The 72,089-nt window shown below is 48.4% G+C and overlaps 1 protein-coding gene across 1 annotated transcript; it reads right to left on the bottom strand.

The window, feature by feature from the left end:
- Nucleotides 1-26,456: 26,456 nt before the first annotated feature.
- LOC119317632 (galactan beta-1,4-galactosyltransferase GALS1-like) lies at nt 26,457-30,115 on the bottom strand. Its single transcript, XM_037592115.1, has 2 exons — nt 27,944-30,115; nt 26,457-27,102 (listed from the first exon to the last, which is right to left on the bottom strand). The coding sequence occupies exons 1-2, from the start codon at nt 29,335-29,337 to the stop codon at nt 26,754-26,756; spliced, it is 1,743 nt and encodes a 580-aa protein (XP_037448012.1). The 5' UTR covers nt 29,338-30,115; the 3' UTR covers nt 26,457-26,753.
- Nucleotides 30,116-72,089: the final 41,974 nt, after the last annotated feature.

Here is a 72,089-nt window from a genome sequence, read left to right on the forward strand (position 1 = left end):
CCTTTTGATGATCATGAGATGGATGAATTTAGAAAACACAACTCTCTGTACCCTCCTTTTACTTTCTATTATTTATATTAAATAAAATAAAAATAAGTATTTTCCTTGTGTTATCTGATTTATCCGTGCAATATAAAAATACCCCGAAAATAAAAGTTCTCCAAATGTCCTGAAATTTAAATATGATTTTTTCTGAAATATTTGAGAATATTTGGCACTGAGAACACAGCAGGGGGGCATCCACCTGGACACGAGGGTGGAGGGCGCGCCCTACCCCCTGGGGGCGCCCCCTGCCTCGTGGGCCCACGGTGGCCCTCCTCCACTTATTCCTGCACCCACACACTCCTTATTCCTGCCACAAACATGATTATCTAGTTCAAACCTGAGTCCAAGCTCATTTTGCTGCCATTTTCGATCTCTTTGCTCAAAGCACCTCTCACAAAACTACTTGGGGGGATTGTTCCTTGGTATGTGAGTCCTCCATTGGTCCGATTAGTTTTTGTTCTAGTGCTTTATTCATTGCAAATTTGTGCTGCCTAGGTGACCCTGTTCTTGAGCTTGCATGTCAAATTTATGTGGTTCCAAGTAGTTTTGATGCATGATATAGGCTCTAGGCACTTGTAGGAGTAGTTGCTGTCAATTTTGTTGAGTTTGGTTTACTTTTATTTGAAGTTACGAAAAATTTCAGAAATTTTTCAGAGGAAGAAATATGTTTAGGAAAATGTACCAAGGTGGCTCTTCAAGGAAACAAGAGTCCAGGCTTGCAATGCGTGATGCTGATGATGAGCCACCAAGGGATGCTCCAGTGCGGCCCTGTGAACAGCCTTCAGAGGACTTTATGGATCGAGCGGAAATCAAGGAAGAATTTAATGCATATTTGCGTAACGCTGATCTTGTGAGCTTCGAGGAGGAAAAGTGCCGCCAGTACCACTATCTCACTAGTTCCTTTGTGAGGAGGTTTGAATTTTCATCTTCACGCAATTCTCCATCTGTCATGTTTGATCTTTATGAAAAATCTTATACGATGGACTTAGAGGATTTTACCACTACTTGCAAACTTCCACAATGGGGTAGTGTTAGGGAACCTCGCAAATATGAATTTAGAGATTTTCTTGCTAGTATAATTGTGGGGGAATCTAGAGATATAACACAAGCTACCATAGGGAGCATTCACTTTCCTGCTATACATTATTTTGCTCTCTTCATAGGTAGATGCATTAATGGTAAAGATGAGGCATGTCACATGTGTGTCCCTGACCTCAGTATTCTTAGGAGTGCTGTGTTAGGAGATAAATCTTATAATTTGGGAGCCATTGTTGCACGTAGGTTGCATCTTAATAGATTTAGCGGAGATTTCTTTGGTGGAATTTATGCAACCCGCATAACTAATTTTCTTGGTATAACCATACGTGAAGATGATATTGAGTTGCCTCCTGCTTATTTGGATTATGAGGCTATGGTTCGTCATTAGTTTGTTGATATGAACGATCAGTTCCTCCAGTACCGACTAATCTTTGACAGACGATGCACCTATCACGTCGCTCTCCCTGCTTCTACTTTCTTTGACTTTCAGGCAAAAATAAGATATTTTATAACCAGAGAGGAGGCGGAAGAGTATAAGAGGAGAGCTGAGATAGCTCGCCCCCAAGTTGCAGCCCACGATGCAATGACTGCCGCATCGTAGTATGACCCCAACTATTACTATGGATATCTGCCAGGCCAACCGTGGCCATAGACCAACTTAGGCCAAAAGCCTAAGCTTGGGGGAGTACGTATTTCTCACCGACATCATATTCATGTTCACACTCGCAATGCTAGATGTCAGTGCTCATAATTTTTCATTGTATCATCCATGCTAGTTTATTTCCTTTTTATGCTTTCTTCTTGTGTGTTTAATAAACCTTAAGAAAACCCAAAAAATAGTTGTAGCTTTTAGCTAGTTTTAATTTCCATGCTTGTAGTAGTAATTAAAAAGAAAACCCAAAAAGATTTCTAGTTCTTCTTTTGCTTGTTGGGAGCTTTCCCGTGTAAATAGCTTTATTTCTTTTCTTTTCTTTTTGTGTCGATAGGAGAAGACCATGATTAAATTGTTGAAGTGGCTCTTATATGAATTATTGTTGATCTGACAAAAGAGCCCATACTGCCTTGTCTTCTCCTGTTTATTGAATGCTTGCAGATTCCAGCTCAGTCCAATGCACGTGCACTATTATTATTATCCGCATCATTCGGTCGTGCAAGTGAAAGGCAATTATGACGATATATGATGGACCGACTGAGATGAGAAAAGATGGTATGAACTCGACCTCTCTTGTTTTTGTAAATATGATTAGTTCATGAATAAACATGTTTGCAATGATAACTAGAGATCATAGTTTCTTGTGTCATGCTTAATTAGCTAGGAGCTTATAATGGTTTACCTTGCGTGCCAACATGCTATTAAAATGGTTGTGATGTGGTATGATAGGGTGGTATCCTCCTCTGAATGATTAAAGTGACTTGACTTGGCACATGTTCGCGCATCTAGTTGAAACAAAATCAACATAGCCTTCACGATATTTATGTTCATGGTGAATTATATCCTACTCATGCTTGCATTCGGTGTTGATTAATTCTAATGCATGTTCATGACTGTTGTCGCTCTCTAGCTGGCCGCTTCCCAGTTTTTTTCTAGCCTTCACCTGTACTAAGCGGGAATACTGCTTGTGCATCCAATCCCATAAACCCCAAAGTTATTCCATATGAGTCCACCATACCTACCTATTTGCGGTATCTACCTGCCGTTCCAAGTAAATTTGTATGTGCCAAACTCTAAACCTTCAAATAAATATCATGTTTTGTATGCTCGAATAGCTCATGTATCAACTATGGTTGTCCGTATCTTCCATGTTAGGCAGGTTATTCTCAAGAGGAGTGGACTCCGCTCCTCACTCATGAGAAAATGGCTGGTCACCGGGATGCCCAGTCCCATGCTTTATGCAAATCAAATCAAAATAATTGCAAACAAAACTCCCCCTGGGACTCTTGTTAGTTGGAGGCACTCGTTGTTTCTAGCAAGCCATGGATTGATGCTTGTTGGTGGAGGGGGAGTATAAACTTTACCATTCTGTTTGGGAACCGCCTATAATGTGTGTAGCATGGAAGATATTGCCATCTCTTGGTTGTTATGTTGACAATGAAAGTATACCGCTCAAAATATTATTCACCTCTATTTCAAAACCGAGCTCTGGCACCTCTACAAATCCCTGCTTCCCTCTGTGAAGGGCCTATCTATTTACTTTCATGTTGAGTCATCATCCTCTTATTAAAAAGCACCAGTTGGAGAGCATCGCTGTCATTTGCATACATTAGTGTTAGTTTACATTGAGTATGACTTGATTGGATCTCTTTTACCATGAATTACAATGTCTAGTCAGTCCTTGATCTTTAAAGGTGCTCTGCATTTATGTTTTGTGGTCTCAGAAAGGGCTAGCGAGATACCATCTTGTTATATCATATTATGATTATTTTGAGAAAGTGTTGTCATCCGAGATTTATTATTATTGCTTGCTAGTTGATTATGCCATTGATATGAGTAAACATGAGACCTAAGCATTATTGTGAATATGGTTAGTTTATAATCTTTGTTGAAAACTTGAATGTTGGCTTTACATATTTACAACAACAAGAGCAAACAGAGTTTGTAAAAGTTTTTCTTTATCACTTTCAGTTTGTCAACTGAATTGCTTGAGGACAAGCAAAGGTTTAAGCTTGAGGTAGTTGATACGTCTCCGTCGTATCTACTTTTCCAAACACTTTTGCCCTTGTTTTGGACTCTAACTTGCACGATTTGAATGGAACTAACCCGGACTGGCGCTATTTTCAGCAGAATTGCCATGGTGTTATTTATGTGTAGAAACAAAAGTTCTCGGAATGACCTGAAACTTCACAGAACATCTTTTTGAAAATAATAAAAAATCCTTGCAAAAGATGAAGACCAGGGGGCCCAGACCCTAGCCACGAGGGTGGGGGCGCGCCTGCCCCCCTGGGCGCGCCCCCTACCTCGTGGGCCCCCTGGAGCTCCTCTGACCTCAACTCCAACTCTATATATTTGCTTTCGGGGAGAAAAAATAAAGAGAACGATTCATCACGTTTTATGATCCGGAGCCGATGCCAAGCCCTAAAACCTCTCGGGAGGGCTGATCTGGAGTCTGTTCGGGGCTCCGGAGAGGGGAATCCATCGCCATCGTCATCATCAACCATCCTCCATCTCCAATTTCATGATGTTCACCGCCATGCGTGAGTAATTCCATCGTAGTCTTGCTGGACGGTGATGGGTTGGATGAGATTTATCATGTAATTCGGTTAGTTTTGTTAGGGTTTGATCCCTAGTATCCACTATGTTCTGAGATTGATGTTGCTATGACTTTGCTATGCTTAATGCTTGTCACTAGGGCCCGAGTGCCATGATTTCAGATCTAAACCTATTATGTTTTCATCAATATATGAGAGTTCTTGATCCTATCTTGCAAATCTATAGTCACCTACTATGTGTTATGATCCGGCAACCCTGAAGTGACAATAATCGGGACCACTCCCGGTGATGACCGTAGTTTGAGGAGTTCATGTATTCACTATGTATTAGTGCTTTGGTCCGGTACTCTGTTAAAAGGAGGCCTTAATATCCCTTAGTTTCTGCTAGGACCCCGCTGCCACGGGAGGGTAGGACAAAAGATGTCATGAAAGTTCTTTTCCATAAGCACGTATGACTATATTCGGAATACATGCCTACATTACATTGATGAATTGGAGCTAGTTCTTTGTCACCCTAGGTTATGACTGTTACATGATGAACCGCATCCGGCATAATTCTCTATCACCGATCCATTGCCTACGAGTTTTCCATATATTGTTCTCCGCTTATTTACTTTTCTGTTGCTATTGCTATCATCACTACAAGATACCAAAAACACTACTTTTGCTACCATTACCTTTTGCTATCGTTACCACTACTATCATATTACTTTGCTACTAAATACTTTGCTGCAGATATTAAGTTTCCAGGTGTGGTTGAATTGACAACTCAGCTGCTAATAGTTGAGAATATTCTTTGGCTCCCCTTGTGTCGAATCAATAAATTTTGGTTGAATAGTCTACCCTCGAAAACTGTCGTGATCCCCTATACTTGTAGGTTATCAAGGGGGCGCCGCCCGTCCCCCTAGTCCAATTTGGACTAGGCCTTGGGGGGCGCGCAGCCTCCTCTCTCTCTTTCCCCTAAAGCCCAATAAGGCCCATATACTCCCCGGCGAATTCCCGTAACTCTCCGGTACTCCGATAAATACCCGAACCACTCAGAACCTTTCCGATGTCCAAATATAGCCTTCCAATATATCGATCTTTACGTCTCGAACATTTTGAGACGCCTCGTCATGTCCCTGAACTCATCCGGGACTCCGAACAACCTTCGGTACATCAAAACACATAAACTCATAATACCGATCGTCACCGAATGTTAAGTGTGCGGACCCCACGGGTTCGAGAACTATGTAGACATGACCAAGACTCATTTCCGGTCAATAACCAATAGCGGAACCTGGATGCTTATATTGGCTCCTACATATTCTACGAAGATCTTTATCGGTCAAACCGCATAACAGTATACGTTGTTCCCTTTGTCATCGGTATGTTACTTGCCCGAGATTCGATCGTCGGTATCTCAATACCTAGTTCAATCTCGTTAGCAGTAAGTGTATTTACTAGTTCTGTAATGGATCATCCCACAACTAACTCATTAGTCACATTGCTTTCAAGGCTTATAGTGATGTGCATTACCGAGAGGGCCCAGAGATATCTCTCCAACAATCAGAGTGACAAATCCTAATATCGATCTATGCCAACTCAACAAGTACCATCGAAGACACCTGTAGAGCACCTTTATAATCACCCAGTTACGTTGTGACCTTTGGTAGCACACAAAGTGTTCCTCCAGTATTCGGGAGTTGCATAATCTCATAGTCAAAGGAACATGTATAAGTCATGAAGAAAGCAGTAGCAACAAACTAAACGCTCATCATGCTAAGCTAATGAAATGGGTCAAGTCAATAACATCATTCTCTAATGATGTGATCCCGTTAATCAAATGACAACTCATGTCTATGGCTAGGAAACTTAACCATCTTTGATTCAAGAGCTAGTCAAGTAGAGGCAAACTAGTGACACTCTGTTTGTCTATGTATTCACACATGTACTATGTTTCCGGTTAATACAATTCTAGCATGAATAATAAACATTTATCATGATATAAGGAAATATAAATGACAACTTTATTATTGCCTCTAGGGCATATTTCCTTCAGTCTCCCACTTGCACTAGAGTCAATAATCTAGTTCACATCTTTATGTGATTAGTTCACATCTCCATGTGACTAATACCCAAAGGGTTTACTAGAGTGAATAATCTAGTTCACATCACTATGTGATTAACACCCAAAGAGTGATCATGTTTTGCTTGTGAGAGAAGTTTAGCCTACGAGTCTGGAACATTCAGATCCGTATGTATTTCGCAAATTTCTATGTCTATAATGATCTGCACGGAGCTACTCTAGCTAATTGCTCCCACTTTCAACATGTATCCAGATCGAGACTTAGAGTCATCTAGATCGATGTAAAAAGCTTGCATCAACGTGACTCTTTACGGCGAACTCTTTTATCACCTCCATAACCGAGAAATATTTCTTTTGTCCTCTAAGGATAATTTTGAAGGTTATCCAGTTATCTACTCCTATATCACTATTGTACTCCTTTGCCAGAATCATGCTAAGGTATACAATAGGACTGGTACACAGCATAACATACTTTATAGAACCTATGACTGAGGCATAGGGAATGAGTTTTCATTCTCTTTTTATTTTTTGTTGTGGTCGGGTTTTGAGTCTTTACTCAACTTCACACCTTGCAACACAGGCAAGAACTCCTTCTTTGACTGTTCCATTTTGAACTACTTCAAAATCTTGTCAAGGTATGTATTCATTGAAAAAACTTATCAAGTGTCTTGATCTATCTCTATAGATCTTGATGCTCAATGTGTAAGCAGCTTCATCGAGGTATTTTTTTGAAGAACTCTTTTCAAACACTCCTTTATGCTTTCCAAAAAATTCTACATTACTTCCGATCAATAATATGTCATTCACATATACTTATCAGAAAAGTTGTAGTGCTCCCACTCACTTTCTTGTAAATACAGGCTTCACCGCAAGTCTATATAAAACCATATGCTTTGATCACTTTATCAAAGCATATATTCCAACTCCGAGATGCTTGCACCAGTCCATAGATGGATCACTGGAGCTTGCTCACTTTGTTAGCACCTTTAGGATCGACAAAACCTTCTGGTTGCGTCATATACAACTCTTCTTTTAAGAAATCCATGAAGGAATACAGTTTTGACATCCATTTGCAAGATTTCATAAAATGCGGCAACTACTAACATGATTCGGACAGATTTTTAAGCATCGATACGAGTGAGAAAATCTCATCGTAGTCAACACCTTGAACTTGTCGAAAACATTTGGCGACAATTCAAGCTTTGTAGATAGTAACACTACTATCGGCATCCGTCTTCCTCTTGAAGATCCATTTATTCTTAATGACTCACCGATCATCGGGCAAGTCAATCAAAGTCCATACTTTATTCTCATACATGGATCCCATCTCAGATTTCATGGCCTCAAGCCATTTCGCGGAATCTGGGCTCATCATCGCTTCCTCATAGTTCATAGGTTCGTCATTGTCAAGTAACATGACATCCAGAATAGGATTACCGTACCACTCTGGTGCGGATCTCACTCTAGTTGACCTAAGAGGTTCGGTAGTAACTTGATCTGAAGTTACATGATCATCATCATTAGCTTCCTCACTAATTGGTGTAGGAGTCACAGGAACGGATTTCTGTGATGAACTACTTTCCAATAAGGGAGCAGGTACAATTACCTCATCAAGTTCTACTTTGCTCCCACTCACTTCTTTCGAGAGAAACTCCTTCTCTAGAAAGGATCCATTCTTAGCAATGAATGTATTGCCTTCGGATCTGTGATAGAAGGTGTACCCAAATGTCTCCGTTGGGTATCCTATGAAGGCACATTTCTCCTATTTGGGTTTGAGCTTATCAGGATGAAACTTTTTCACATAAGCATTGCAACCCCAAACTTTAAGAAACGTCAACTTTGGTTTCTTGCCAAACCACAGTTCATATGGCGTCGTCTCAACGGATTTAGATGGTGCCCTATTTAACGTGAATGCAGTTGTCTCTAATGCATAACCCCAAAATGATAGTGGTAAATCGATAAGACATCATAGATTGCACTATATCTAATAAAGTACGGTTATGATGTTCGGACACAGCATTACGCTGTGGTGTTCCAGGTGGCGTGAGTTGCGAAACTATTCCGCATTGTTTCAAATGAAGACCAAACTCGTAACTCAAATATTCTCCTCCATGATCAGATCGTAGAAACTTTATTTTCTTGTTACGATGATTTTCCACTTCACTCTGAAATTATTTGAATTTTTCAAATGTTTTAGATTTATGTTTCATTAAGAAGATATACCCATATCTTACTCAAATCATCTGTGAAGGTCAGAAAATAACGATACCTGCTGCGAGCCTCAACACTCATCGGACTGCATACATCAGTATGTATTATTTTCCAACAAGTCTGTTGCTCGCTGCATTGTTCTGGAGAACAGAGTCTCAGTCGTCTTGCCCATGAGGCATGGTTCGCAAGCATCAACTGATTCATAATCAAGTGATTCCAAAAGCCCATCGGCATGGATTTTCTTCATGCGCTTTACACCAATATGACCTAAACGGCAGTGCCACAAATAAGTTGCACTATCATTATTAACTTTGCATCTTTTGGCTTCAATATTATGAATATGTGTATCACTACGATCAAGATTAAATAAACCATTCACCTTGGGTGTATGACCATTGAAGGTTTTATTCATGTAAACAGAACAACAATTATTCTCCGACTTTAAATGAATAACCATATTGTAATAAACATGACCATCATATTCATGCTTAACGCAAACACCAAATAACATTTATTTAGGTTCAACACTAATCCTGAAAGTATAGGGAGTGTGTGATGATGATCATATCAATCTTGGAACCACTTCCAATACACATCACCACTTCACCCTTAACTAGTCTCTGTTCATTCTGCAGCTCCTGTTTCGAGTTATTAATCCTAGCAACTGAACTAGTATCAAATACTGAGGGGTTGCTATAAACACCAGTAAAGTACACATCAATAACATGTATATCAAATATACCTTTGTTCACTTTGCCATCCTTCTTATCCGCCAAATACTTGGGGCAGTTCTGCTTCCAGTGACCAGTCCCTTTTCAGTAGAAGCACTTAGTCTCAGGCTTAGGTCTAGACTTGGGCTTCTTCACTTGAGCAGAAACTTGCTTGCCGTTCTTCTTGAAGTTCCCCTTCCTCCTTGTGCCCTTTTCTTGAAACTAGTGGTCTTGTCAACCATCAACACTTGATGCTTTTCTTGATTTCTACCTTCGTCGATTTCAGCATCATGAAGAGCTTGGGAATCGTTTTCGTTATCCCTTGCATATTATAGTTCATCACAAAGTTCCAGTAACTTGGTGATAGTGACTAGAGAACTCTGTCAATCACTATCTTATCTGGAAGATTAACTCCCACTTGATTCAAGTGATTGTAGTACTCAGACATTCTGAGCACATGCTCACTAGCTGAGCTATTCTCCTCCATCTTGTAGGCAAAGTGCTTGTCAAAGGTCTCATACCTTTCGACATGGGCATGAGTCTAAAATACTAATTTCAACTCTTGGAACATCTCATATGCTTTGTGGCGTTCAAAACATTTTTGAAGCCCCGATTCTAAGCCGTAAAGCATGGTGCACTAAACTATCAAGTAGTCATCATATCGAGCTCGACAAATGTTCATAACATCAGCATTTGCTCCTGCAATCGGTCTATCACCTAGCGGTGCATCAAGGATATAATTCTTATGTGCAGCAATGAGGATAATCTTCAGATCATGGATCCAATCCGCATCATTGCTACTAACATCTTTCAACTTAGTTTTCTCCAGGAACATATCAAAATAAACGGGGAGCTACATCGCGAGCTATTGATCTACAACATAGTTATGCAAATACTATCAGGACTAAGTTCATGATAAATTAAAGTTCAATTAATCATATTACTTAAGAACTCCCACTTAGATAGACATCCCTCTAGACGTCTAAATGATCACGTGATCCAAATCAACTAAACCATGTCCGATCATCACGTGAGATGGAGTAGTTTTCAATGGTGAACATCACTATGTTGATCATACCTACTATATGATTCACGCTCGACCTTTCAGTCTCTAGTGTTCCGAGGCCATATCTGCATATGCTAGGCTCGTCAAGTTTAACCCGAGTATCCCGCGTGTGCAAAACTGGCTTGCACCCGTTGTATGTGAACATAGAGCTTATCATACCCGATCATCACGTGGTGTCTCGGCACGATGAACTGTCGCAATGGTGCATACTCAGGGAGAACACTTATACCTTGACATTTAGTGAGAGATAATCTTATAATGCTACCGCCGAACTAAGCAAAATAAGATGCATAAAGGATAAACATCACATGCAATCAAAATATGTGACATGATATGGCCATGATCATCTTGCGCCTTTGATCTCCATCTCTAAAGTACCGTCATGATCTCTATCGTCACCGGCATGACACCATGATCTCCATCATCTTGATATCTATCAATGTGTCGTCACATGGTCGTCTCGCCAACTATTGCTTTTGCAACTATTGCTATCACATAGAGATAAAGTAAAGCAATTACATGGCACTTGCATCTTATGCAATAAAGAGATAACCATAAGGCTTCTGCCAGTTGCCGATAACTTTAACAAAACATGATCATTTCATACAACAATTTATATCTCATCACGTCTTGACCATATCACATCACAACATGCCCTGCAAAAACAAGTTAGACGCCATCTACTTTGTTGTTGCAAGTTTTATGTGGCTGCTATGGGCTGAGCAAGAACCGTTCTTACCTACGCATCAAAAATCACAATGTGGTATAGTGATTGCTTTTTGATCTTCAAAAGGAACCATGTTCATTGAATCCGATTCAACTAAAGCTGGAGAAACATACACCCACTAGCCACCTGTGTGCGAAGCACGTCGGTAGAACCAGTCTTGCGTAAGCATACGTGTAATGTCGGTCTGGGCCGCTTCATCCAACAATGCCGCTGAATCAAGAATCAACTAGTGACTGCAAGCAATATGTATATACCCATGCCCACAACTCCTTTGTGTTCTACTCGTGCATACAACATCCACGCATAAACCTGGCTCAGATGCCACTATTGGGGAACGTAGTAATTTCAAAAAAAATCCTACGCACACGCAAGATCATGGTGATGCATAGCAACGAGAGGGGAGAGTGCCGTCCACATACCCTCGTAGACCGTAAGCGGAAGCGTTATGAGAACGCGTGTCAGTGTCAAAACCGACGGATCTCGGGTAGGGGGTCCCGAACTGTGCGTCTAAGGCGGATGGTAACAGGAGGCGGGGGACACAATGTTTTACCCAGGTTCGGGCCCTCTTGATTGAGGTAAAACCCTACGTCCTGCTTGATTAATATTGATGATATGGGTAGTACAAGAGTAGATCTACCACGAGATCGGAGAGGCTAAACCCTAGAAGCTAGCCTATGGTATGATTGTATGTTGTCCTACGGACTAAAACCCTCCGGTTTATATAGACACCGGAGAGGTTAGGGTTACACAAGGTCGGTTACAAAGTTGCAGATATACATATCCATATTGCCTAGCCTGCCTTCCACGCCAAGTAGAGTCCCATCCGGACACGAGATGAAGTTTTCAACCTTGTATCTTCATAGTCTAACAGTCCGGCCAAAGGATATAGTCCGGCTGTCCGGAGACCCCCTAATCGAGGACTCCCACAGTAGCCCCTGAACCAGGCTTTCAATGACGATGAGTCCGGCGCGCAGTATTGTCTTCGGCATTGCAAGGCGGGTTCCTCCTCCGAATATACCACGGAAGAATTTGAATATAAGGGTAGTGTCCGACCCTGCAAAATAAGTTCCACATACCACCGTAGAGAGAATAATATTTCTACAAATCCAATTTGCTAACTTGTTTTGGCAACACGACATTATGTCACGGCCCGGTGATTATTCGAACCGTTTCCTTTAACTAGCCCCGCACATAACGTGAGGCAGTTTTTTGACACGTCTTGTCAAAGCAGAGATCGTGTCCCCTTATCACGGGATTCTCATCAATACGGGTGTAGGTAACCCAACCGTGCCATCGATCACAGCGCTTGGGGGACAAGCGAGTTTTACCAGGCTAGTGGAGACGCATAGTTTCGTCCGCCCATATAAAGGGATAAGGATTTACTTTTTCATCCACGCCTTCTTCCTCCTTTGCTCATCCACCTTTGCACACTCGAGCTCCAGCGCCCATGTTCGCATTTCCCACCTCGACCTTCTCCAACCATGTCCGGAGCGGGAGGCAGGTGGATGGTCTCCTCTGTCATGGAGGGACACGTCAAGAAGCTGAGGAGAGCCGGATACTTGCCCGACAACATCGCGCACCGGCTCCCAGAGGAGGGGCAGCTCATCCCCACCCCCAGGCCCCATGAGAGGGTAGTGTTCCTCACCCATTTCCTCCGCGGACTAGGATTTCCTCTCCACCCATTTTTCCGGGGGCTCATGTTCTACTACGGCCTGGATTTCCACAATCTGGCCCCGAACTTCATCCTCAACATCTCGGCATTTATCGTCGTGTGCGAGGCTTTCCTTCGCATCAAGCCCCACTTCGGCTTATGGCTGAAGACTTTCAATGTCAAGCCGAAGGTAGTGAGCGGCCGCCAGGTGGAGTGCGGGGTGGGCTAGATGCCCAACATCACATGGCTCGAGGGCTCCTTCGTTGAGACCATAAAGGGGTGGCAATCGGGGTGGTTCTACATCACCGAGCCGCGTGACCCTACATGGGTAGCGGCCCCCGAGTTCCGATCGGGCTTCCCCACGTGGCTCACCTCCTGGCAAGAGAAGAGCCTGTCCTGGGGTAGTTCGGGAGAGCTGACCGGACTCCAAACATGTATTCAAAACATGGTGAACAAGAAGCTAAAACTCGTCAACGTAGTCCAGGTCATGCTCCACCGCCGGATCCTCCCGTGCCAACAACGGGCCTTCAACTTGTGGGAGTTCAACCCGGCGCAGCACCGAACTCTGAACATGCTCTTTGACACAACTCACGAAGATGCCTGGAGGGTGCTGTTCAAGAGCGCCGAGGTCCCCCCTCCCATTACTAAGGATCGCGGATTCAGCGCGAAGCGCCAAGCCAGTGCGGTAAGCTGCTTTACCTCTTACAGGATACCTATTTTTCATAGATTGACTCCATGCGGGATCTAAACTCCCGTACCTTTGACAGGACTGGCAGGAGACGGCCGGACAGATCGACTGTCCGGCTCCTTTGCCCGAAGGCCTAGCAGATGCTCTTCTGGCGAAGATGCTGACTCCGGCTCCTTATACGGTGCCGGAGAAGGCCAAGAAGGCCAAAGGAACCCGAAAGAGTTCCCGACGCCAAGCGTCATCGGACTCACTGTCCGAGGACTCTACGGCGCAATCCTCCCCCGAAGACGAGGAGGCAGAAGAAGATGCTTCCCCTCCAGACAGGGGAGACAAGAAAAGGAAGGCCGCCCCGCCCCAACTAGGGAGGCCGAAGGGTCCAAGAAGGGGAGGACTCTCCTTCCGGACAGCTCTACCACCGCCGCCGACGGCGAAGACGAGTGGCTGCCCAGGGCCAAGCCCCTGGGGAAGTCGTAAGTATTCGGATACCAGAGTAACTCATAGTATTCCTTTGTCGCACTACTTCACCTAACACCGAAATATGATTATGCAGGCCGCCCCGAGCGTGTATCAATGTATCATCGGACGGCTCCCTGTGCTCGTCGGATATGGATAGCGATCCAGTCCCGACCGCCACCTCCCCTCGTCCTGCGGACAACGCCGAGGTGCTGTCTCACGAGGCACCAGGTCGAGGGGAGACAGTCCCGGAGGCGCCTCAAGGCGGCCTCCCGAACTCCGGGAGCCGAGGGGACAAGGCCCCTGAGAGCTCCGAGTTCGGCCCTCAGCCGAACACCGCGCCGGAACCTCCAGTGGTTCCGGGCTCGGGCAGGCGGCCTCCTTCTAAGAGGGGCGATACGCCTATACCGGTGACCTCTGTCCATCCAGAGGCACCGGACAATCTACTGGAAGTGCTTTGCAGCGCTTCCATCAACGAGAAGCACCGCACTATCATGAGTACGGTGATCCAGAAGGTTCAGTCCGCCAAGAGCGGATTGACTGAAGCCTGTGCCAGCCTTCTAACAGGCTTTGAGGTAAGTGTTTGAAATATAGGAAAATATTACAGCATAGACAGTAGCCCCTGATGCTCTGTTCGGTGTTCACAAAGAAAAGCCGAACAGAGGATCAAACAATATCGCAGGAGTCTAATATGAGTATGTCAATATGCATATGCAGGCTTTACTGTTGGCGTCCGCCGCACTGACTGCGGAGGTCGCTGTACTGAAGCAGGACCTTAAAGGGTCTAGACGAGCTCGGTCTTGCCAAGAGGCAGCTCGAGGAGAACACAGGTAACTAGTACCTAGTCTGTGGATATGTATAAAAATAGTGCGATTGCAAAATGACAGGATCATCATGAATTTGCCAGGGGCCACGACCGAAGTGGCGACCCTAAAGCAAGCACTGTCCGAGGCTGAAGATAAAGCGGCCAAGGAGCGCACCGAGCGAGAAAAGCAAGAGGCACGGGTGGGCGAGGTGCAGCAAGAGCTCCAGGCTCTCGTGACGAAGCATGAGACGTTGGAGCTTGACTCAAAGACGTGAGAGTCTGAGCTTGCCGCGGCCCTCGAGAGCGCAAAAAGTGCCAAGGCCGAAGCCTAAAAGGCCCTCCAGGAGATCGACGCAATGAAGAAGATAGCGGCGGGTAAGGCATTCTATATGCAGAGCAAGCATGTAAAAGTAAATTACCGATTACTTACCCGAATTCGGAGCTCTCCAGGAGCGTTCGCAGATTTGCCCCGCAGTGTGTCGGATGCCGCACAGTTTTACCAGGCCGAGGAGGGAAGCTCAACGGAGAAGCTGTTCTGGTCTCAGTATACTGGGACTGAACACCCGATGCCTCTGAGCGACCAGCTAAAGCAGCTGGTCGAGCTGCACAAGGCGGCCGAGCAGGCCATGAAGGGCCTTATAGTCCGGCTGTGGCCTGGTGACGCCCTTCCGAACAGCTACTACGGCCTGGTGAGGCGGCTTGTGGATGCCTGCCCACGGCTGGAGGTCGTCAAGCGGTCTATCTGCATCGAAGGTGCACACCGGGCTTTCACCCGTGTGAACGTGTAGTGGGCTAAGCTAAACATCGTGAAGCTGATCAAGGAAGGGCCGCCGCAGGGCAAGGAGCATCGCACCCCCGGAATTTATTATGAGGGTGTCCTGAAGGGTGCCCGTCTTGTAGCGGACGAATGTTCAAAGGATGTAATATTTGAGTAAACTTGCTCGTGTGATCCTGTATGATGAAAACTTGTTTCATATGCACTATGCAACGCTTGTGTGAATTTAAAATATTACCTTCTGTTTGGCTGTTTATCCAATCTGAGAGATGGCTAGTCCTCGGCTTCTGCCCCCATGCCACGAGTGCTGGGGTGTTTGGGATAAACGTGAGCACTCTTGTTCCCATGTTTGGGTCCTTCAAGGGAGGTGCTCAGCACAACGAACAAGGCAACCAGACTAATAATGCTTTATCACTCTCACTTAGCCATAGAATTCTATAATTTTAAATTTCGGCGAAGCCCCTGGTATTCGGAAGGCCGAATTCGGGGCGTGATACACGCCTTTAAGCCGGACAGGGCCGGCCCCTCGCTCTAAGCGGCATAAGCCTTTAGGGACTCGAAAACCTCGCCGAATAGCGACCAGTATCTCGCCTTATCATGACAGTCAGTTTTAGCTTTCTCTACTAAGGTGCTTAGCCCAGCAGAACCGGGGCACAATCATAGTAGTTCTCCTAGCGCTACCTTAGCCGATAGAGCGGAACGTAAGGTACCAAAACATAGGAGCCGGGCAAACCCAACATTTGACCAAAGGCATGATTCAGAGCTGATGCATATAATGCTATAAGTTCGGGGTGCCGCACTTGTGAAAGTGTTCGGACTTTTCACACCATATTGTGGGGTACGTAAGCCCCTGGTGTATTGGTCGTACCAAAGTGTACGGTTGCAAGGCGTCATTAATGAACATATATATATATATATAACAAGAATGCAATAATAGTCATAATGTTATGCGTTGTTTATTCAAAAAGGTGCGTTAAAGCAGAATGATACAGATGGTGCGATAAGCAAAGAGTAGGACTATGTCCCTTCCAAGGGCAAGCTGAGGAACAATATTAAATCAAATATTTCGCTTGTTATTGTAATCCACCTGAGAATTCCATGGTGTGATGTAGCTTTCTGCCTCCTTGGTTGCTGCATCATGTGTTCGGCAATAGTGCTGCCGGACAGGGTTTCCAGAGATTAAGGTCCTGAAAAAGAGAAAAATAACCAAACGGGAAGCCCCTAGTGAGGTTTAAGCCGCGTCTTGGGGCGTGCCGCAGTTGTGCCCCCTCCCCACCTGTGCCCATGGTATTTTTAATGCGTAATTATGTACGCGTGGCACGAGTTTCGCCGTTCGGCCGGGACTGGGGTGGGGGCCGCATTGCTACGCGAGCTCAGATCGCGCCAGGTGGTCTAGTTGCCGATTTCTCCGAGCGCGCTTGAAGGTGTCCGGGTCTTGAAACGCCGAACTGGTGGATTTCCTTGAGAGGCTGCTTTGCGCTTCTGCTGCGAGGGCCGCGGTGTGCTCCTCGGTTCGGAGAGAGCGCTCTGTGTTTCCATTGACTGTAATAACCCCGCGAGGTCCTGGCATCTTGAGCTTGAGGTATGCATAATGCGGTACCGCATTGAATCTCGCAAATGCGGTTCGCTCGAGCAGTGCATGATAACCACTGCGGAAACGGGACTATATCGAAGATTAACTCTTCGCTTCAGAAGTTATCTGGGGATCCGAAGACCACTTCCAGTGTAATTGAGCCTGTGCAATGGGCCTCTACACCTGGAATGACGCCTTTAAAGGTCGTTTTTGTGGGTTTAATCCTTGAGGGGTCTATACCCATTTTGTGCACTGTGTCCTGATAAAGCAGGTTCAGACTGCTGCCGCCATCCATAAGGACTCGAGTGAGGTGAAATCCGTCAATGATTGGGTCCAGAACCAGTGCGGCGAATCCGCCATGACGAATACTAGTGGGATGGTCCCTGCGACCGAAAGTGATCGGATAGGAGGACCATGGGTTGAACTTTGGGGCGACTGGCTCCAACGCATATACGTCCCTGAGCGCACGCTTCCGCTCCCTCTTGGGGATGTGCGTTGCGTATATCACGTTCACCGTCCGCACTTGTGGGGGAAACCTCTTCTGTCCTCCGGTGTGTGGCTGCCGGGGCTCCTCCTCGTCATCGCTATGTGGCCCCTTGTCCTTGTTTTCGGCAATTAACTTGTCGGCCTGCTTGAACACCCAACAATCCCTGTTGGTTTGATTGGCTGGCTTTTCTGGGGTGCCGTGTATTTGACACGAGCGATCGAGTATACGATCCAAGCTGGACGGACCCAGCGTACTTTGTTTGAATGGCTTTTTCCGCTGACCGGGTTTAGAGCATTTGAATCCGGCATTGACTGTCGTATCCTCGGTATTATCGCTGTTAATGCGGCGCTTATGTTTGTTGCGACGTGACCTGCTATTGCCGTCCTTGGTATCCAAAGTACCATGGTTCTTTGATATGTTATTACTGCGAGCCAGCCAGCTGTCTTCTCCCGCACAAAAGCAGGTCATGAGTGTCGTGAGGGCTGTGATAGATTTTGGCTTTTCCTGACCAAGGTGCCGGGCTAGCCATTCGTCGCGGATGTTGTATTTGAAAGCCGTTAGGGCCTCTGCATCCGGACAGTCGACGATTTGATTTTTCTTTGTTAGAAACCGAGTCCAGAATTGCCTGGCCGATTCTTCTGGCTACTGAATTATGTGGCTCAAGTCATCGGCATCTGGTGGCCGCACATAAGTGCCCTGGAAGTTGTCGAGGAATGCGGCTTCCAGATCTTCCCAACAGCTAATGGACTCTGTTGGCAAGCTGTTAAGCCAATGCCGCGCTGGTCCCTTGAGCTTTAGTGGGAGGTATTTGATGGCGTGTAAGTCATCATCGCGGGCCATGTGGATGTGGAGGAGGAAATCCTCGATCCATACCGCGGGATCTGTTGTGCCGTCGTATGATTCAATATTTACGGGTTTGAAACCTTCTGGGATTTGATGATCCATTACTTCGTCTGTGAGGCATAAGGGGTGTGCGACGCCTCTGTATTGGGCTATGTCGCGACGCAGCTCGAATGGGTCTTTCCCGCTGTGTTTGGCCCAACCGGATTTACTTTTACTGTATCCGGCGTGACGTTTATCGTCTCGCATAGTGGCGCGCCCTCATGATCCATAGATCGATCTTGCATGCTTTGCTTTGTCCTCCAATATGTCTCGCAGGTCTGGCGAATCTCCCCATGCCTTTTTATTTGAATGGCGTCGGGGTGCAGGCTGAGTTTTTGGCTGGAATGCCTCTCTATCGCGGCCATGAGGTGGCCGATCAGCCGCGTCATACACTTCTTCCTCCAGTCGGGGTAGCAACCTGCATTTTTGGGTAACTCTTGGAGGGGCGCTCGAGTTTATATTCCTCGGCCGCGAAGACTTCAGTCCATCTGTCAGCTAGCAGGTCTTGATCAGCTTGAAGCTGCTGCTGCTTTTTCTTAAGGCTAATTGCCGTGGCTATAAGCCGGCGTTTGAAGCGCTCTTGTTCGACGGGATCCTCTGGCACGGCGAATTCGTCGTCGCCGAGGCTTGCCTCGTCTTTGGAGGGGGGCATGTAATTATCATCCTCCGCCTCTCCATCTGCCGCTCTCTCAGGAGGGCTGGCTCCTCCATCCTCCTGCTCTAAATCTTGCTGGAGGGGATTGTTGTTGTCTTCGGCACTATCCGGAGTGTTATTATCTCGTGTGCCGGTATCACCACTTTTGCTTTGGCGGGACTTAGAGCGGCGCCGCTGACGTTGGCGCTTGGGTTGCTTCTTGGAGGGGTCATCCTCCGCTATCTCTTCGCCATTGCCTTCTTTGGGTGTATCCACCATGTATATATCGTATGATGAGGTGGCTGTCCAGTGCCCTGTGGGCAGTGGTTCCTCCTCGTCTCCCGCATCGTTGTCCATACCGTTGATGTCTTTGGAGTCGAAGTCGAGCATGTCGGTTAAGTCAAGGACAGTGACTACTAAGTGGGTGGTGGGTGGGCCGCGAATTTCTTCGTCGTCCGCATCCCAGTCCTGCCGGACATAGTTCGGCCAGGATCCTCCTGACAAGGAGAGAGACCTTAATGAGTTCAGTATGTCGCCAAAGGGCGAGCGCTGAAAAATATCCGCGGAGGTAAACTCCATGATCGGCGCCCAATCGGATTCGATAGGAACGGACGCAGGCGGTTCGGAGTCCGCGGCCGGAGAAGATCCGACAGTTTAACAACCCGGCTCTCGTGCAAGGTAAGGTTGATGTTTGGCTTGATCGCTGTTGAGGGTAAGGCCTCCGTGGCGGGGTCCATCCACCCGTCCATGGACGGCGCAACTGGCTCCGAATTGAGGGTCGGAGCGGCTGCCTGTGCGATCTCCTGAACACTGTCCGATGGTAGAGCTAAATTGTACTCATCGTGACCGCGTGACGCACAAGGCAGAGGCTCGAATCCATCGAAGATCAAGTCTCCACGGATATCGGCCGTGTAGTTCAAGCTTCCAAACCTGACCTGGTGGCAGGGGCGTAATTTTCAATCTGCTCCAGATGGCCAAGCGAATTGGCCCATAGTGCAAAGCCGCCGAACACGAAGATCTGTCCGGTGAGAAAAGTCTCACCCTGGACTGCATCGCTATCGATGATAGTAGGAGCCATCAAGCCTAACGGCGACGACACAGAGGAACTCTCAATGAAAGCACCAATGTCGGTGTCAAAACCGGCGGATCTCGGGTAGGGGGTCCCGAACTGTGCGTCTAAGGCGGATGGTAACAGGAGGCAGGGGACACAATGTTTTACCCAGGTTCGGGCCCTCTTGATGGAGGTAAAACCCTACGTCCTGCTTGATTAATATTGATGATATGGGTAGTACAAGAGTAGATCTACCACGAGATCGGAGGCTAAACCCTAGAAGCTAGCCTATGGTATGATTGTATGTTGTCTTACGGACTAAAACCCTAGAAGTTACACAAGGTCGGTTACAAAGGAGGAGATATACATATCCGTATTGCCTAGCTTGCCTTCCACGTCAAGTAGAGTCCCATCTAGACACGAGACGAAGTTTTCAACCTTGTATCTTCGTAGTTTAACAGTCCGGCCAAAGGATATAGTCCGGCTGTCCGGAGACCCCCTAATCCAGGACTCCCACAACGTGGTTGATGTAGTCGTACGTCTTCACGATCCGACCGATCCAAGTACCGAACGCACGGCACCTCCGAGTTCAGCACACGTTCAACTCGGTGACGTCCCACGAACTCCTATCCAGCAGAGCTTCGAGGAAGAGTTCCGTCAGCATGATGGCGTGATGACGGTGATGATGATGCTACAGACGCAGGGCTTCGCCTAAGCACCGCTACAATATGACCGAGGTGGATTATGGTGGAGGGGGCACCGCACACGGCTAAAAAATAAACTGATCAACTTGTGTGTCCAAGGCGTGCCTCCCTCCCTCGTATATAAAGGAGTGGAGGAAGGGGAGGGCCGGTCCTCTATTATGGCATGCCCTGGGGAGTCCTACTCCCACTGGGAGTAGGATTCCCCCCTTCCATGTAGTAGGAGTAGGAGAGAAGGAAAGGGAAAAGAGAAGAGAAGGAAGGAGGGGGCGCCGCCCCTCCCCCCTAGTCCAATTCAGACTAGGCCTTGGGGGGCGTGCAGCCTCCCCTCTCTCTTTCCCCTAAAGCCCAATAAGGCCCATATACTCCCCGGCGAAGTCCCGTAACTCTCCGGTACTCCGATAAATACCCGAACCACTCAGAACCTTTTCGATGTCCGAATATAGCCTTCCAATATATCGATCTTTACGTCTCGAACATTTAGAGACTCCTCGTCATGCCCCTGATCTCATCCGGGACTCCGAACAACCTTCAGTACATCAAAACACATAAACTCATAATACCAATCGTCACCGAACGTTAAGCGTGCGGACCCTACGGGTTCGAGAACTATGTAGACATGACCGAGACTCATCTTCGGTCAATAACCAATAGCTAAACTTGGATGCTCATATTGGCTCCTACATATTCTACGAAGATCTTCATCGGTCAAACCGCATAACGGTATACGTTGTTCCCTTTGTCATCGGTATGTTACTTGCCCGAGATTCGATCGTCGGTATCTCAATGCCTAGTTCAATTTCATGACCGGTAAGTCTCTTTACTCGTTCTGTAATGCATCATCCCACAACTAACTCATTAGTCACATTGCTTGCAAGGCTTATAGTGATGTGCATTACTGAGAGGGCCCAGAGATATCTCTCCGACAATCGGAGTGACAAATTGTAATCTCGATCTATGCCAACTCAACAAGTACCATCGGAGACACCTATAGAGCACCTTTATAATCACCCAGTTACGTTATGACGTTTGGTAGCACACAAAGTGTTCCTCCGATATTCGGGAGTTGCATAATCTCATAGTCAGAGGAACATGTATAAGTCATGAAGAAAGCAGTAGCAACAAACTAAACGCTCATCATGCTAAGCTAACGGAATGGGTCAAGTCAATCACATCATTCTCTAATGATGTGATCCCGTTAATCAAATGACAACTCATGTCTATGGCTAGGAAACTTAACCATCTTTGATTCAACGAGCTAATCAAGTAGAGGCAAACTAGTAACACTCTGTTTGTCTATGTATTCACACATGTACTAAGTTTCCGGTTAATACAATTCTAGCATGAATAATAAACATTTATCATGATATAAGGAAATATAAATGAGAACTTTATTATTGCCTCTAGGGCATATTTCCTTCACTGGCCTCGGTGGAGACTCGACCATGGCGAACAACGTGATCACCGCAGGACCACGACCGACAGCCCTGCAAAGATGGACGGTGTGGAGGAAGAGACGATGGACGACCATGGCGGACAGTGCAACCATGACGGACATCATGGAGGAGGAGGCGGGACCATGGCGGGCGGCATAGAAGAGAAGGTATCGTGACCACCATGGACGACACCGGCACGACTGCCCGCGTGGACAGACGGCGTGGAGTAGGAGATGACGAGACTGGGTATATGCAAATCGAGTTTTTAGAAAAACGACTCATGGTCGTTTTTCTATAAACACGGAATTCCAGGTTTTAGAAAACCAAGTTTCCTATATCCAGGGATTAGTTGAAGTAGCCAAATGGGATTTTATCCAGTTAGGCTGTTTTCCAGGTTTATAGAGAATGGATTCTATATATTCCACTTATCCAAACAACCTCTAAGGGTTGGGGTGGACAAAGACCTCATAACACTTTCCTTTTCCTATTCTATTTGAGTTGAAAATCCTATAAACCGAACTAGCGTCCCATGGAAAGTCTTCTCTGGTCTCCCTCAAAACAAAGGAATTGGTGTCCGACAATTTTTCAACAAACACAATGTCTTAAGAAAACATGTTTCTAGTCTTTGCGTTTACCGTTCATACATGACATCTAACAGTAGTTTTGGTTCCCGTACGTGCATGACTTCTCGATTTCCACACTTAAACCTGATTACCAATGTACCGCTTGATGCGGGTCATGTTTGTCGAGACGAGCATGGAAAAATCTGAATTCAATCAAACTCAACTTGTTTGCTGCCCGGGGAGTAGCCATGAGATTCGGTCAGTGAATTAAACGCCGGAATATGGCGAAAGGCATCATAATTTAACTGAGCTCCCACACAAGTCATTTTCCTGGGGTTTTAGGATCATTTTCCACTCTTTACATGGGGTTTTCATGATTTGCCCCAAGGTTGTCTCAATGACTAGTGACCCCGGCCCCACCCGTCAATTTGGATCACTAGTGAACTAACTTGTTTCTTCACGGATATGAAGCACACTAGTCCTTCGCGTGGAGTACACACATGCTCTATGTGGAAGTACGTGAAGAAACTAAAACACCAAAAAAAACCAAGAAAACCTACAAAAACAAAAGGTGAAAAAAAACTTCAAAATCGACACAAGAATGAAAAAAGAGACGAAAAAACAGTCCCAACGAATGGAGCATGAAACGATGGAGGGCTCCCCATGCTAGGAAAAAGTGCCCTAGGTTGGGGGCATCCATTAACTAGTTGCTCCCTAGTATTGGTCATCTTCGACAGAAAATCCTCTTTGTCATTGATGTTGAAAAATTGCAGACGGAAATAGCAGATGGGTCAGCCCAACTAGACACAGTTGGTATGTAGTGACTAGCGTTTTTTTCTTTCTGATTAGAGAGTGATACTTTTTTGTTTTTTCTCTTTTGTTTTGCCAGTTTTCTTCTTATTTTTCTTTTCCCCCTCTTTATTTTATATTTTCTAAAAACTCAACAACATTTCTCTAAAATTCAGCAAGGTTTTAAAAATTTGAGAACCTTTTATGAAACACAAAAAAATGGATTTTTTCAAAGCATTATTGTTATTTCCAAAATTTTGAATATTTATGCAAAACACAATTTTTTTTACAAAACTAAAAAGTATTTTAATAGTTTGTGAACATTGTTGAAATTCCGACAAAATTGTGGAAAACATATCAGATCATGAATATTTTGAAAAACAAAAATATTTTTTAAAAAATCAATAAAATGTTGAATTTCTAAACTATTTTAGATTTTCAAAATAAAATCAAATGTGTAACCATTTTTTATTTTGTGCATTTTTTAATTCATGAAAATATTTTCAAATATGGTTTTGATTTTAAATAAAATGGAAAAACTATGAAAACAGTTGAGAGACTAGAGGAGCAATACTCGATAACGCGCTTGTAGGTTTGCCCACTAATTTGACACACGACGCATCAATATAGGGGGTCTCGTCTTTGGCTGTTTATTCCCGTGGCGTTTGGGATCTTTGTTTGCTAGGTGGAAGTAAGACCTTTGCAAATTCAAATAAATAAAGAAGTAGTGTGTCTACTTAGTTATGTATAAGTAGGATGAGTCTTAATCTTGTAGCTGCGTGTGGACAAAGACATCATAACACTTTACTTTTCCTATTCTCTTTAAGTTGAAAATCCTATAAACCGAACTAGCGTCCCATGGAAATTCTTCTTTGGTCCCCTTCAAAACAAAGGAATTGTTGTCCGACAATTTTTCAACAAACACGATATCTTAACAGAACATGTTTCTAGCCTTTGCGTTTACCGTTCATGCGTGGCATCTAACAACGGTTTTGATGTTTTTATATGGTATTGGTTCTCGTAGGTGCACGACTTCTCGATTTTCACACTTAAACCTGATTACCAATGTACGGCTTGATGCGGGTCATGTTTGTCGACACGAGCATGGAAAAATCTGAATTCAATCAAACTCAACTTGTTTGCTGCCCGTGGAGTAGCCAGAAGATTCAGTGAGTGGGTTAAACGCCCGAATGTGACAAAAGGCATCTTAATTTAACTCGGCTCTCACACAAGTCATTTTCCCAGGGATTAGGGTCATTTGCCACTCTTTGCATGGGGTTTTCATGATCTGTCCCAAGGTTGTCTCAATGGCTAGTGACCCCGGCTCCACCCGTCAATCTGGACCGGAGGGAGGGGGGCAAATCATTGAAGTTAGAAGTAAAGTGTAGGCTAAGATTAAATTTCTCCATTTTCTCATACCCAGGGGCCAGAAAAGATGGACGGTGTTAAACCAGGTCAACAATAGCAAAACTATAGCTAGTCAAATGGGCCGTTTTTTTGGGCCGGCCCGTGAGCACGTCGGCACGGCCCGATTACGCATGGCACAACCTGATTATATATGGCCCAACATGTAAAAATGGGCTAAAAACCCTCAATGCGTCAAATAACAGGCTGAAAATATGCGGCCCACCGTGCTAAACGGGCCAACATGCCGGACCGTTTACTAACTGGGCCGTTCCTGGACCTCAGGGCGCAGCACGCGGGCCGGCCCGGCCTGGCCCGTATAGTAATCATGCCCTGGCGGGCCGTGCCGGGCCAGGCACGATTACGATGGGCTGGGCCGTGCCGGGCCGGCCCGTATAGTAATCGTGCCCTGGCGGGCCGTGCCGGGCCAGGCACGATTATGATGGGCTGGGCCGTGCCGGGCCGGCCCGTTTGGCCAGGTATAAGCAAAACCTAGGTCCGAAGGCCAGCAGCTGTATTCGCATGCGGTGGCAAAATTTCGTGTTTGACCCTTTTTCGATACCTATTTGAGATCTGACCCTTTTGCTACCGCCAGGGACTTACCATCAAACAGAATGACGGTAGCATGTACAACCCTACCGCCAATGTGCTCGGCGGTAGGCACGAACACGCATTGTGTTCAATACTTAGTAAATTTTTACGATAGTGGTGGTAGGCAGTTATACCCTATCACCTTGGACCCTGGTGGTAGCAAAAGGGTCAGATCTAAAAAAAATTCAAACTAAGATCAAATCTCGAATAGGTATCGAAAAAGGTCAAAACACGAAATTTTGCCGCGTGCGGTGGAATGCACAGAGCACCGATCTTGGAAGAGCGCTGCTATGCAGACGACTCAGGGTGCACGATTCTTGCACGACAGTGCTAATCAAGCCGTCCATACCTATGAGCAAACTACGACATACCAATGGATTCACCATCGTCCAGTTTTCGTCTGAGCAAGTATCGTCTGCGTAGTACTAGCTTCGATCTTGGAAGGCGGCGGAAATCCAAAAACCCCCGTGAACCAATCATCACAGCACGCGCCGCGCCGCGCATGGAGATCCACTCCCGCAAGCCACAGCGACGCGCCACCGGCGGGGCGGCCGCCGCTGCGCAAAGCGGATCAATCTATCCAACGCGCGCGTGCACGCACATGCAGCGACCGCCCATCACGCGCTATCATTCCGGCGTGTCTGCCCACCGTTCGTCCCTCCCATGCCAGTCTCAGGCCCATCACCCCTGACCGCCGGCCGGCAGACCTGTTGCAATCGAAATCTGGAAACACCCACGGTGCCAGCCGTTTTTGCCTAACCCGGAAAAGACCACAGCTCGTCTTCCCTTCCCGGTTTCGACCCATCGTCCCTGGTTTGCTGACAGTCACACGGCCAGAAAGATCACAAATGATGTAACAACAAAAAGCAGAAACGCCTCACTTTTTGACACTTTGTGTATGTGACCCCAGAAGGAGATGAAAGAATCTAGCAGCAGTAAAAAGCCAACATCATCAGTCTACACACACAGATCTGTAAACGAATGTGGGGGACAGGCAGAAAAAGGTGAAGAAAACGCAGCAAAAAGCAGATCCCCATTACTGAAGGGCCGGCCCAACGAAGAACCAAAACTTTACACCGGCCGACCTGCCTCTTCTAATAAAACAGACTCTCCAGTCCACACATCCTAAATAAAACATCAGCGTATATGTACCAGCACCAGCAGGCAGCGGCCACCACCCAGCAGCTGCTTGTAATTATCATGTAAGAGACGACGATCCGATGGTCTCGTTCTCGAACCGCCGGACCTCGCCGGCGAGGCGCTTCATGGCGTCGTCGTACACGTAGGGGACGCCCTCGAAGGTGACCTTGCGGCCGCTGCCGGGCCGCGGCACGAACTCCTGGCAGGGCTCACCCAACACGTTGATGGAGTTGTGGTAGTGGTAGTACCTGATCAGGGCCTCCGTCTTGTGCGTCGACCTCCCGTAGATGTTCTGCGACATGTGCACCCCCGTCGCGTACGCGTTCCGCGCCTGGATCGCGTACTTGCGGTCGCGCCGCACCCTCGTGATCGAGTTCCGGAACACGAACTTCTCGAATCCCCATTCCCTGCATCGTCGGTGAAATGTGCATTGTTAGTTCAGATAACATCGTTGCTATGTATTAGTTTGAAATGTAAGATCAACAATGAAGACAAAGACTGTGCTAAAATTTAGTGTCATGATGAATAAGGCAAATTCTATTTACTGGGCTCAATTCATCTTTGTTTCCAGGCCGGTAGAAGGCGATGCCTTTACTGTGGAACCAAATCATGATATACTACTAAGGTTTTTGCCTCAGTGGTGAAAGCTGGAGAACAGAATGTATTAAAGTAATTGGCTTTGTTTGTGAAACCAACTGATGTTTTACTAACATTTTTGGCTCAACAGCGAAAGATGCTGGAGAACCAAATGTCTTAAAAGTAATGTAATGACCTTTGGTTGTGACACCTAATGATGCTTTAATTAACTGCTTTGCAGGACTCAATTTGACCCAAAAAATTGGTTCAATGATGAAAGCTGGAGAACAAAAGGGAAAGGTGTCAACCGCCATGTTGCCTTGCAGGACTCAATTTGACCAAAGGAAATCTAACCAGTTTTTAATTAAATTAAACGTGCAAGGTCGAACTCAAGCAGCTCAGTGCCCAATTGTTCAACGGACTGCATAAACAAGTAGTAACTGCTTTGAGAATGTTTGTTTGTTTGATTAAACAACACAGCCAAGGTTCAACGGCTAAATTATATATCTGGGAATGCAACCAAACCCGTAGGACAAAATGTAGGAGTATTTACTACCAGCCTGAATCTGATACACCTGAAGCTAAATTTGGGAGGCGGCGCGACAGAGATCTCGCAATCATAAATATAAAACTGAATTGCGAATGGACAGATACGGGATAGACATCACAAACCTTGAGTAATCGTTCCTCGGATTCTTGACGCAGAGCTTGGTGGACATGGGATTCTGCTCGATGGTGAACTGCGTGTACCCCGAGAGCCTCCCGAGCACCTGGTCCAGAGCCTGGCCGTTGGGCAGGTAGAGGTACTCGTCGACGTCGAAGAAGAAGGTCCAGTTGGCGGCGTGCCGGTACCGGTGCAGGCAGTCGTTCACCACCAGGAACTGGTTGTAGTAGTAGCTGTCGAACTCGGCCTGCGCCCGGACGTCCTGCACCGTGACCCGCCCCGCCCTGATCCACGGCTCCAGCACCGCCCGCACCTCCGGGCTCACGCCGCCGGCGTCGTGGAAGACGAAGTGCGACCTGGGCCCGAAGAAGTGCGCGTGGTACGCCACCCACTCCCGCATGCGGTCCGCGCTGAGGTTGCCGTAGAGCGAGGAGCCGCAGTAGAGGTAGTCGTACTGGAACGGCGGGCTGAAGGCGGCCTCGTCGTAGGCGCCCGGCGCCTCCTCGAGAGCGACGAACCGCTCGTACCGGCGGGAGGCGGTGGAGTGGTAGGCGTGCACGAGCAGCCTGCCGCCGGCGTTGGCGGCGTTGGGGTTGGACGGGAAGGTGCAGTTGACGACCACGGTGGTGTAGACGCGGCCGTAGCCCCAGTCTGGCAGGATCTTGTAGGCCTTGGTCCGGACGGCGCGCGGCGCCGGGTCGGCGGCGCTCGGGTTGGGCTGCCACTCGCACTTGAAGTAGGGGGTGCCGAACACGTGCGTGGGCTTGGACGCCAGCCCCACGATGGCGAACGTCCGCGGCCCGCCCCGGTACGCGCCCATCTGCACGAACAGCGCCGCCGCGCTGCCGTACGGCCGGAGCACCCGCTTGTTCGGGTCCTCCGGGCGCACCGCCGCGCTGCCGGACGGCCGGGGCACCGGCCTTTTCGGCTCCTCCGCCCGCGCCGCCGCGGTTACGTGCGGCCGCGGGAGTACCGGCTTGTTCGGCTGCTCCGCCCGCGCCGCCGAGCTGACGTGCGGCCGAGGGAGCACCGGCTTGTTCGTGTTCGGGTCCTCCGCCCGCGCCGCCGGCTTCGCCAGCTGCATCGGAACAGCGGCGGCGGCGGCGGGGATGGCCGGAGCCGACGTCGCCACCGGTGCGGTCTTGGTAGCTGCGTCGGAGGACGTCGAGTTGGCGGAGTGGACCTTAGTGTTGTTGGCGAGGGGGAGGGCGCATGGGGGCGCGGAGGCGGAGGAGCGGGCGGCGGCGAGGAGGGAGCCGTAGGGCTGGAGCTGCCACAATGCGACGAAGAGCGTGAGGAAGGCGAGCGAGGCGACGAAGAGCTTGATGTCGACGCACGGGGCGGCGACGAACGCCCCACCGCCACCGCCGCCGCCGCCTCCTCCCGCGTCTTTCTTCTTCATGGCACGCACGTACGGTTACGGACACGGCTCTGCAACCGAAACGGCCACCAGCTCCCCGATCCGCCTGCGCGGCCGGCCGGCGCTCCGCTGCGGGCTCCGCTCCCGTGCTCCGGCCGGACCACTGCTCCGGTTGCGCGCCGCGCTTGCTTTCCCTCCTCCGTCCGCCCGTCCGCCCGTCCGTCCTGGTTATCTTTCTCGGGAGCGGGCGAAGGGCTGGGTGGGCGGTAAAAGGCGAGAGAGGTTCGATCGAGATGCGGGGAATGTGGGGGGTGACGGAGCGGAGGGAGGGGAAGGTGGCGGGGAATCGACGGGTCGGTCGGTGCGTCGACGTTGTCGACGGACGGAGCGGGGGAGGGAGGGATTGTTCTGGACGCTGCGGGTGAGAGGGAGGAGGGGGGCGGCGCCGCGAAGCAACAGTCAAGGCTGGCTGGCTGGCTCAGGGAAGGAGGGAGGGAAGGAAATGAAGGCGCGTGTGAGAGAGGTACTGGTGGTGGTGGAGTGAGTTTAGGGCGATTTAACCGCCGGATCCGCGCGGTCCGTAACGCAGGCCACCAACCGCGTTCGTAGGGCGTCGTGGCGCTGGCGGTGAGGAAACTCTCGGAAGGAAATCAAGGCCCGCCACCGGACAAGGCGTGCGGGAGCGGCCGCCAGTTTGGCCTGGCTTGGACCTGTCGCGAGCCCGGGCATGCAAGCAACAGCGCCGCGGCTCCGTGGATCGGAGACGGGTAGTGGTTGTAGTACAGCGACGGAGTGGCTCGGCTCGTCTCCGGTGGAAAAGCCGTCGCCTGCACGGTCTCGCTTCGGGCGGTGCGCACGTGGTTGATTGGTCGTGGGTTGTATACAGTGTATACGCTCCGCGAGGACATCTCTCAGCGGAAAAAAAAGACGCTCCTTATAACGGTGAGGTTAGGGAATTCTCCTCATGCGACCACATTGGGTGTCGGGTGCTTTTGATTTATCCAAGGGTTCAACGACGACAACAGTGTCACCGACGACAACTATGGCTTTAGGACGCTGGTCCTGAGGGGCACGCGTACTAAAACTAACCAACTGTCATTGACAAGGTTAAATCGACTCGGATGAGGGAGCGGCACAATCAACGCGTCAGCAGCTTGTTCTAGCGGCGACCGTGGTCGATCGGTGGCCTTGAAGTCTTAATAATCTAATTTTTCTATGTTTGAGGTGCTTTGTATTTACCGTGAACTGCGATAATAGATTTTTGAATCGTTTATAAAGAAATAGAAAAATAAGAACTCTCCGACTCAAAAGGACGAAAGTCGGTGTATGGAAGACGCCGCCAAGACAACAAAGCGACCGGACCGCATCGACGTGTCACCCTGGTGGTGAAAAGCGTTGCTCCCCCTGAATAAAAAAGGAAATGACCCAACGAGACAGTGCCACGACTCAGACGATGTTGTACTAAAAAATTAGTAACGTCTCCGTTCGTGGATCTGCTTGCCGGACGCTGGCATCATCTCGTCTCGTCTTCTCCTTGCCTTTCTCGCTGGCGCCCGGGCCGTGCTCTGCTGCCTGCACCTGTGCCATGCAAAAGCACAGGTCATCCAAGGCGGATGGGTCCATCTCGACTTCCTTCTCCTCTCTTCTGTATCGTAGGCTAGCGTTACGGCCAGGGTTCTTACTAATTAGGGACGTTTTGTATCTAAATCTCGATTCAAATCGAATCCAACCGATTTTACTTGTTCAATTCGATTTGAACGAAATCCGGGCGCCTCTCACCATTGAAGACTCAAATCTTGAGGCATTGTGAGGGTATAAGGAGGTCTCTGACTTGTGCTACCACAAGAAAGATCCTATAAAATTGGTAGCATTCCAAGGCAACGTCAACAAAAGGAGGTTTTATGGGTGTCATGAGAATGTAAGCCCTCCGCCTCCATGGTTCTTGTTTCGCTCTCTTTGAATCCCTGCTCTTTATACTTCTTGATCTATGTGAGTAGTGTGTTGTGAATGTAGTTGAAAGGGTTGGTATGCTCGATTAGGAGGAGGGAGGGATTAGGAAACAAACATTTTTTAACCCGTTTTACAAATTTTAGGCTCGATGTACGTCTCCGTTGAAGGGTGTGAAGTCACAATGCACCCCAAGCGCCAGAACGACTCTCCTCATGCCATCGCACGATGCAAGGTGACGTGAGTCCACTAGCGGTGCCCTTGAAGGCAGCAACCGAAAACTTTACAATGGGCTATCTCCACAACTTATTAATTGAAAGCTCCGAACACCTCCCGGTACCTTCACCACACACTGGTACAACGACGTTCCATACAAACGGTTTTATCCCCTTTCCACGACATAGTTTTAAATCATCGCCTTGCATGGGTGTGCGATAGGGGGGTCCATCCCACATTTCCTAAATAATTTACGAGTGCGATTGCATTTTGCATTGGGCACGGTTTCCTCTAAGCTCACCTGTGAGATAATGTGCTATTACAAACGATTGAGGAGCCCCTACACGGCTACACACACGTAGAAGTGCTGCAAATCGTCTGTGATTTGTTGTGTATCACCAATATTTCAGTTCACATCTCGTGTGCTTTTCCTGTAGTTCATAGGCGGTTAAGCTATGAGTGACATGTGGTTTTCGTTTTGGATCCCACACGCTCAGTTACATGAAACTGTGTCCGCTTTAATATGGCTAGGTTATGGCAAAATATCGTGTTTGAATCGCCCTGCAAAACGTAAATTCGCCATTATATGCAATTGAACAAATGTATAGTGTCTACAGGAAGAACATTATCAAAATTCGCCATAATATGCAACTGAACAAATGCTAGCTAAACTCCACAAATGTATCGACATGTGCAGTACATAATCATAGTGTATAAAATACGAAGATCTCATCACATGGAAAACAATGCATCCATGCGTATATGTTTAGCTGCTAACACTAGGTGAATGCATACTTATTGGTGGAGGAAAAGGCTTGCTGAAATCTTCATCATATCGAGTGGGCTTGATGCAGTGTTTCAGGCAGAAGTTGCTGATAAATTCCTAACAACCAACAATTTAGTTGCGGGGAGCAGTTCAGAGGTCATCGGTTCAAAGATGATCCGTAGGGTTTTTAGACCAGAATGTACGTACCATGCGTGTGGAGTAGAAGATGGTAATTAAGAGACAGACTTACTGGCATTATCTTGTCAGCATCGTTACAACAATCAGAAGATCTGCGCATGAAGATCATGTATTTGCAAATATAGTATCCACAAAGGTTGGTCCATTCTCATTGTTGAGGACACTATTTTTTTGTTGAGAATTAGTCATGTGTAAGCTGTTTAATTTTTTTTGAGCGAAATAGAAAGAGGTTTCTTTAGAAACTTGAATATTTGACTAGCATAAGAAAAAGTATTTGCGAACCTTTGGATACATTTTATGAAAATAACAGATTTCATTGTCTTACCAGAGAAACGATCTCGTGCTGCAAAAGTAGTTGACGGTCAAACCAGTTCCCTCCTTTAGTTATGTACCTTAAAAATTGATAACTCACAAGTATAGGGGATCGCAACACTTTTTGAGGGTAGAGTATTTGAGGGAGTCCTGAATTAGGGGGTATCCGGACAGCCGGATTATATCCTTTGGCCGGACTATTGGACTATGAAGATACAAGATTGAAGACTTCGTCCCGTGTCCGGATGGGACTCTACTTGGTGTGGAAGGCAAGCTAGGCAATACGGATATGTATATCTCCTCCTTTGTAACCGACTTTGTGTAACCCTAGCCCCCTCCGGTGTCTATATAAACCGGAGGGTTTTAGTCCGTAGGACAACATACAATCATACCATAGGCTAGCTTCTAGGGTTTAGCCTCTCCGATCTCGTGATAGATCAACTTTGATAATACTCATATCATCAAGAATAAATCAAGCAGGACGTAGGGTTTTACCTCCATCAAGAGGGCCCGAACCTGGGTAAAACATCGTGTCCCCTGCCTCCTGTTACCATCCGCCTTAGACACACAGTTCGGGACCCCCTACCCGAGATCCGCCGGTTTTGACATCGACATTGGTGCTTTCATTGAGAGTTCCACTATGCCGTCGCCAGAAGGAAGGATGTCTCGTCTCGTCTTTAAAGACGATACTACTGTTGGGGGAGCTTTGGCTGCCGGCCAAACTCTCCGGCTAGGCGGTTTCATCATGACCGTCTGTCCGGCCGCCGCGCCGACGATGACTTCTCGGGTCATCAAAAACAACCTCCACGTCAAATCGGCACTCGCCGAACAGATGGATCCAATGGAGCTCGCCTCCCTAAACGAGCTCTTGGATCGCATCGCCGCCCTGGGAGTCGCTATGGACTATGATCGGATTGGGCTTAAACCCGATCAAAGGGAGATTAACTCTCCGCTGGTCACCCATCATATTGCAGTGGTGTAGGAACAATGCAGCGACCTCTCCTCCATATTGAGGACCAACTATGTCCGGATTCCTAAGCTCTTCGAGCCGGATACCCATTCGCGGGAGGACAGCATCCAATCCCTGAACTTAGAGTCAGGTAGCGGGCCAGGATTATCGGGCAACACCCCGGAACCAGAATTTCCAAAATTGGAAATTCCTCGGCCCCTGGATCCCAGATCGGGTAAGGGTTCGGATTCAATTCCACCCACCCACCCAAACATAAGCGATCTTTCCCACATCAAGCAAGAGCCCCAGGAAACAGTACATCACTATTGGGCCAGATTCCTCCTTGCGATGAATAAGGTTAAGGACTGTCGGGAGGAAGACGCAATCTTATTTTTCTGCAATAATTGCACGGATAAGGGAATCCTTAACGCCATAAATCACCGTGAGATATCACGCTTCGCTGACTTGGCGTCCATAGTACGAAAGTACTGTGCGATGGAAAGTGCCTGGAAAACCAAAACGAACTTTTGGGATAATCCGGCACTAAATACGAACCCAGTCCGAAATAAAAGGGTGCACTATCAAAAGACACCCGGGTCAGCTACCAAAAAGCAAAAACCCTCTATAGGGCATGGAACCGTACTGGAGGGATGGCTCAATGGACCCTGTAAAATTCACAGTATAGAGGGCGCCATACCAACACATAGCCTTAGAGCATGTTGGACACTCCGGCAGGTGGCTAAAAGCGGTGAGGATCTTCTCATCCCATATGCCGCAGAGAACCATCCCACGGATAGCAATACAATATTAACATTCTTTGAGACCTTCGCATCAAATAATAGGCGCAAGCGAACACTCCGCAGCATTGCCAAAATCTGCCATGTGGCAGCAATAAATCCATGGAGTGACACGGCTATCACCTTCAATGCCAGTGATGAACCTAAATTCCGAACAGCCCGAGCACCAGCTGCACTGGTCCTCAGCCCAATCATGGACGGCTTTCGACTCACCAAAGTACTCATGGACGGCGGCAGTGGATTAAACCTCATCTATGAGGAAACTCTTCAAAAGATGGAAATAGACTGGAACCGCATTGAGCAAAGTAGCACAACCTTTAGAGGAATTATCCCCAGTCGGGGAGCACGTTGTGCTGGGAAAATCACACTAGATGTGGTATTCGGCACGCCAGATAATTACAGGTCCGAAGAAATTACATTCCAAGTGGCCCCGTTCAGCAGTGGTTATCACGCTCTTTTAGGACGGGAGGCGTTCACAATCTTCCAAGCCGTACCCCATTACGGGTACATGAAGCTCAAAATGCCCGGGCCCAACGGAATCATCACTCTCGCCAGTGATCTAGACACAACACTCCGCGCCGAAAACAAAACAGCCGCACTGGCCCTCGAGGCATTATCCGAAGCCCTCTCGGCCAAGGAATTAACCACGCTACGCTCCACAGTGGACATGGACGACGTGATACTCGACAAGAGATCCAAGTCCACCTCTTTTAAACCAGCGGATGAAATAGTCAAATTCCAAGTCCACCCAACGGACCCTGCAAAAACAGCCTCCATCGGGGCGCAGTTAAACCCCGCCGTGGACGCCGCACTATGAGAGTTCCTGCACGAGAATTGGGACATATTCTCCTGGCATCCCTCAGACATGCCGGGAATCCCACGCAGGATGGCCGAGCATAGCCTCAATATCCTAAAGGGATTCAAGCCGGTCAAGCAAGCTCTTCGGCGTTTCTCCGAACCTAAGAGGCATGCCATGGGAGATGAACTAGCCAAGTTATTGGAGGCCGGATTCATCAGAGAAATAAAACACCCGGACTGGCTAGCAAACCTAGTGATGGTAGCAAAGAAGGATAAATCCTGACGCCTTTGTGTCGATTTCAAGGACCTCAATAAAGCTTGCCCAAAGGATCCCTTCCCCCTCCCCCGCATCGATCAAATTATTGATGCTACCGCAGGACATGACTCATTGTGTTTCCTCGACGCATACTCCGGTTATCACCAAATCAAGATGGCGGAGGCCGACCAAGCCGCAACGGCATTCATCACACCATACGGTCCCTTCTGTTTTAACACAATGCTTTTTGGGCTCAAAAACGCCGGCGCAACATATCAGCGCATGATTCAGACATGTCTAGAGAAACAAATCGGCAAAACAATAGAGGCATACATAGACGATGTGGTCATCAAAACCAAACACGCCGACTCTTTGATAGACGACTTGAGGCTCACATTCGACAACCTCCGAACATACGACATCAAGCTCAATCCGGAAAATGCGTTTTCGGCGTACCAGCCGGAAAGCTCCTGGGTTTCATTGTCTCCAGTAGAGGTATTGAAGCTAATCCGGCCAAAATCCGAGCTTTGTCACAGTTGGCTAGCCCAACAGACCTCAAACAAATCCAGAAGTTAACTGGATGCGTGGCGGCTCTAAGCCGCTTTATCTCCCACTTAGGAGAAAAGGCTTTACCCCTTTATCGCCTCCTTCGGCGCACCGAACACTTCGAGTGGACGGATGCGGCCACAGCCGGATTGGAAGAAATAAAAGCCATTTTGGCAACCAACCCAATCCTGGCCGCACCAAACATCGGTGAACGAATGCTGTTGTACATTGCGGCAACTCATCAAGTTGTTAGCGCAGTGCTCGTTGTCGAACGGGAAGCGGACGGACATAAATTTCCTCTTCAAAAGCCGGTATACTATGTATCCACTGTCCTCACTCCATGCAAATCACGGTACCCACATTATCAAAAGATAGCCTATACGGTATTCATGGCATCCCGGAAGCTGCGACACTACTTTCAAGAGTGTTCGATTACAGTAGCATCGGAAGTGCCACTTAATGATATTATAAACAACCGCGACGCTACGGGCCAGATTGCCAAATGGGCCATCGAGCTCCTCCCGTTCGACATAACATACAAACCTCGACGAGCCATTAAGTCGCAAGTATTGGCCGACTTCGTCGCCGAATGGACGGAGGCCGAACTCCCTAAAGAGTATGGCGCATACTCCAATTGGATCATGCACTTCGACGATTCTAAAATGCTGACTGGTCTAGGGGCTGGCGTCGTCCTGACGTCCCCAACCGGAGATACCGTTCAGCACGTACTACAAATACTGTACACAGACTCCAACAATGCAACCGAATATGAAGCTCTGTTGCATGGTCTTCGGATGGCAGTCTCCATGGGCATTCAACGCCTGGAGGTGCCTGGGGATTCAAACCTCGCAATATCCCAAATAAATGGAGACTTTGATGCCAAGGATCCGAAAATGGCGGCCTATCGAAACGCCGTCCTAAAAATGTCAGCCCGGTTCGAGGGGCTCGAATTTCACCATGTGGCTCGGGAAAACAATCAGGCGGCGGATATCCTCGCCCCCATCGGTGCCAAACGCGATGCGGTCCCCCCAACATATTTTTGGAGAGGTTGTTCAAGCCATCCGTAGTATGGGAAGGGGACACTGGTAACAATAGCCCGGACCCGGCCAAAATACCCTATACCGAACACTCCGACACGATCGGAGGCTCCGCCATCGAAATAACACCTTCAGCCCATGTAATAATGGCCATCATTGCCCCATGGACAGAACCATTCCTGGCCTACCTAACTAGACAGGAACTTCCGGAGGACCAAAATGAGACACGCTGCATAGTGCAGCGATACAAGGCCTACATGGTCCATGAGGGAGAATTGTAAAAAAAGCACTACCGGAGTCCTTCAAAGGTGCATCTCCGAAGAGGAAGGGCGGAACCTTTTGGCAGAAATTCATGCCGGACTCGGCGGTCACCACGCCGTAGCCCGGGCTCTTGTAAGCAAGGCCTTCCGTACATGATTCTATTGGCCAACGGCCCGGGCAGATGCACAGGACTTGGGCCAACGTTGCGCTGGTTGCCAGCTCTTTGCAAATCAAAGCCACATGCCACCCACCGCCCTCCAAACAACCCCCATTACGTGGCCCTTCACGGTCTGGGGGCTTGACATGGTTGGACCCCTTAAAGGGGGAACCCACAAGAAAAAATACTTACTGGTCATGGTGGATAAATTCACCAAATGGATAGAGGCCAAACCTGTTAAAACAACCGAATTCGGACCGGTGATAGACTTCATACCCGGGGTCGTACACCGTTATGGCGTCCCCCACAACATCATCACTGACAACGGCACGAACTTTATGGCCGATGAGGTAAAACTCTGGTGCAGCAAAATGGGCATCAGGCTCGATTATGCTTCGGTCTATCACCCACAAACCAACAGTCAAGTGGAGCGCGCGAACGGTCTTATAATGAGCGGCATTAAACCCAGGCTAATGCGGTCCTTAACAGAGTCTAACACGCACTGGGTAGAGGAGCTCGACTCCGTACTCTGGGGGCTGCAGACCACATCGAACCGTAGTACCGGATATACACCCTTCTTTATGGTGTATGGCGCAGAGGCAGTCTTGCCCTGTGACATAATTCATGACTCACCTCGAGTGCGCATGTACGAAGAAAGAGAAGCCGAGCTTGATCGGCAGGACAGTCTAGACACCTTGGAGGAGGAGCGCGATATGGCAAAAGCCCGTTCCACATTTTATCAGCAATAGGCTCGCAGATACCAAAACAGAGAAGTACGGGCCAAAACTTATAACGTTGGCGGACTAGTTCTACGTCTGCCAGATAAGAAAAAGAACAAGATCGAGCCCAAATGGGAAGGTCCCTTCATTATTGACCAAGTTCTGACCGGTGGAGCATACCGACTGCGGGACGCATCGACTAATCGACTCGAGCTGAACCTGTTGGGGATATTACTATTGGAGGTAAACCGGCCTTATGTAGCTGGGTTGACTCCTTGAAGATTAGAAGCCCATGAAGAGGTGAGGATAATGGTGCTTTAAGGAAGGCCCAAGGCCCAAAGGCGGGCTATAGCCTGTAAATGTAAACCGACCTAGTCAAATAACTTGTATGATAAGATAGGGAGAGTAGAGACCGAACCGGACACGTTTATGATCCGGCTTCGGGGTTCTGTAGTCCGGCGGGCGTCAACCTATGTATATAAAGGGATGACCCGGCCGCGGTTTAGGGACAGAGAACAACAACTCGAGAGCCAGACAAAGCAGATTCACTCCCTGGCCTTCGAAACCCTAGCAATACCAATCACAACTAGACGTAGGCTTTTACCTTCCTCGAAGGGGCCGAACTAGTATAAAATTCCCCGTGTCCCTTTGTCCGGTTTAACCCCTTAAGCTAACCCATAGCGATGGCTCCACGACTAAGTCCTTTCACAAGGACATCTGCCGTGACAAACCCACGACAGTTGGCGCCCACCGTGGGGCTATCACACGATGGTTTTGAGTTCTTGAAGGGCACCTTCGATGGACTTAAGGGATACGCTGTGGGCCGGATGACGAAGAGTCGCCGCGGCAAGCTCTACATCGACAACGCAGGATGGGGGCCCGAGGCCGATTCAATCGAATACGGGTACCGGGTCCCCTTTGGTGGGATTCACGTCTTCATCGGCAAGATCGGCGAACCGGCCCCCGAGCCGGACATCTACACCGACATCATCGAAATGGCTCGACGTGCAAGCTCTTTGCCGGTTCAGCCCGAGGCAAGGTATGTTTTCGTAGGCGTCATCCATGGATCGAGGTACGAGGGTGGACCGGTGTCTGATGGAGAAACCGTGGTCTGTTCTGATGATGAGTATTCTGGAGAGACCGAATCACTTTACCAGTTGCAGGACGGCCGGATTGAGGGAGGATCCGAGGGCAACAGTATTCCGGATTCCCCCGGTCTACCAAACCGGGTAGCCATCTTCATGGCCGGCACACAATCAGCGCCTCATTCATCTACCGCCACAACAATGCTCTCCGGTTCAACGATGGCCACACCAGCAGGTGCAGGAAGCTCAGCGCCGCCTCCGGCCCAAGTCTTGTCTGATTTATTCAACGCTTTGGCAACTTTCATGTCCGCGGAGGTGGATGCAGCAGCCAGGGATCAGCACAATGCGGAGATTGCAAAGGTGAAAGATCAGATAGCCCAGGCTAAAGTGGACCTGGCAACAGAGAATGCTAGGATGGCTACAGAGCGGGCTGAATTGGAAGCACAGGCCTACCGGATTAGACTGGATCAGAATGCTTCAGAGGAAGTCATGAGAAGAAGGTATCGATCACGTCTCCCATCGGTTTATGTGTCGCAGAATCTTTTCAACACACCAGGTGCAGGAGCTGGTAACCAACCCACGCTAAACCGGGCGGGAGCGCCGGGAACAGGAGCGCCGGTTCAGCCACGCACGATGGACGCGCCTCGCCAGAACAACATTGTGCCATCGACGCCGCCCGGGCATTATTCCTACCCATTGGACAACATTGTGGCTGCCACTTCACGCTTGGCGGCCCTCCCAACCGACGGCGAGTCACCAGTTGCAGTGGAAGCACGTCGGGCCAGGGATCTCCTTCAAACAACACTAAATCAACAGCAAGCGTATTCACACAGTCGTGAGAGGATTCACTCCACTCCCCATCCAAGCCGGAGTTATAGCAGACACGTGGAGGATGAACCGGCCGTGTCCAGTAGTGCACGTCGCCGAAATTCACCACGAGGGAACAACCCGGCCGGGGGAGGCGCTAATGCGCAAGACGTTGTGGACCATGGCCGCGCACGTCGGGAGGCCGAGTTGGCAGCTCGACACGGAGCACGACAGCATACTCCGGTTCACCCCACGGCCTCCGTGGAGCCAGGGGTGATGTTCAGTTCCTTAGGGGTGCCGTGTTTAACTCCCGCTTTGTGTAATATGAGACTGCCCAAGGATTTCAAGGGACCTTGTAAGGTACCAAATTACACCGCCGATTTGCAACCAGAGGCATGGGTGGAAAGCTATGAGATGGCAATGGAGATGTTAGATGTGGATGAGGTAGTATGTGCTAAATATTTCACCATGATGTTGGAAAGAACAGCTCGCACTTGGTTGAAGAGCTTGCCGACCAACTCTGTTGGATCATGGGCCGAATTGAAGCACCAGTTTATCCAGAACTTCAAGGATACGTGTAAACAGCCGATGTCAATCGTAGATCTGGCCGCTTGTGTCCAAGAGGAAGGGGAGTCCACGACCCATTGGGTCAAACGGCTCAGCGATTCTGCATTCATCAGATCGTATCAATGCAGACACTGCGGTGTTAACATTAGAGGGTAATTGTCGTTTCAAACCGTTAAAACAGAAGTTGGGACGACTCAAATGTCACTGCAATGACATATCAACACTCATGGCCGCTTTGGTTAAATACGCCGATTCAGATAATACCAAGGATCCGGATTCAGAGGAGGACAAATTGGAGAAAGGTAAGAAGAGCGGCAATACCAAAGGTCAACAACATAATCCGGCAGGCCATGGAAACGGTGGTAAGCGCAAGGCCGACAACAGCTTGGACTTTGTTGCAAATAGCAGCGTGTAGGAGAATGGCCAGCGCCGAGGGCAAGCAGCCCCAGAGGGGTGGAGGTTCAGGCAACAATTTGGAGCGCCTGTTAAATCAGCCCTGTCCAAAGCATGGATCGAAGTAGAAGCCGGCATCACATCTTTGGAAAGACTGTTATATCATGCGGGATTTCAAGAATTCCAATATGTTCCAATATGACAACGGCCCGCCCGGCGGTTCAAGAGGAAGTTTCCACGGGCCGGGTTACGGAGGTGGTGGTTCCGGTTCACGGTTTCTAGGCAACCAAACCGGACACATCAATCAAGGGCACCAAGGCAACCAGGGAGGTTACAACCATCAGGGGAGTCAGCAGCAGTAGCAGTCGGGTTATCAGAGCAATCCCAAACAGCTGAACAGCGGGCAATATCATGTCTTCACTACTAGTTTGTGCAAACGTGATCAGAAGCTTCACAAAAGGGCAGTAAACTCTGTTGAGCCGGTAGTACCTCAGTATTTACGCTGGTCTGAGCAACCTATTTTGTGGAGTAGAGATGATCACCCACCCTGGGTTGATAATCCAGGTCATTTGGCCCTGGTGGTAGCCCCTCAAGTTGGGGGATACAAGTTCACTAAAGTGCTCATGGATGGGGGAAGTAGTATCAATATTTTGTATTATGATACATTCTGCCGTATGGGGTTGACAGATAAGGATCTTAAACTGTCAAACACGGTCTTTCATGGTGTGGTGCTTGGTAAGTCTGCATATCCTGTTGGCAAGATAGCTTTGGAGGTAGCTTTTGGAGATGACTACGATTCAAGGTCAGAAACATTGACATTTGAGGTGGTAAAGATCAAAAGTTCGTACCACGCCTTGTTTGGGCGGCCGGTTTATGCTAAGTTTATGGCAAGGCCATGTTATGTTTATCTACAGCTTAAAATGCCAGGTCATAAAGGGACTATCACAGTACATGGAAGTAGAAAGATTGCTTTGGAGTGTGAAGAAGGCGATGCGGCTTATGTTGAGTCGGTTTGTGCCACGGAGGAGTTGAAATTCTATAAGGAGCAAGTTGATCTGGCGGACATGACCTCTTTAAAAAAGCCAACTACGGAACATGATCCAGCGTTGAAGTTCAAATTGGCTATAGACACTAAGATGATTGACTTTGTTCCTGGCGATTCATCCAAACAGTTCAGCATCAGCACTAACCTGGATCCCAAATAGGAAAGCGCGCTCATCAAGTTCATCCGTGAGAATCGGGACATCTTCGCATGGAAACCTTCTGACATGCCAGGTGTACCGAGGGAACTCGCTGAGCACACACTCAACATTGATCCTAAGTTCAAACCGGTTAGGCAGTTCCTTCGCCGTTTCAACGAGGAGAGATGCAAGGCTATAGGTGAAGAGGTAGCCCGTCTGTTGGCTGCTGGGTTTATTGTCGAAGTTTTTCATCCAGAGTGGTTAGCCAATCCGGTGCTGATTCTTAAGAAAAACGGCACTTGGCGCATGTGTGTGGACTACACAGATTTAAACAAGGCTTGCCCTGCAGACCCCTTTGCTCTCCCTCGCATTGATCAGATAATTGATGCTACGGCGGGTCGTGACCATTTGTGTTTTCTGGATGCTTACTCTGGTTATCATCAGATCAAAATGGCGGTTAAGGACCAGGAGAAGACATCCTTCATAACTCCCTTTGGAGCCTTCTGCTATGTTTCCATGCCCTTTGGACTAAAGAGTGCCCAGGCGACTTACCAGCGATGTGTTCAGAATTGCCTTCATAAACAAATTGGGCACAATGTTCATGCATATGTGGATGATATTGTGGTCAAATCCAGAAAGGAGGAGACATTGATAGAGGATCTACGAGAAACCTTTGACAATCTCTGGGTTTACAAGATGATGCTCAATCCGGAGAAGTGTGTCTTCGGTGTCCCAGCACGCAAGCTCTTAGGCTTTCTGGTTTCAAATAGAGGCATTGAGGCTAATCCGGAAAAGATTGCAGCAATTACATCCTTGGCTAAACCGGCGTGTATTAACGATGTTCAATGCCTGGCCGGCCGGATTACAGCCTTGAGCCGGTTTATCAGCCGCCTTGGAGAGAAGGCCATCCCCTTATATCAGATGCTCAAGAAAACAGATAACTTTGTCTGGAGCGAGGCAGCTGATAAGGCGTTCGAGGATCTGAAGCGGCAGCTAGCTGAACCGCCCGTGCTTGCGGCGCCGATTGATAAAGAGCCATTATTATTATATGTGGCTGCTAATGCCCGAGCTGTTAGCGTAGCCATTGTGGTAGAGCGCAAGGAGCTCGGCAAGGAATATCCGGTTCAACGGCCGGTTTATTATATCAGTGAGGTGCTCATTGAGTCCAAGCAGAGGTACCCGCATTGGCAGAAGCTGGTATATGGGGTGTTTATGGCGAGCCGGAAGCTTAAACATTATTTTCAGGGCCATCCTATCACAGTGGTCAGTTCAGCTCCTCTGGGCGACATCATTCAAAACAGAGAAGCAACTGGCCGGATTGCCAAGTGGGCCATTGAGCTTGGACCTCATGGGCTCAAATATATACCCCGCACAGCGATCAAGTCCCAGGCACTCGTGGATTTCATCAACGATTGGACGGAGTTACAGGCACCTGAAGAGAAACCAGATAATACATACTGGACTATTCATTTTGATGGATCCAGACAGTTGGAGGGCTCGGGGGCTGGAGTCATAATAACTTCCCCACGAGGTGACAAGTTTTGTTATGTCCTCCGTTTAATGTTCCCTTGTACTAACAATGCAGCTGAATATGAGGCTTTACTCCACGGTCTTCGGATGGCTAAAGAGATGAATTTGAGATGGGTTAAGTGCTTCGGTGATTCAGATCTAGTGGCTCAGCAGGTGTGTGGCACTTGGGATTCTAAGGACCCACTCATGGCTGCATATCGGCGAGAGGTGGACGCAGTGGCTGGTCACTTTAAAGGTTATCAGGTGGACCATATAGACCGGCGGAAGAATGAAGCGGCGGACGCTTTAAGTCGTCTTGGTTCCCAACGTAAACCGGTTCCGCCCAATGTCTTTCTGGATGTGTTGCACATCCGTCAGTCAAAATACCAACTGAAGAAGATTTGGCTATTCCTGATCTGGAGGCTCAGTTGGTGGCAGCTCTGCATGCCATACCGGATTGGACGATCCCATATCTAGATTACATGAACCGGGGCGAGTTACCAGATGATGAAACATTGGCTCGACAAATAATCTGGCGTTCCAAGTCCATGACCATACTCAACGGGGAGTTACATCATTACAGTGTTTCAGGAGCGATTCAGCGCTGTGTTTCTCCTCAAGAAGGTTGTGAGATTTTGCGATAAATCCATGAAGGGGATTGCGGTCACCACGCCGGTTCGAAGTTGTTGGTTGCCAAATCTTTTCGCCACGGTTTTGTACTGGTTGACGACACATGCTGATGCGGAGGATTTAGTCAAGAGATGTGATGGATGTCAAAAAATTTCCCGCCATGCACACGTTCCGGCTCAAGAGTTGCGGATGATTCCAATTACATGGCCGTTTGCAACTTGGGGGCTTGATATGGTTGGACCCTTCAAGCGCTCTAAGGACAAGAAGACCCACCTGTTAGGAGCAGTTGATAAATTCACTAAATGGGTGGAGGCAGAGCCCGTCAGCAAGTGTGATGCAGCCACGGCGGTTCAATTCATCAAAAAGGTGATATTTCGGTTTGGCTTTCCACACAACATTATAACAGATAATGGTACTAATCTATCAAAAGGGGAGATGGAAGAATTCTGTCAACGTGAGCACATCCGGCTTGATCTCGCATCAGTGGCTCACCCCCAATCTAATGGTCAAGCGGAAAGGGCAAATCAAGAAATTCTACGGGGTATCAAACCAAGGCTTATGGTTCCCTTAAAGCGGACGCCGGGTTGTTGGGTTGAGGAGCTACCTTCTGTGTTATGGAGCATCAACACCACACCCAATAGATCTACGGGTTACACACCTTTCTTCATGGTTTATGGAGCGGAGGCAGTTCTTCCTAGTGACATCCGTCACGATTCGCCCCGTGTGGCAGCTTATGTTGAAGCTGATAATGAGAAGGCACATCAGGATTCTCTGGACCTGTTGGATGAAGAGCGTGATCTTGCAGCAGCACGTTCGGTGATTTATCAACAAGATCTTCGACGTTATCAAAGCCGTCGGGTTAAAACTAGAACCTTTCAAGAAGGAGATTTGGTGCTCCGGCTCATCCAGGATCAGACTGATATGCACAAGTTATCCCCCCCCTTGGGAAGGACCCTTTGTGGTCAGCAAAAATCTGCACAACGGATCTTACTACCTCATTGATGTTCGAGAGCATGAAGACTCACGTCAATCAGAGGGGGAGACAAAGCGGCCATGGAACATAGCTCTCCTTCGACCTTACTATACTTGAAGCCACAGGCTCTTCATCTGTACATATTTATGACAGCGTATATATCATATAATAAACCAGAGCCTCCGTTATAAGCGGGGTATCTGTTCTTTCTTATATCATGTGTGTGCTTTTACAAGTTAACTGACAAAACGGAGTCTTTGTTAAACCGGCTTTAGCAGCTGCATAGAGATTAAGAAAATCACTAGGGGGCTTGATCATGTTTGAACCACAGCTACACCTCTTGATAGGCATTTCAGCCACAAAAGGAAAAATTTGTGGAGCCAAAGAGAGTGTTGTACACAGTACAGACTCAAACATAGGCGCACACTGAGCATCGCTCACAAAGTTACTTGGGGGCTCTTTTTTGCACAACAACAAAGAGTTTGAAAGGACCCTCGTAATGGGCTATCAAGCCATGGCTTGGAAGCCTGGTGTATTCACCTAAAAACCCGGGTTAGCCTGCCTTCATCAAGTAAGCCACTCCTGTCCAGGTAATCCTGGTATGACCCATCGAACGTTTGACAAGTCCATCTTTTACAGACCCTGAACTTGTCATAGTTAAAACGATGATTGGTTAATTGCAGGCCCATCTTAAAAGGTTTGTTAAATGGTTTAACTCAGAGGCCTGGCAGCCCATGAAAAGCCTCGATTTGGAGCCTGGCAGCTCGTAAAAAGCCTCGCATATTTTCCTATTTGAATTTTGTTTATTGAAAATCATAAGTATTTTTTGATAAACTGGCGTCCTTGACCCGGCTTGCTTTTCAACTACTAGTTGTTGGCACATGATCAATTATAAATCGGCGTTCATTGACCCGGTCTGGTTTGACTAAATCACCAGTGTTATAAAATCTGGTAGTTATACTGGTCCGGTTTAATATATAGACCAGCATTATGAAGATGAAATTATCAAACGTCCTGGATTGGTGTTAACACCTTTGCCGTATACACGTTTTGAGGTATGTTCTATACATTACTTTTTGTACAAACACTTGATTATTCATCTAAGTACTATATACTTCTTGGATATTATGACACGTTTAGCGGTAAACCGCTAGACGCTTTTAAGTTTTTGTACCCAGGAAGACAATTCATCATGGGTTATGCATAAATATATCCCGAAGGGAGGCACAGGTTGTCACAAAGCATTACAAAACATGCTTGATGGCATGGCAGATAAACAGAGTTTCAGCTATCCTATTACATGAAGCTTCAAAGCGGCTCAAACAGTGCCATTGTTTTTCACAGTAGCCACATAAACCGGCGACCGGATCAGGACTCTTCATCGCGACGGTTTGACGGTTGCGGATCAGTTGATGTAGGCACTTCTTCATCCCTCCCCAGACACTGGAAATCAGCCGTTGACCAATCGATTCCGGTTAAAGCTTGGAACACTGCTTCCTCATGGATAAGATTGGAAGGGTTAATATCAGGGGCGTAAGTGTGCTTACGAATCGGAGGCACAAGTTCTTCGACTTCATGAATGTTGGGCGGCTGTCTTTTCCCTTCTGCATCATAAAACGGTTGAAAATGGGACAAATCGGTATCCTCAGCCAACTTGCTGGCCGCTGGCCGCATCTGTTTGGTCAGCCGCCGAAGATCATCATTGTCGAAGTTTGAACCGTCTTCTTTAACGCCTGGGTATCCTTTAATAATATCCTCCGCTTCAAGGTCCGGAATCCAGGCCTTGGCTCAAATAAGGGCGGTTAAAGCTCCTGCTCTGGCAGTGGCTCTCTTCAACTCGGCAATACGGGCTGGTAACATGCCCAGCTTCTCAAGGGTCTCCTTAATCAAAGTTGGAGCCGGTTTGTTATAAGCCAGCATGCTAATGGCCCGCTGAGACCCAGAGTATAGCTGCTCAACCAATGTATATGCCGCTTTGAGCTTCATCCACATATCTACACCAAGATGAGCGATCCGAGTGCCTGTCAAAGATTTTATCAACATTTTGGTTAATTTTAATATTCATTGACTGGCGCAACATACACAAGCAGGCACTTACCAAAGATAGCAGAGGTCATAGCATTGATTTGGCGTTTCAAACCGGCTAGTTCTTCAACCACTGGTTTCAGGGCTGCCTCGGTGTCTACAACTCTTTTGGTTAAGCCGGCTTTTTCGGTTTCCCATTCAGTACGCTCTTGGTTGAAGGATTCTTTTAGCTTTTCCATTCCGTCAAGGGCCTGGGTCAGCTCCTCTTTGGCTTTTGCAGCTTCAACTTGTTGAGACTTCACATTTTCTTGCAAGTCAGAATTTCGGGCATCTTTGCTTCTCAGTTCAGCCTGCAACATTGAAGGTATATTCAACAAACAACATATTTATGCACTAAGTATAAAGCATATAACAAGTTATACACTTCATACTTGGGGGCTAATGCCTATTTGCTCTCAAATACTACACTCTATACAAGTCTCCAGAACAATGCAAGCATTATCCTTGACACTTGGGGGCTAATGTGTGTCTGTTCTAAAACGGCTGTGTGAATTAAAAACCGGATTAACCTGCCAAGTTAAACCAGCCTTTGGGGGCTATGCTGCAGAAAGTTATCTAATTTTCCAAGATGAGTCTTATCTATTATTGGCGACACGCCATTGCAAGGATCAATGATGGGATGCTTGAAGTGTTACAAAGACCCGGTTTGTGATTAACAATCATAAAACGGCCCTTGGGGGCTACTTGGGATAGTGTTTCAGCTATAAATCAATATACAAAGGGAGAAGAATTTACCTCATATCGCTCTTTCATCAAGTTCACCAAACCGGCTTCATAATCCCGGTTTGAGTGCAGACGGTTCAAGAAGCCGGAATGAAGCTCATCAGCGTTAAGATGAGCATAGTTTGATAAGTCGCTGATCCATTTACCTTTATCCCTGGCAATTTGCTCTTCTTTGGCACTATGCTGAGCTAAAATGACGGGATGGCCATGAGAGCTGTGGCCTATTCCAGTAATAATAACATCATCACCTTGGCCTTCAGGATTTTTGGTGGATGATGTTGGAATTTCATTGTCCTTCACCGGACTAGTCCGGTTTGGTTCTGCCGGTTCAGTATCGGGTGCGGCAGGCTCAACATCTGTTGGTTCGTCGGTATGTTGACCTTCAAGGGGCGGATCATCAAAAGTAGCTTCAGGATGGGGGCCTTCCAGTTCACCCGTCTGTTCCGGTTCACCCCTTGGTTCTTCTTCTTCGGTGATAGGGTCTTCTGGCGGATTGGTGACCCGAGCTTTCTTGCTGGGTCTGGCTTTGGCCCTGCAAACAGAATAAAAAAGGATTAACATCCTATTCAAAGGATTTAGGGTGCATTGAAAGGAAAGGTTTTTACAACTCACCCGGCCACAGTTTTCAAAGGGGGGAGTTGAGTTGCTGTCGATTCACCAGAACAAGAAGGAGGTGTCACTTGATAATTTGAATCGGACGGATTAAGAGGCTGTCTGAAATAACCTGCCTTGGGGTAAGAATGGTCAGAAGTAGGAGAGACCTCAGACCGGCGTTTTCGAACCGAAGTGTCAGGTAAACCGGCTGAAGTGACCTGTTGGCCACTGTGTCGGGTTGTCCAGCGAGCTTCATGTTGTTGAGTCTTCAAAATAAATGTTGGATCCAAGTGAGCAAGAGGATGAGAAAAGCTTACTTTCCGGATTGCTTGGCAAGTTTTTTGTGTTGGCATAGAGTCTAAACCGGAGGAAAGGGTAATTACCTCTACGTCATCAGCTTGACTAGCTTCTACATCCTCCCGAGGAAGATCATTGTTAACAGATGCATAAAAAGAGAGCCAAGTGAGTCAAGTTCTACCTCAACTTCTGGATCATCAGTATCATCATCAAGCTCCATATTAATCCGGTCAGTCGTTTTCCGCTTTGACGTCTGTTCTACGGCTTTGGTCTTCGGGCGGGATGGCTTGACCGCTTTGTCTCCAGTTGGCTTTGCCACTTTCTCTATGGATTTCCGTCTCCAGAAGGGGTTGTTGCCCTATACATATAAAGAAGAAGGGTTACAGGTTGCACAAGTTCAAGATAGTAGAGATAAAGAGGGAGTATAATGCTTACAGCAGGTGGTTTGTTCTTGACATAGAAGGGACTCAGACCGGTTAGACTACAGACCAGTTCCGATTCATTCAGAATCTTCTTTACACCTTCAGTAACTTCTTCCTCAAATAATTGGATGTTGCAATGGCGTTGAGGGTCGTCAACCTCACCGGTATATTCACACATTAAACCGGGACGCCGACTTAGCGGCAAGATACTCCAGGATATCCAGCAGCACACAAAATCCACGCCTGTTAAACCGTTTGCCATAAAGGCCCGGAGCTTGGCGAGTTGAGGAGCGTATTTCGCCCTTTCTGAAGAGCTCAGGCGTTGTGGCATTGGGTGAGTATTGGATAATCTATGCTCACGAAAACCGGGGAGGGGATTTTCATCCTCAGGCGAAGTGTCTCTACAGTAAAACCATGTTTGGTTCCATTCCTTTGGGTGGCTATGATGTTTGGCATGAGGAAATTCCACTTCTTTCCACTTTTGAATCGAGACACCACCAAGCTCTGTGTTCGGGCCATTTACAAACTCTGTGCGCCGGTTTAAGTGAAAGAAATCCCGGAACAATTCTGCAGTTGGTTCTTCTTGTAAATATACTTCACAGAAGACTTGGAAGTTGCATAAGTTGGAAACTAAGTTGGGACCAATATCTTGTGGATGCAGTTGAAAGCTGGCAAGCACATCTCGATAAAACTTCGACCCTGGCAGTTTGAAACCATGGCCTATATGGTCAACAAAGACCACCACGTCGCCCTGCCTCGGGGTTGGAGGATTTTCTGTTCCCAGAACTCGCCATTTGGTCTCAGTTTTCTTAGGCAGAGAACCAATGCTAACCATCTCATTCAACTGAGCCTCAGTAACCCGGGAACGAGCCCAGTTGCAGGCAGTGAATTGTTTGGCCATTGCAAAGCGAACAAACTGAAAATGAAAGGCCGGTTTATAAATTACGTATGATTATATACAAGAGACAAGGGAGTAAGAAACATACTGATATGTGAAATGGTACAACCCGGAGACCAATGCAATAAGAGAAAAAGGTAATACCAGCACAGGATTACTCAAACACTGTTAAACCGGAGCATAATTATGAAGTTAAAATGCTGCTCCGATTTATCAGAGGGCTAATGGCATAGACTGCTTATACAAGGTCAAACCGCCTATATTGGTGCGAGGAGAAACGGATCTCACAGGAACGTCGAAACAGATCTCACAGTGATATATAAAACTTTCGGATCTAAGATAAGACAGAAAAGGAAAAATAATTGGATCTTGAAGGGATGCATAACTGAAGCAATTTATGACAGACTACATCAGTTCTTTGCGCATAAGGATTTGTGATGACCATGGTAGGTTAGCTACGGCAAGAGATACATCAAGCATGAAGTGTCCATCTACATACTAAAGGAAGAACAGGGAAGAACAACACTGATGAACTTCAGAAGAACTGCGAAGAACGTCGAAACCCTAGAACAGATCTGTGGCGATAAAAGCAGAGAACTTACCAGAGCTGGTGAGGAAGCGGAAAGGTGCCGCAGTATTCTGGTGCGTTCAGGGTGATGCAGCGGCTAGGGTCGGAGCAGGGGCGACGGTCGACGGTGGCGGCGGAGCTCCAGAGGCTGAGCGGCGCAAGGAAGATGACGCGAAGAGGCATGGGGGGGAGGTGAAAATGACCCCTTGGCCCTATTTATAGGGTGAAGCGATAAAACGGCAAGCACGGGAATCGAGGAGCCCCAAAAATGGATAAGTTAATAAATATGTCGCCTCTATGACTGAATATATATTAAATGAAGGTAATCTCCGACATCAATAGATGGATGACGTCAGGGCGGTTTATCATAATTTTGAAGTATGACATCGCGGCGGTTTACAAGATCAAAAGTGAAGATAGGAGAGAAGATTTTTTCTAAGTATGGAAGATTGACATGAACAAGTTCAAACCAATCTGGGGCCTAATGTTGGGGATATAACTATTGGAGGTAAACCGGCCTTATGTAGCCGGGTTGACTCCTTGAAGATTAGAAGCCCATGAAGAGGTGAGGATAATGGCGCTTTAAGGAAGGCCCAAGGCCCAAAGGCGGGCTATAGCCTGTAAATGTAAACCAACCTAGTCAAATAACTTGTATGATAAGATAGGGAGAGTAGAGACCGAACCGGACACGTTTATGATCCGGCTTCGGGGCTCTGTAGTGCGGCGGGCGTCAACCTATGTATATAAAGGGACGACCCGACCATGGTTTAGGGATAGAGAACAACAACTCGAGAGCCAGACAAAGCGGATTCACTCCCTGGCCTTCGAAACCCTAGCAATACCAATCACAACTAGATGTAGGCTTTTACCTTCCTCGAAGGGGCCGAACTAGTATAAAATCCCCTGTGTCCCTTTGTCCGGTTTAACCCCTTAAGCTAACCCGTAGCGATGGCTCCACGACTAAGTCCTTTCACAAGGACATCTGCCGTGACAAACCCACGACAGGACCTATGGAACGCGGCCAGGCTCCGAAGATTCTACGCCTAGCACCGGACCCAGTGTTCATCCCCTTCCTCTGTCAATTTTTTATACATTATCTATCTTGTTTTTCTTTCTTTCTTTTATTCTTTCTCTAGGCCTTCAAAGGCCAACTTGCGCCTCGTTTGCACATTACAGATGCGCTAGCCGCACTCATCATACCTGGGGGCTTCTTTCACAGAAGCTTGATTATTTATTTGGGCCTCGTGCCCCGCACATGTGTTATGCTTCCACATGTACCTTTTTCGCCATTATATGCATCGATATGACTTAAGTTTTGGCCAAGTTGGGTTGCCTGGCTCTTGTATTTATGCCCTACATTCCCGTTAATTCGGCTAGGGCATAAGGGGAGCACCTCTGTGATTGTTACTGCCGGGTCAGCCGGATGTGTACCTCAGACTCGGTGAAGCCGAAAGCTAGCGTTCTTAAGGGAATATTCGGTCGGCGAACAAAAGATGCTTTTAATTTATTTTCCATATCTGCCCCCAGATGTTTTTCCCGCGTTTCCTATCGCAGTCCAGACATGCACTTTAGGGCATGCTTACCCAGGGAAAGGAACCCTTAACGGAACTATTCTCCCTGGAAGATGTTTCTTACTACCCATGTAATATAACATAACTAGTTGGGCACTTGTCTGTTCAAGCACCAATGACCCCTACGCCTGGTCTCCACGCATACCCCGGTTCTTATATAACTGAGCGGGTATTCGGATACACTCCGGACTATCGGGTCCCGAGGTTGAAGCGAAAAGGTCCGCCATGAAAAATGATCTACAATCCGGCTAGAAGGCATTATACATGTCACTTTAATTACATAGTCATGCAGACTGACTAAATTCTTCCTCTATACCATCCAACAGGCGGTCTAGCCTACAATCCTATTGGGAATACTTTGCGGCTAATTCTACTTGCCCATAAACTAAGCTAACGGGGATCTCTTTTCCGTCGGGCCCCACAGGTCCGACCTCGGCCATGTGATTTGGGTCAGCCTTGGTGTACCGCGTCTTCACCATGGCCCAGGCTTCTCGGGCACCTTGTCGGCAGGCCGATATCTTCCATAATCGAAAGCGCCACCGTGCTCCTTTGAGCTTCTCCATAAGCTTTGCAACGCCTTCTGGCAGGGAGGCGGATGGCCACAAGGCCTGGGGAACACCTTGCATCACCTGCCGAACTTGTTCGTGCAGATGCGAGAGCTCGGATAGAAGATCACCTGCAGACCCGGGCATTTCCTCCGCATGACGACCCGTCAGCATACCCACAGACATAACACTGTTAGTCGGCTTCTTCTCCGAACTCCTTCAAAAGGATTCGTTCAAGCACTTACTGAAAATGCCGCGCCTAAGCCGCTTTTTCTCCTTCTCGGAGTCTGCAAGCTGGGCTTGAACGTCTTTTAGTTACACGCTCAGCTTGACATTGGCATCTTGGAGATTGTTTTTCTCTCGCCTAACCTCAGTCAGCACGTGTTTGCCAGCCTCTAGCTGTCGCGCGACATGCTGGTCCCCCGGATTTTCTCCGGATTCATCTGATTGTTAGATCTGCAGCCACGCCGCACACTATATGGTAACCAACATTCTTTAAAGTAAATGTTACCAGCGGGAGGATTTTTCGGTTCCTGCAATGCGGCAATAGCAGCCCGCAGTTGGGTCTTGCATTCCTCCAGCTCCTGGGACAACCTAGTATTCTTCTCTGTAAGAACCTGCACAATAAAGATGATCCTTAAATCAGTTCTGCTAACTGTTTCAAGTCTCAGGGGCTACTGATACATATAAATCACCAGATTTACTTACCCGTACATCCTTTACATACTGATCCGTGGCTCTGGCTTGACCATCTTGAGCAGCACGGAGGTACGGCTCTCTGGAATTAAAGGCATCAAATGCCTCTGGTGAGAAACAAGCGTCACGGAGTACGGCCCGGCGACGCGTATGATTCATGGCGCTTTCCACTTCTGAGTTAGTAGCGGATAATCTATACGCATCCTCTGTAGGGGGATTATCTGGCGCCTGCCCCATGTCTGCTTCCGCCTCTATGTCTGGACCTGGCGCCCGACTGGTGGAGGCGTGATCAGCAACATCGTCGGACATATTCCGGCGAGCGTTTTTTCTATTAAAGAAACACGGGCATCATTACATTTTGAGAAAGACGACAACCACAGAGCAGGGTTTTTATACCTTTGCAACGGCGTCTCCGTCCTGACCGCCTTCCTTTTTGGCCTACCCGGCCTCAGCGCCTCTTGTTGGCGAGTTGCTGCGGGTTCGGCAGGGCGTCCCGAATGCCTTCCCTGTAAAAAATGCCATGTGTATATGGTGGGTGAAGTGTCTAAAAGGGGATCCTAGTTTTTGGAGTTGGGATTTTTTGGGTTTTCTTACGTGCGATGCAGGGAGTAGTCCGGGATAGTCGGCCGTAATGGCCACCATGGCATCGTCGCAGCTTAACTGATAGAACTGCCGGTCTATAAGCTCCACGGAGATAACCGGATCTTCTTCAAGTCCGGAGTCGAGGGCCCGGTCAGGGTCCTCTGGTTGTGGAGAGGGGCTGCTGACCTCCTTTATGGCTTTTCGCAGTTCTTGCCGCAAACTGGCAAGGTGAATACTTACGACAAATAATGCGGGAAGATGGAAGTAAGGGGATATAGCTTACCCAGCTTGGAGGATTGTACATGGAGAATCCATCCCGTGGCTTGATGCGGGTGAACTCCTCCTCCTCTCCCTTGAAAAATTCGGACAGAATTTTGGCTAAAGCGGCAGCATCGCCCGGACCCTTATGCCCGTAGCGGGTGGCGTCATCCGCCCCGTTGAAACACCACAAGGGGTGCCCACGGTATTGAAGTGGTTGCAGTCCCCGCATTATGCAAATCGACATAACTTCAATTATTGTCAATCCTGATTGAGCCAGTGCTTTGATCCGGTTCATCAGATAGAGGACTTCTCTGTTGTCTTCCACCTGGGGGCTCCGTGGGCGCCAACTTCGGCGCTTCTTCAGAGGAGCATTGTTGAACTCAGGAAGACCCCGCCGAATAGGGTCCGGAAGGGGAACGTCCTCCATATAAAACCATTCTGAAGGCAAGTCTTCGGACGGCTTCTTCGGGGTACCGGACAGGTATCCGGTATCGGCGATGCGCCATATTTCGGCTCCGCCCACTTGATAAAGTGATTCCCTCTGTGTGCGAGGGACCAGGCAAAATAGCCTTTTCCATAGCTCGAAGTGAGCCTCGCAGCCCAAGAACAACTCGCAGAGAGCGACATAGCCGGCGATATGTAGAAGGGAGGCAGGGGTGAAATTGTGTAATTGGAGGCCGTAGAACTCCAGGAACCCGCAGAGGAACAGATGAATTGGGAATCTGAGTCCCCTTAGTAAATAAGGAACAAGGTATACCCGTTCCCCCATGGAGGGACATGGAAAGCTCTCCGCTTGCTCCTCGCCATTGTAGGTGGCAAGCCCGGCTCGAACGGGCACCATATACGCCGAAGGGAGAAATCCCTTGGTCCATAGTTTGACCAATCGACTGTGTGGGACTGAACACCTCTCCCAATCAATGGGCTTAGGGCTACAGGGGCGAGGGGAGGAGCTGCGGAGGTCGGCCATGCTGGAATGGATCTTTCCGAAACGCGCTCTGATGGATTCTCGCTGAGGGGAGGATGGTGTGGATCGGATCTAAGAATCCATTTCCCTTTAATAGACAATTTATTTATCTGGCTAGGGGGGCAAATGTAAAAATGCCCTGGTGCCTCGTATTCATTCGACGCATGGGAGATAGCCCTTATTGGGCATGGAAGCCAAGAGGTTCAACGTTTATGGGGCCGGACATTGCTTACAAACACTTGGAAATTGGAGAAGAACCCGCCTTGCAATGCCGAAGACAATACTGCGCGCCGGACTCATCGTCATTGAAGCTTGGTTCGGGGGCTACTGAGGGAGTTGAGGGAGTCCTGGATTAGGGGGTGTTCGGATAGCCGAACTATACCTTCAGCCGGACTCCTGGACTATGAAGATACAAGATTGAAGACTTCGTCCCGTGTCCGGAAGGGACTTTCCTTGGTGTGGAAGGCAAGCTTGGCGATACGGATATTCAGATCTCCTACCATTATAACCGACTCTATGTAACCCTAACCCTATCCGGTGTCTATATAAACCGGAGGGTTTTAGTCCGTAGGACAACATACACATCAACAATCATACCATAGGCTAGCTTCTAGGGTTTAGCCTCTCTGATCTCGTGGTAGATCTACTCTTGTACTACCCATATCATCAATATTAATCAAGCAGGACGTAGGGTTTTACCTCCATTGAGAGGGCCCGAACCTGGGTAAAACTTCGTGTCCCTTGCCTCCTGTTACCATCCGGCCTAGACGCACAGTTCGACACCCCCTACCCGAGATCCGCCGGTTTTGACACCGACATTGGTGCTTTCATTGAGAGTTCCTATGTGTCGTCGCCATCAGGAAGGATGCCTCGCCTTGTCTTTAAAGACGGCACCGTTGCTAAGGGAGCTTTGGCTGTCGGCCAAACCCTCCGGCTAGGTGGTTTTCTTATGACCGCCTGTTCGGCTTCTGCGCCGACGATGACCTCTCGAGCCATCGAAAACAATCTTCATGTCCGTTCGGAACTCGCCAAGCAGTTAGATCCAATGGAGCTTTCCTCTATAAACGAGCTCTTGGATCGCTTCGCCGCCCTGGGAGTCGCTACGGATTACGAACAGATTGGGTCTAAAACCAATCTGAGAGAGATTAACTCTCCCTAAGTCACCCACCACGTTGCCATGGTAGAGGGACAGTGCGGCAACCCTTCGTCTATCTTAAGGACTCGCTACATCCGGATTCCCGATCCCTCCAAGACGGATACCCGCGGAGGGGAGGATATCACTCAAGACCTGAACTTAGAGTCAGGCGACGGGCTGGATTCATTGGACAACACCCAGGGATCCAAATTTTCGAGTTCAGAAATTCCTCGGCCTCTGAGCCTCATACGGGGTGAGGCTTCGGATTTAAATCCACCCACCCACACCAACATAAGCGATCTATCCAAAATCAGGCAAGAGCCCGACGAAACAGTACATCATTACTGGGCTAGATTCCTCCTGGTTAAGAACAGGCTAAGGGACTGCCGCAAGGAAGACACAATCTTAATCTTCTGCAATAATTGCACGGACAAGGGAATACTCAACGCCATAAGTTGCCGTGATATCACACGCTTCGCTGACTTGGCGTCCATTGTACAAAAGTATTGTGCAATGGAAAGCACCTGGAAAACCAAAATAAAATTTTGGGACAATCCGGCCCTAAATACAAACCCAGTCCGAAATAAAAGGGTGCAGCATAACCAGACACCCAGGTCAAATACCAAAAAGCAAAAACCCTCTATAGGGCATGGAACCGTACTGGAAGGATGGCTTAACAGACCCTGTAAAATTCACAGTATAGAGGACGCCACACCAACTCACAGCCTTAGAGCATGTTGGATACTCCGGCAGGTGGCCAAAATTGGCAAAAACCTCCTAATTCCGGAGGCCACAGAAAGCCACCCCAGAGACACCCATACGGTATTAACAGTCTTCGAGACTTTCGCATCAAATAATATGTGAAAAAGGACACTCCGCAGCCTTGCCGAAGTCTACCAAGTAGCAACAATAAACCCATGGAGTGACACGGCTATTACCTTTAACGCCATTGATGAACCTAAATTTCGAACAGCCCGAGCACCAGCCGCATTGGTCCTCAGCCCAATAGTGGACGACTTTCGTCTTACCAAGGTACTCATGGATAGCGGCAGCGGATTGAACCTCATTTATGAGGAAACCCTTCAAAAAATGGAAATAGACTAGAACCGCATTGAGCGAAGCAGCACAACCTTTAGAGGAATAATCCCCAGTCGGGAAGCGCGCTGCACAGGAAAAATCACACTAGATGTGGTGTTCGGCACGCCGGATAATTACAGGTCCGAAGAGATCACGTTCCATGTGGCTCCGTTCAGCAGCGGTTATCACGCTCTGCTAGGGCGGGAAGCGTTCACAATCTTCCAAGCAATACCCCGTTACGGGTACATGAAGCTCAAAATGCCCGGGCCTAACGGGATCATCACTCTCGCTAGTGATCCGGACATAGCACTCCGCGCCGAAAACAAGATAGCCGCACTGGCCCTCGAGGCACTATCCGAAGCCCTAGCGGCTGAGGAACTGACTGCGCTGCGCTCTATGGTGAATAGGGACGATGTGGTACTCGACAAAAGATCCAAGTCCACCTCCTTTAAACCGGCGGACGAAATAGTCAAATTCCAAGTCCATCCAACGAACCCAAATAAAACAGCTTCCATCGGGGCACAGTTAAACCCTGATGTAGACACCGCACTGCGAGAGTTCCTATGAGAAAACTGGGACATTTTCGCCTGACACCCTTCAGACATGCCAGGAATCCCACGCAGGCTGGCCGAGCACAGCTTAAATATCCAAACAGGATTCAAACCTGTCAAACAGGCTCTTCGACGTTTTTCCGAACCTAAGAGACAGGCTATGGGAGAGGAGCTAGCAAAGCTATTGGAGGCCGGATTCATCAGAGATATAAAACATCCGGACTGGCTAGCGAACCTGGTGATGGTACCAAAGAAGGACAAATCCTGGCGCCTGTGCGTTGATTTTAAAGACCTTAACAAGGCTTGCCCAAAGGATCCCTTCCCCCTCCCCCGCATCGATCAAATTATCGACGCTACCGCAGGACACGATTCGTTGTGTTTCCTCGACGCATATTCCGGCTACCATCAAATCAAGATGACAGAATCTGACCAATCCGCAACGGCATTTATCACACCATACGGCCCATTCTGCTTCAACACAATGCCCTTCGGGCTCAAAAACGCCGGCGCAACATATCAGCGCATGATTCAGACATGTCTGGCAAGCCAGATCGGCAAAACAGTGGAGGCATATGTAGATGATGTGGTCGTCAAAACAAGACATGTCGAATCTCTAGTAGACGACTTGAGGCTCACATTTGATAACCTCCGAACATACGACATCAAGCTCAACCCGGAAAAATGCGTTTTCGGCGTTCCAGCCGGAAAGCTCTTGGGCTTCATTGTATCCGGTAGAGGAATCGAAGCAAATCCGGCCAAGATCCGAGCTCTGTCGCAACTGGATATCCCCAAGGACCTCAAACAAATACAAAAATTAACCGGATGCGTGGTGGTCTAAGCCGCTTTTTCTCCCTCCTGGGAGAAAAGGCCCTACCCCTTTACCGCCTCCTTCGGCGCACCGAACACTTCGAATGGACGGATGCAGCCACGGCCGGATTCGAGGAGATAAAAGCCATACTCGCAACAAACCCAGTCCTGGCCGCGCCAAATATTGGCGAACCAATGCTATTATACATTGCAGCAACACATCAGGTTGTAAGCGCAGTGCTCGTCGTCGAACGAGAAGCGGACGGACACAGATCCCCCCTTCAAAAGCCGGTCTATTATGTGTCCACTGTCCTCACTCCTTGCAAATCACGGTACCCGCATTATCAAAAGATCGCGTACGCGGTATTCATGGCATCCCGGAAGCTACGACACTACTTTCAAGAGTGTTCAATAACAGTAGCCTCGGAAGTACCACTCAACGATATTATAAACAACCGTGACGCAATGGGCCGGATTGCAAAATGGGACATTGAGCTCCTCCCGTTCGACATAACTTATAAGCCACGGCGAGCCATCAAGTCACAAGTCTTGGCCGACTTCGTCGCAGAATGGACGGAGGCCGAACTCCCTAAAGAGTACGACACATATTCAAATTGGATCATGCATTTCGACGGCTCCATGATGTTGGCCAGACTGGGGGCTGGCATCGTTTTGACGTCCCCCACAAGAGACACAGTTCAATACATACTCCAGATTATGTGCACGGACTCCAACAACGCAGCCGAATATGAGGCCCTTTTACATGGTCTCCGGATGGCAGTATCCATGGGCATTCAACGCCTAGAGGTGCGCGGGGACTCGAACCTCGCTATATCCCAAATAAATGGAGACTTCGATGCCAAGGATCCAAAAATGGCAGCTTACCGCAACGCCGTCCTAAAAATGTCAGCTCTGTTCGAGGGGCTTGAATTTCACCATATAGCCCGGGAAAATAATCAGGCGGCGGATGTCCTGGCACGCATCGGCGCAAAACGCGATGTAGTCCCCCCCAACATCTTCCTGGAAAGGCTGTTCAAGCCATCCGTAGTATGGGAAGGGGAGCCGAACAATAACACCCCAGACCCAACCGCACTGCCCGACACCGAACATTATGACACAATCGGAGGCTCTGCCAATGAAATAACACCTTCAGCCCACGTAATAATGGCCGTCATCGCCCCATGGACAGAACCATTCCTCGCTTACCTCACTAGGCAGGAACTCCCCGAGGACCAAAATGAGGCACGCTGCATAGTGCGGCGATCCAAAGCCTACAGAGTCCACGAGGGAGAGCTTTATAAGAAAAGCACTACCTGAGTACTTCAAAGGTGTATCTTTGAAGAGGAGGGGCGGAACCTCCTGGCTGAAATTCATGCCGGATTGGGCGGTCATCACGCTGCAGCTCGGTCCCTCGTAAGTAAGGCCTTCCGTACATGCTTTTATTGGCTGACGGCCCGGGCAGACGCTCAGGACTTAGTCCAATGATGCACCGGTTGCCAGCTCTTTGCAAACCAAAGCCATATGCCACCCACCACCCTCCGAACCATCCCCATTACTTGGCCCTTCGCAGTCTGGGGGCTTGACATGGTTGGACCCCTTAAAGGCGGAACCCACAAGCAAAAATACTTACTGTACATGGTGGATAAATTCACCAAATGGATAGAAGCCAAGCCTGTTAAGACGGCCGAATCCAGACCGGTGATAGACTTTATATCCGGGGTCGTACACCATTACGGCGTTCCCCACAGCATCATCACTGATAATGGCACAAACTTCACGGCCGACGAGCTAAAACTCTGGTGCAAAAACATGGGCATCAAGCTCGACTATGCTTCCGTCTATCACCCACAAACTAACGGCCAGGTCGAACGTGCAAATGGTCTTATCATGAGCGGCATTAAACCCAGATTAGTGCGGTCCCTCAAGGAATCTAACACGCACTGGGTAGAGGAGCTCGACTCCGTATTCTGGGGGCTGCGGACCACACCGAATCGCACCACCGGATACACACCATTCTTTATGGTGTACGGCGCAGAGGTAGTTTTCCCTGTGATATAATTCATGACTCACCTCGAGTGCGCATGTACGAAGAAAGAGAAGCCGAGCTCGATCGGCAGGACAGCTTAGACGCATTGGAGGAGGAGTGTGACGTGGCAAAAGCCCGTTCCGCATTCTATCAATAGCAGGCTCGAAGATACCAAAGTAGAGAAGTACGGGCCAAAAATTACAATGTTGGCGAATTAGTTCTACGACTACCGGACAAGAAAAAGGACAAACTCAAGCCCAAGTGGGAAGGTCCCTTCATAATCGACCAAGTCCTGACTGGTGGAGCGTACCGCCTGCGAGATGCATCGGATAACCGACTCGAGCCGAACCCATGGAACGCAGCCCGTCTCCGAAGATTCTATGCCTAGCGCCGGACTCTATGTTCGTCTCCTTCCTCTGTCCATTTTTTATATATTTTCTGTCTTGCATTTATCTTCTTCTTTTCTCTCTCTCTCTTATAGCCCTTAAAGGCTCATACAGTGACGCGCCATCCGCGCTCATTAAACCTGGGGGCTTCTTTAAACAGAAGCTTATTCATACGGGCTTCATGCCCAACACATGCGTCACACTTCCGCATGTACCTTTTATTCACCATTACATGCATCAATATGACTTAAGTTTTGGCCAAGCTGGGTTGCCTGGCTCCTGTGCTTACCCCTACGTTCCCGATTGTTCGGCTAGGTGGTAAAGGGAGCACCTCTGCGATTGTTACTGCCGGGTCAGCTGGACGTGTACCTCAGACTGGGTGAAGCCGAAAGCTAGCGTTCTTAAGGGAATATTCGATCGGTGAACTAAAGATGATCTTTTATTTTTTTACGCCCCCAGATGTTTTCTTGCGTTTCTTTTCGCAGCATGGACATGCACCTTAGGGCATGCCTCCCAGGGAAAGGAACCCCTAACGGAACTATTCTCCCTGGAAGATGTTTCTTACTAACCATGTAATATAACATAACTAGTCGGGCACTTGTCTGTTCACGCAATAATGACCCCTACGCCTGGTCTCCATGCATTCCCCGGTTCCTATATAACCGCATGGGAATTCGGACACACTCCGGACCGTCAGGTCCCGAGGCTGAAGCGAAAAGGTCGTCCATGACAAATGATCTACAATCCGGCTAGAAGGCATTATAAATGTCAACTAAATCACATAGTCATTTTGACTGATCGTATTCCTCTTCAATACCATCTAACAGGCTGTCTAATTTATAGTCCTGCTGGGAATACTTTGCGGCCAACTCTACTTAGCCGTATACTAAGCTTACAGGGATCTCCTTCCCATCGGGCCCTATAGGACCGACCTCGGCCATGTGGTTGGGGTCAGCCTTTGCGTACCGCGTCTTCACCATGGCCCAGGCCTCCCTAGCGCCTTGATGGCAGGATGATATCTTCCACAATCGGAAGCGCCACCATGCTCCTTTTAGCTTCTCCGCAAGATCTCCAAGACCTTCGGGCATGGAGACGGATGGCCACAGGGCCTGGGCGATGCCTCGCATCGCCTGCCGAACTCGATCGAGCAGTTGCGAGAGCTCAGGAAGAAGGTCACCCGTAGAACCGGGCATCTCCTCTGCAGGACGGCCTGTCAGCACACCTACAGACATTGCTCTGTTAATCGACTTCCCTGCTGAACTTTCTTTTAAAAGGTTCGTTCAAGCACTTACTAAATATGTCGTGCCGAAGCCGCTGATTCTCCTTCACGGAGTCTGACAGCTGGGCACGAACATCTTTCAGCTCGATGCCCAGCTTGGTGTTGGCATCTCGGAGATCGTTCTTCTCCCCCATCACCTTCAGCAGCACCCTCTCACCAGCCTTTAGCTGGCGTAGGAGATGTTGCCTTTCCGGATCCAATCCGACGCCATCTGCAATTTCATTTGTCAGATTCGCACCAAAGCCGTGTTTTGCAAAATACTTATCTTTCGAAGTGTATATTACCAGCGGGGGCCTCCTTAGGCTCCCCTGCCGTGGCTAGTGCGGCCTCAAGTTGGGCTTTGCACTCTTCCAGCTCCTTGGACAGTAGGGAATTGTTTTCTGTAAGAACCTGCATAACAAATGATCCTTAAATCAGTTATTTTAACTGTTTCAAGTCTCGGGGGCTACTGGTATATATATAATTACCAAAATTTTCTTACCTATATGTCTTTTACATATTGCTCTGTGGCTCTGGTTAGACCATTTTGAGCGGCACGGAGATACACATCTCCCGACTTAAAGGCATGTAACGCCTCTTGGGAGAAACAAGCGTCGCGAAGAATTGTCCGGTGACGCCTGTGGTTCATGGCACTCTCCACCTCAGAGTTGGTGGCAAACAACCTGTCCACATCCTCCGTCGGAGGAGCGTCCGTTGCGCGCCTTGTGTTCGGCCCCACTTCCAGGCCAGGCTTTGGAGCCTGGCTGGTGGAGGCGCGATTGGCGGTCTCTCTGAATATAGTTCGGCGAGGTCTCTTTGTCCTGAAGAGGGCACAAGTGTTAATATGCCCTGAAGGTATGACACCTGGGATAAGGGGGTGCGCCATACGTTTGCGCTGACGCCCTGGTCCGGACTGCACCTCTTTTCTGCCCACGGGGCCCTGCAGCCCCTCGTTGGCTTGTCGCCGCAGGTTCGGCCTCCCGTTTCTGGGAGGCCGGGATTAGCCCTGGATAATCGGCCGTAATGGCCACCAGGGCGTTGTCCTTGCTCAATTGATGGAACACTCCATCAATCAGATCCACTGAAAGCTCCGGATCCTCTTGCGAGTCCAGGTCGAGGGACCGTCCTGGGTCCTCGGGTTGTGGAGGAGGGCTGCTTATTTCTTTAACAGCATGGCGCAGTTCCTACGTCGAAATCGCTAAGATTAAATATTTAACAATGGGGATATAAAACGGATGGGCAAGATGTGATCACTCACCCAGCTTGGAGGATTGTACATGGAAAATCCACCCTTTGGGTTAACGCGGAGAAAATCCTCCTCTTCTCCCTTGTACAAAGCGGACAAGGTCTTTATAAGAGCCGCAGCCGAATCCGGCCCCTTACGGCCGTAGCCGGTGGTGTCGTCCTCCCCGTTGAAATCCAACATGGGGTGGCTTCTATACTGTAGCAGCTGCACCCCTCGCATGATGCATGCGGCCATGACCCCGATCATGGTTAGTCCGGAATGAGCTAACAATCTTATCCGGCCCATCAGGTAAACAACGTCCCTGTCACTTTCCCTCTGAGGGCTCCGTGGGCGCCAGCTTAGGCGCTTCTTTAAGGGAGAATTGTTGAATTCAGGGAGGCCGATCCGGACAGGATCCGGCAGCGGGACGTCTTCTATGTAAAACCATTCCGAGGGCCAGTCTTCGGACGCCTTCTTTGGGGTTCCGGATAGATAGCCGGTCCCGGCGATGCGCCATACTTCGGCTCCGCCCACTTGATACATAGACCCCTTCTTGGAATGGGGCACGAGGCAAAATAGCTCCCTCCATAGTCCGAAATGAGCTTCAACACCCAAGAACAGCTCGCAGAGGGCTACAAAGCCCGCGATGTGCAATACTGAGGCAGGCGTGAGATGATGTAGCTGGAGGCCGTAGAACTCCAGCAGCCCCCGGAGAAATGGATGGATGGGAAATCCGAGCCCCCTTATTAAATAAGGGACGAGGCACACCCGCTCTCCTTTGGAGGGATTAGGGGCGCTCTCCGCTTGCCCTCCGCCGTTATAGACGGCAAGACCAGCTCGAACCGGGATCATATAGGCCGGGGGGAGAAATCCCTTGGTCTGGAGCGTCACTAATTCTCTATGCGGGATGGAGCATCTTTCCCAATGTCCAGGCTTAGGGCTAGAAGGGCGGGAGGAGGAGTCGCGACGGCTGGCCATGGTGGAATGGATCTTTGTCGAATGCGCTCTGATGAACACTCGCGAAAGGGGGAAGGTGTGGTTTGGATCTAAATCCTCGTCTCTTTAAATAGGTCAACTTGTTTACACGGCTAGGGGTGTGAATGTAAAAACACTCAGACCTTTCATATTCGTTTGACACGTGGGGAGCGGCCATTATTGGGCGCAGAAGCCCAGGACCACAACATCTACAAGAAACCGGACTTTATTCAACAGGTATATGGAATTTGGAGGAGAACCCGCCTTGCAATGCCGAAGACAATCTGCGCGCCGGACTCATCATCATTGAAGCCTGGTTCGGGGGCTACTGAGGGAGTCCTGGATTAGGGGGTGTTCGGATAGCCGAACTATACCTTCAGCCGGACTCCTGGACTATGAGATACAAGATTGAAGACTTCGTCCCGTGTCCGGAAGGGACTTTCCTTGGCGTGGAAGGCAAGCTTGGCGATACGGATATTCAGATCTCCTACCATTGTAACCGACTCTATGTAACCCTAACCCTATCAGGTGTCTATATAAACCGGAGGGTTTTACTCTGTAGGACAACATACACATCAACAATCATACCATAGGCTAGCTTATAGGGTTTAGCCTCTCTGATCTCGTGGTAGATCTACTCTTGTACTACCCATATCATCAATATTAATCAAGCAGGACATAGGGTTTTACCTCCATCGAGAGGGCCCGAACCTGGGTAAAACTTCACGTCCCTTGCCTCCTGTTACCATCCGGCCTAGACGCATAGTTCGGGATCCCCTACCCGAGATCCGCCGGTTTTGACACCGACAGGAGTCCTGGATTAGGGGGTATCCGGACAGCCGGATTATATCCTTTGGCCGGACTGCTGGACTATGAAGATACAAGATTGAATACTTCGTCCCGTGTCCGGATGGGACTCTACTTGGTGTGGAAGGCAAGCTAGGCAATACGGATATGTATATCTCCTCCTTTGTAACCGACCTTGTGTAACCCTAGCCCCCTCCGGTGTCTATATAAAACGGAGGGTTTTAGTCCGTAGGACAACATACAATCATACCATAGGCTAGATTCTAGGGTTTAGCCTCTCCGATCTCGTGGTAGATCAACTTTGATAATACTCATATCATCAAGAATAAATCAAGCAGGACGTAGGGTTTTACCTCCATCAAGAGGGCCCGAACCTGGGTAAAACATCGTGTCCCCTGCCTCCTGTTACCATCCGCCTTAGACGCACAGTTCGGGACCCCCTACCCGAGATCCGCCGGTTTTGACACCGACAGTATTCAACCCAAATTTATTGATTCGACACAAGGGAAGCCAAAGAATATTCTCAATATTAGCAGCTGAGTTGTCAATTCAACCACACCTGGAAACTTAATATCTGCAGCAAGGTATTTAGTAGCAAAGTAATATGATAGTAGTGGTAACGGTGGCAAAAGGTAATGGTAGAAAAGTAATATTTTTGGGTATTGTAGTGACTGTAACAATAGCAGCGGAAAAGAAAATAAGCGAAGAACAATATATGGAAAGCTCGTAGGCAATGGATCGGTGATGGAGAATTATGCCGGATGCGATCGATCATGTAACAGTCATAACCTAGAGTGACACAGAACTAGCTCTAGTTCATCAATGTAATGTAGGCATGTATTCCGAATATAGTCATACGTGCTTATGGAAAGAACTTGCATTACATCTTTTGTCCTACCCTCCCGTGGCAGAAGGGTCCTAATGGAAACTAAGGGATATTAAGGCCTCCTTTTAATAGAGTACCGGACCAAAGCATTAATGCATAGTGAATACATAAACTCTGTGACGCCGGAAAAATTAAGCTAAAGTAATTCCATGCTAATGATGCCACGTCACCTCGGTTATTATTATTAATCCCGCATTAGTTCAAAATCGATTCAAATTCAAATTTTAATTAAAGTCAAATGATAAAAGTTTTCAAACATTAAAACTAAAATGTTCATCATGTGGAAAATATTCATTTGTTAATTATGGTTGTGAACCAACATCTTTGCAAAGTGGTTTAAGGCCATTAACTAATTAAAACAGGGGCTAAAAATATTTATTACATGCGTTTAAATAGCAAACAAATATAAACCTAATTTATTAAAGTGTGAAACTTTTTGTGGAAGAGGGGTAAATTTAAAACACTAATTTAAGTGTTGGTTTCATATTTTTATAAAACTAAAATCTACTAGTAATAAAATAAAACAGAAAAGAAAAATAAATAAAAATAGAAAAAAACAAAACTAACTAAAAAGACAAAAAGAAAGCACCCCTTGGGCTCCGGCCCAGCAGGCCACTCCCTCTCCCATGGGCCTCGGCCCACCAGGGCACCGCCTAGACCGGCCCACCCGCCTACACTACCCCCTCCACTCCATCGAACCCTAACCGGTACCCCCCTACTTCCCCCGCACGATCCCCACCCCACTCTCTACTCTCTCTCGCCCCCCACTCGATCTTCCCCCGCACTACCCGCCTACACTACCCCCAGGGGCCGGACCTCGCTGCCCCCAACCCCGGCGCGTCGACGCCGCTCGTCGTCTCCAGCGCCGCCCGCCACCTTGCCCGGAGTTGCCCCGTCTCCCTGGACCTCGCTGCCCCATCGCCGGACCTTGTCGCCCCGCCGCACGTCGCCTCCGGCCTTCCCCTCGAGCTTGAGCCCACTGCCAATCCCCTGCAGCCGTCGGTGAGGCCCCCGGCCTCCACTCCTCTCCTCCTTGTCCCGTGTACTGCACCACGATGGTCGCCGTCGCTGCGGACGCCGCGCCCCTCGTCCACTCCCGTACGCTCACCCACATCACCCCGCGCTGGCCGCTCCCGGCCCTGCCTTCACCCGGCCTCGCAGCTCCACTGCCTGCCACCCGCGTCCGGGCCACGCTCGTCGCACGCCGGACCGCGCCCACGGACACCCGCGCCTACGTCACTCGTCGTCGACGGCTCCTCGGCTTCCTCCTCTTGCTGCTGCCGCAGACCACCCCGCTCGCCTCCCCTGTTGTGCCCGCTTCTGCTCGAGTGCTGCTCGCTGCTCCGCGCCACGCACCACAACCGTCTCTCGCGTTCGCCCGCACGCGCCACTGCCTGCCGGCACGGCCACCGCGCGTCGTGGTCGCCGTCCCCACCCGGGGCCGCGCCCTCCCTCCCGGCGGAGTTCACTCCCCTGGTGGCCATGGGCACACGCCCGCGCCCGTAACCCGACTCCCGATAGGCCCCTGTGCCTATGACAGATGGGGCCCATGCCCAAAAATAAAACAAAAAAAGAATTAATTAAATAATAATTGTTCATTAATTAATTAATTAATTAGTAAGTTAATTAGTTAACTTAAATAACCTGCTTAATAACCTAATCAACCAGATTAGTTAATCAAGTGTTATTTAGTAAAATATGTATCAATGACATGTGGGTCCCACTAGCCCTTTGACCAGTTAAAGTCTCCAGTTGACTGCTGACAGGGCAGTCAACTGGGACCCACCGTCAGCCTCTGTGCACTTTGCTGGGTACACTTCTGTGTACCCGTAGCAATTTAACCTTTTAATTTCAAGTAAATAATAATTCCAGAAAATGTTTAAAACTTTGAAAAATCATATAAAATAATCCGTAACTCGGATGAAAAAACTTTGTACATGAAAGTTGCTCAGAACGACGAGACGAATTCGGATACGAACCCGTTCGTCCACCACGCATCCCTAGCATAGCAAACACGCAACTTTCCCCTCCGATTCATCTGTCCGAAAACGCGGAACACCGGGGATATTTTCCCGGATGTTTTCCTCCTTCACCGGTACCGCCTCATACCGCGTTAGGGCATACCTAGCACCGCTACTTGTCATGTCATGCATCACTATGCATCTGTTTGCTTAATATTTATTGTTTCTTCCCCCTCTTCTTTCGCTAGACACCGAGACCGACGCCACTGCTACCCAGTACGACTACGGTGTTGACGACCCCTCTCTCTTGCCAAAGCCAGGCAAGCCCCCCCTTGATCACCAGATATCGCCTACTCTTCTCTCTACTGCTTGCATTAGAGTAGTGTAGCATGTTACTGCTTTCCTTAATCATATTCTGATGCATAGCGTGACATTGTTGCTACAACTGTTCATACCTTACCTGCAATCCTAAATGCTTAGTATAGGATGCTAGATTATCATCAGTGGCTCTACATTCTTGTCAGTCTGCCATGCTATACTATCGGGCCGTGATCACGTCGGGTGTTGATCACGGGTTTATACTATACATACATACTATACATGTTGTGATTAAAGTCGGGTCGGCTCGTTGAGTACCCGCAAGTGATTCCGATGTTGGGGGCTGGAGAGGCAGGTGGTTCCACCCAGGTAGTGGTGGGCCTAGGTTCCCGACGGCCCCCGACTGTTACTTTGAGGCGGAGTGACAGGGCAGGCGGAGACCACCTTGGTGAGAGGTGGGCCTGGCCCTGGTCAGTGTTCGCGGTTACTTTAAAATAACACGCTTAACGAGATATGGTTATTTGATCCGAGTCTGGCTACTAGCCTATACGCACTAACCAACTACGCGGGAACAATTATGGGCACTCGACGTCGTGGTATCAGCCGAAGCCTTCGTGACGTCAGCGACTGAGCGGCGCGCGCCGGGTTGGACCGCGTAAGGCAACTTCCTTTGTAATGGAGGTTGCTAGGTCTGCTCTCCGGCCGCCCTCGCAACATGCAGGTGTGCAATGGGCAAGGAGCCCAGACACCTGCGCCATAGGATTTAGACCGGCGTGCTGACCTCTCTATTGTGCATAGATAGGGCTGCGACGTGTTGATCTTCTGAGGCCGGGCATGACCTAGGAAAGTGTGTCCGAACAAAGGGGATCGAGCGTGTTGGGAAATGTGGTGCACCCCTGCAGGGAAGTTAATTTATTCGAATAGCCGTGATCTTCGGTAACAGGACGACTTGGAGTTGTACCTTGACCTTATGACAACTAGAACCGGTTACTTAATAAAACACACCCTTCCAAGTGCCAGATACAACCCGATGATCGCTCTCTAATAGGGCGACGAGGGGAGGATCGCCTGGTAGGATTATGCTATGTGTCGTGGAATTGTCACGGCATATGTCCTTAGTGTCAGGACTTAGTCACGAGGCCAACGCATCTATGTGGTAGCTTGAGAGGGGTTGAGCGGGACGAGAGACGCGAGGTTTTACCCAGGTTCAGCTCCTCACGGTGGAGGTAAAAGCCTACGTCCTGCTTCATTGATATTGATGATGATGATGACCACGGTTACAAGAGTGCTCATCTTGAGAGATATTGTCTAAACCTAACTTGTCCAACTTGTGGAACTTGTGAATCTTCTCCCCCTTGTGGGGAGCCCTGCCCCTCCTTATATATGTTGGAGGGGCGGGTTACATGTAGAGTCCTATTAGGATTAGGATTAGTCTATCTCTAATACAAACCGGATACAAGTCCAAGTCTTAGCTCCTTGTAAGATAATGTTCCTCATGCCTTTCCTCTTAAACCGGCCCACCGTTAAACATGAACCGGCCTTCTGGGCTTTGGGCCTTGTCATCTGTTGATCCCGCACGCCGGATCACCAGTGAGTCATAATGACCAGGTGGGTTGCTTGTGAACCGCCAGGTCAGGGCGGGTTGCCAGTAACTCGCCAAGTGTCAGCGGGGTCTTCGGATAAACCGCCAAATCCGGCCGGGTTAACTTCCGGCCGGTTTACACCGCGGGGTATATCCTCGACATTAGCCCCCAAGTTTAGCTTGGATTTATTCATGGTAAACTTATGCTGCAAAATAAACACAAGAACAAATTTGACAGGTTATGCTCCGGGTTAAGAATTTTTGTAAACCGGTACCTGATCATCCTTAAGTCCTTGTTATTTCCTCCTTCTGGGAAATCCGGGTCAACAGACCAGCTTCATAATCAATTTGCCGACATTGGCTTGTTACCGAGAAATATTGTGAAGAATAACTCCTTTGACTCAGCTTCGCCAGTTTAAGAAATATGGGTCTGAAAATACTTATCTGATATTCAGCCGGTTTGAAGATGTAAAACTTGCCGGTTTAATATTACCAAAATGGCCGGTTTATAAATATTGATGGCCCCGGGTCATAATTGTTGTCGACACCGGATCATGTAATTGATCTTCCTGATTTGCTCAAAACTAATAAAATGAAGATGTTCCCCCTTTATATGCATAATACCAGTAGCCCCCAAGTCTTAAGAGGAGAACATAGTGATAACTTAAGACTTGCTCCAATAAGTGTTTCAACCTTGAAGAAATCTGGTTTGTTCATCTCAATCATATAAACTGAATACTCCATATATCTAGCCCCCAAGTGCCGGGTTGTCATGCTTGCAGCAACCTGGGACTTGCAATTGCTTGATGCTCATAAAAACTTCAACCAGTGTAGCCCCCAAGGGCCGGGTCATTATGCAATAATGAGCAGGGACTTTGTAAATATAATCTTGTAAACTTTGAACAGCACCGTGTAGCCCCCAAGGGCCGGCTTAGTAAGATAATATTGAGCTGGGACTTTATATATACTTCATTGAAAATAATATCCTATGATGTAACTCCCATCATGGGGCTTGAACCCACGTCCACAAGGTTAAGAGCTTTGTGCTTTACCAACTGAGGAGTGGACCCTTCAATATAATGGATAAAAACTTGTGTACCTTGAATTGTTGACAGGAGCAATTGGTAGCCCCCAAGGGCCGGCTCATTATAATATGATGAGTCGGGTCTTCAATAAGACTAAAAATGACTTGGCATTAGCCCCCAAGTGTCATGATGCAGGATTGCAGCGACATGAGACTTGCATGTAATCTTGATTTGAATAATGTAGCCCCCAAGTGCCGGGTTGTAAGCCTGCAGCGACTCGGGACTATTCCTTCCATTGTAGAATAAATCATATCCTTTGATAAAATAATAGACATTGCGCTATAGCGACTTTGAAAACTCAATAATACCGGTTATTAATAACCATAAAAATCCAGCCATGTTGGCTATTCAAGATAATATAGTCCGGTATGAAAACTTTATTCTTTCAATATCATAATGAAAATC

Source organism: Triticum dicoccoides, chromosome 6A (assembly GCF_002162155.2).
Source record: "Triticum dicoccoides isolate Atlit2015 ecotype Zavitan chromosome 6A, WEW_v2.0, whole genome shotgun sequence".
Lineage (NCBI taxonomy): Eukaryota > Viridiplantae > Streptophyta > Magnoliopsida > Poales > Poaceae > Triticum > Triticum dicoccoides.

Coding starts and splice junctions, on each gene's coding strand:
- LOC119317632 (XM_037592115.1), bottom strand. CDS start 29,337: ATGAAGAAGAAAGACGCGGGAGGAGGCGGCGGCGGCGGTGGCGGTGGG. Junction 27,103..27,943: donor CCGAGGAACGATTACTCAAG/GTTTGTGATGTC, acceptor CCGACGATGCAG/GGAATGGGGATTCGAGAAGT.